The sequence below is a fragment of the Cucumis sativus genome, chromosome 1 (assembly GCF_000004075.3).
Source record: "Cucumis sativus cultivar 9930 chromosome 1, Cucumber_9930_V3, whole genome shotgun sequence".
Classification (NCBI taxonomy): domain Eukaryota; kingdom Viridiplantae; phylum Streptophyta; class Magnoliopsida; order Cucurbitales; family Cucurbitaceae; genus Cucumis; species Cucumis sativus.
In genome coordinates, this window is record NC_026655.2 from 32,545,179 (window position 1) to 32,617,267 (window position 72,089).

A 72,089-nucleotide genomic window follows, 5' to 3' on the forward strand; every position below is an offset into this window, starting at 1 on the left:
TAGTAAGCTTCCTAGATCTAAAAATTCACATCATGATACAAGAATTGTCATCTTACGAATAGAAATAGCAACAAAATTAAAATGAGGTATACAAAATTAGATAAATTTTACTATATCTATAAAGAGTTTTATTTTTTTAATTTTTTTCGCTATGTTCAAAAATGTCTCTAATTCTAATAAGGTAGATGTCATCTTACGATACAATTGTTGATGGTTGTTTGACGTTGATCTACATAACTCATGTTGGATGTAGGATCATAGTAGCGAGAAATAGCAAAAATACAGTAGCAGTAGACAACAGCGATAGTAGCAGCAGTAGATGTAACAACAATAGTAGCAGTAAACATAAACAACAAATTCTGGAACAACAACTGCAATACAGAAACAATAAGAACGTATGGTTGAGTTGAGGAACACGCTATCTTTAAGAAGTTTTGCGGCTCTGCTCGAGAATGTGCAAACAAATAAATGTCTCATCGTCCCTAAGGATAAAACAGCCTCATGCTTACAACTGACTGAGCACGGAAATCAGCTTGCAAAATAAAATCACTCAACGTCAGACACAAGTTTGCTCGAGAACACCTTTAGAGAGAATACAAAAGTAATGTTATGATATATCTTTAGTAATGAAGGGAAGACGATATATATAATCATTTGTCAGGGCAGCCAACAGCCACAAATTAAATAAGGGAGCAAATTGTGGGTTGAAAAAAAAACGTCAAATGGTCGCAAAATTTAATTTGACGAAAATGGTAAGAAATAATCAATTTCCGTTTTGGTTAATAAAAAAAAGTTCAACATTCTAAAACATTCAAATAAAATTTTTAGTAAAAAGAATATATAGATATTATTTTATCTCGACTCTCCTCGTCACGTTCGACAGGCATACGTACGTTTGTCTATGATCTCCTCCCTGCATTCAAAACTTGGGTGCCTAAGAGTCCAAACCCATTATGATCAACCAATGAGTATACGAAAAGGCATCCACAACCAAAATTAATCAACGTGAGAATGCTTTTGAGAATAAAATAATATTATATTTCAAAGTTTTCATACAATGATATTATCATTCAAATCGAATTCGAGTAATCATGTTTGTACGTTTGACAAATTGACTATCCACACACACATCCTTTTAGTGTCACACAATATGATCCTCCATGAACATCCTAATCTATCTAGCTGTTGCCACATCAAACTATGTATATTGGACCAAAATCACACATCAATATTGACTTCCTTTAAATTTTAAAATACTTGCATGTAAATTTTTTATTTTATTTTTTGCACCAAGCAAATCCTTACTTTTGCAATGACTCATCTTTCAAAAGAAAAAAGAAATGAAACACATGTAAATTAAAAGTAAAAATAAAACTATGGATTCCAAGAAAGAATTTATTCTTTGTGTGGTCGTATTAAATACACAACACAAAGGAAGCTTCATCTATATATATATATATATCACAAAAAAAAGCTAATTAAACCCTTCTTTTTATAAAGTAAAAGGAAGTTTCTTTCTTAGCACTACGCGTATTTTTCAATTTTCACCTTTTTCTGGACGGTTCTTCTCTTATATGCTTTACTTCTCTTTTATTTCATCCTATAAAACCCTTCATTTTTCATTGATTTTTCTCAACTGCTCATCCTTTTGATATTGATTTTAAAGTTACAAACACAAATTCAAGTTCTTTGAACTTCTTTTGGGAGCCTTTAGAAATCAAACAATGACAACCACTTGCCCTCACAGAGAAGCAGATGAAATAAATGGCAAGGAAAAGAATTTCATCAAGGTTTGTTTTTTCAACTTTTCCTTTTTCTTAAAAAAAAGAATTTAACTATTTTATTTCAAACTCAAGATGTTTTTACAGACCTTTTTTTTAAAAACATTTTTTCTAACGTTATTTGATATTTCATTCTATAGGGAATCACCAAAGTTTATCCAACAGGATTTAATATTACATGGGGCAATGATGATCGCTATTGGAATATCACCAAGCCCAATGTGTAAGTCTCATGATCTCTCACAACTGTTAAGAATATGGAATGAGTAAAATTGTTGTCTTTATTTTCTTTTAGTTTTGAAGAACGCACCTAGCACTTAATTAATAATGAAATAAGACCACAGACAATCTTGTGTTTTTGAATTTCCTACAAGTTTCCATTTTTTTTTTTTTTTGTTCTGTTACTACGTTTTAAGCTGACCAGTGAAGAAGAATGTCATAAATATGAACAAGAAAAGGAAACATATATTAGCTTTGAAACACTAGTTATACAGCTATGAATTCTGAAAAAAGTAGGGAGTTCTTGAATCCACATTGTAAGAAGTAGTTGTGTTTTTTGTTTTTTTTTATAACCAGCGTAAGTACTCAATAGACCATGAAATTGATATTTATTTTTAAATTATGGATCACAAAGTCTCAAGACCAGACAAGAAAAGAAGTGAAGTTAACTAACTCTCTATACGACTAATCCCAATTTTTAAGTCCTTGGGTTAAACACGTCCTTAAAATTTATTATTCTACGAGTTTAAATTCAGGTTCGATGGATTTTTTAATAAATTAGACAAGGTACGTGCAAACCATTCAAATACACACAAGAAAAGGAAAATCTATATCAAGAATAAATTATAAAAGATTAATGTATAATATGTGATAATAAATTGTAATTCTTTCTTCTTTTCAGGCCAGGAAGTTTATACGTGGCAGAGTTGAAGCAAGTTTCATGGCTTGAGGTGACATGTTCAACTGATAATGTAGAAGTTGGGAAATATTATAGAGTGGGTTTCAATATAACAATGAAACCAGATGCATTTGGGTGGAATGGGATTGATGTTTATGTAATGGCTAAAGTTGGGAAAAAAGGGAAATTCACATCCATGAAAGTTTCTCTTGAAGAGATAAAACCAGACAACATACCTATCACAATCCCGAAGAAGCCATTAGAAATCTTTGTTAATCCTGTCACACCCGAAGAGTGCAGAAGTACTATTCATCTTGGTTTGTATGAAGTTTGGAGTTCAAAGTGGAAGGGAGGTATGCAAATCCACGATGCATTCATTCACAGGGTTTAATTAAAACTTTTAGCCATAAACGTCTATTAGAAAAATTAGATTTCATTTCATTTTATTTTATTTGTGTATATGCACAAGTATACTTTTTGAAGTTTTAAAATATGTTTTATGAGTTGATGCTTGTAAAAGTTAAAGGATGTCTTGATTATTATCCATTATGAGATTCTTATTTTGTAACTATTTATTGAAAAGTATTTTCATCATGCAATGAATATCCATGTGCTTAAACTTTAACTATACATTCTAATCTCATTAGAAATTCATGAATATAATTAACGAGCACTTGAACACATCCCAAAATATAAAATAAAAATTAAGCCCATGATTCAACATTTTAAAATTTGCATCTATAAATGGAAAACCAACAAACCTAGCTCAATTGAAATTGTAAAATGAAATGTGGAACTACATTTCACTAATTACCGCCTGATTGTAATATTACATTGTTACTCGATAAATATAAAATAAAAGTTAAGCCCATGACCCAACATTTTAAAATTTACACGAATGAAAAATCAAGATCAACCCCAACCCAATTGAAACCGTCGGAGGATTAAAATGTCCTTATAGTTAAAAATACGGAATTGCATTTGATTACCATCTCATTGTTATTGGATTGTCATCTGATGACCACTAATTATCAACGATATCAGTTACAAATTGATTGTTGTCTGATTACTGTTTGATTGTTACATGATGTTCATTGTTAATGATATCGGTTTACCATCTCATTTCTATTTAATTTAAAATATTGATAGTTATTAATTGCAGATGATAACTGACTAATATCTAATGACCTTACTTTTTTTTTAATTGCTAAGTGGAGTATGATAATCATCTCATTAAATGAAGATCTTAATTAACTAGATTTGATAAAATCAAAGGAAGAAAAGTGTGTGTTTCATGTATCATAAATATGTACGTAAAAAAAGAGTAGTGAAAAATCTAAATTATAATAATATGCACCTCAAACACAGACTAAAATAACATAGACTACAACACTCTGCCCTCTAAATGCAGACTATTATAACTTACTCATTGCCTCAAACGCTCCCTAAGTAGTTTCTTATTACCACCATACTGTCATGTGATGACCTTTCATTTTTTGTCAATTGCTAAGGATTTTTTTATTGCATTATGAGTGTCATCTCATTACCTTATGTTTTTTTTTTTTTTTGCCAATTAATAAGTAGTTTTTGATTACCATCCATTTTTGTAATGTACATATAACATTGTCAATCATCTTATTGTCAGCGTGGAAATTGACCATAGGGAAGCTTAACCACGACAACACAATATTGAGATAGTCATTTGATTACCTTCTGATTGTCGTGTGATTACCTTCTATTTTTTTTTCAACTTTAGTAAATCTTAATGAAATAATCATTTGATTATCTTCTTATTATCATCTTACTGCCTTCTACTTTTTTGTTTTCAACTTTAGTTAGCATTCTAAGATAGTTATTTGATTAGCTTCTGATTGCCATTTGATTACTTTTTTTATCATAGCAATTTTTTATATTGCCTTCAAATTATATCATCAACATAGATTTGGGCAATAATGTAGTCTTTATTACATTTGTTTATAGACAAGGTTTAACAGTTCCTCGAGTGTATTCTTTATGTGTTAGGAAGATAATAAGTCGTTCATACCAAACTTTAAGAACTTTGAGACCATATAAAGCTCTATAAAGCTTGTAGACATATACCGAGGACATTCGAGATCTATGAATCCTTTAGGTTGAGCAATATAAACTTGTTCATTAAGTACTCATTTATAAGTTTAATCTAGCTTTTGTCAACGTTCCTTGATGTTTTAAAAGGACTTTCACATTTATGGAGGCTCTGGTTAGTAGTGAGGTTTGGGATGCTGAATTCCAGGTATATTGTCCTTGGCCTTTTCACTTCTATCACCGTGGGCATTTGAAATTTATTTATTTTCTATTTTTTTTGCAACCTTAACCGAATATCTATGATTGTTGAATATGAGCCAAGCCAATGAGATTGTGTATGTAAATTAGTTAATTAGTGGTTTGACATTCAAGGATTTAATTGATTTTTATCATTTAATGTCAATTTTTGAAATGGGTAATGGATTTTAAGCTCAATATATTATGTTGCCTAAGGTGGTTTCTATTTTATTAGGTTGGTATTGTTGCTCAACACTTATTGGTTTTTGCTACTACCTTTATAGTCTCTAGGATGCATCCATTAGGATGTAATATGTGAGTGGCACTTAGATATTTGTTAGCATATCTACTCTTTAATCTAACTTCATTTCATTATCCATTCAAGGCTGTGGAGAGGGAGCATATCTAATTTTCTTTCATGTTCTGGCAATTGGCACAAAGTTACTCATTTGGAAGGAGTCTAATTTTATGAATGATATTTCACCATATTTTATTTGAATTCAATTCCAATGACACAAATGTTATATTTTTAGGAATACTATTCTTGTATTTATGTTGAAGAGTCTGTAAGATAACTGATAATACATTAGCTATATTACTAGTACTTGGAAAGATTGTGAAAACCTGAAAAGGTCGGCTCTAAGACCCCTTTTTACCTTCACAATATTTGATGGAGATTTCACACCTCCAAAAACATGTCTTCATTTGTTGAAAGGTTTGTTGCTGAGGTATTCCATGATTTACACGAAGAGGTCATTTCAACAGCCATAGTCTTATGATTCGAGTGCAACAACTTGAGGCAGAGGTTCCTTCAATTGAGAAAGCATTTCTGTCCCAGACAAATCATACATCTTTCTTCACTAGTACATGTTCGTCTATCACATATATTGTTATATTTTTGCCAACAGTCATGGTCACCACATTGTTTATATTGATGAACTTGAACAATTAATTAGAGATCATGAACTGGTACAAACAAATGAATTCACGTTCCCTCGTTTTCCACTTTATTTTTTTATTATTTTAAAGAATGTGATTTAGGGGCTTAGAAGGTTCTAATTTCTAGTCTTTCGTGGTTATTTTATGATTTTAATTGGAAGTTTGAATCAGTTTCTGTTCTAAAAAAATGTGTAGCGCACTTTTTCACCCCCACTTCTTCCATTCAACGTCTTTCTGTGGCTTTTTCTTACACATAAAGACAAAATCGTGCAGATTTTGATTGTTCCAACTAAACTCTTTATACATGGAATTTCCGTTGTAGAATAGTTTCTTTATTTGATGATAGTTGGTTTTGTAGCTAACTTAACTTCTATCACTGATAGTACTTAAATGTATATCCTATTGATTGACAACATTTTATTCTTTTTCTTTTTTACATTCTCCTGTGTTTGCTATAGAGTAAAATTTTTTGTGACTGTCTGCTATATTTATGTTGTACTCTCTTTAAGCGAGTTGTACTCTCTTGCACTGTGATGTATGCTTATATTCATGTGGTTTTTGTAGGTTCAACTGGAGCCGACAACTTCATGAGTTTTGGTTCAAAGAAGTTTATATGGACCATCAAAATACACTGGCTAGCATGGTTCAAGCAACAAAACATATTTTCAGAGATGAAGGCTTACCAATTGGTTGTTTATGCTTGTGCAGAAAATCATATTATATGTATTTTGATGGTATTTTTACTGGTTTTGATTAAGGGTTAGAATTTCATAGTTTCTGTTTTTTATGTACTTGTAAATTGTTTCAAACTTGATTAAAAATGTACGAATATTACCAAGTGTATTATAGCGTATATATATTAAAATGTCAACTGTTTGTTTCTATATGGGTGTGATGTATTAGAACATTATTGTTATTCAAATGGTTCGTGTAATGACAAAGCGGTAAGAAGAACACGATAAACTATAGTAATTGAGGAATTTGCAACGAGAAAAAAATGTCATAATATATGAATTCGTGACATTTCTTAATTGTTTTCAATATTAAAACAATGACAATTTTTATAAAAAAAAAACTGTCATGATTGACCTATCTTTGGCAGAAAAAAATGTCGTCAATAGCAAAACAATGACATTTTATTTTATAAAAAATTGCCACGATTGACATATGTTTGATAGAAAAAATTGTCATAAAATATGAATTCGTGACATTTTTTTAACTGTCATCAATTTTGAAAAGATGACATTTATTTTTATAAAAACTGTCACGATTGACATATCATTGACATTAAAAAAATGTCATAATAAACAAATTTGTGACATTTTTTTTAACTGTCGCTAATATGCAAATGATGACAGTTATTCGTTGTCATAAAATAAAATGTTACAGTTATTTGTTGTCATAACATAGTAATTAATGACATTTATTTTCAGTCATGAAAATACTTATTGAGACAGTTTTCGAAAACAGTCATGGAAAAACTTTTCACAACAGGCAATATTATGACTGTAAATCACTATCACGAATTTTGTTCGTGACAAAAAATAACTTCATCGTAGACCATTTTTGTTGTAATGTTGGATATGACCTTAACGTAGTTATTTTTTATAGGAAAACAAAAATTTTCAATTAATGCTCAACGTATATAAATTCCGAGGGAAGAAAAGGAAAAAACAATGGGAGAACAATGATAAAGTAAAAAATAAGCATCCAAAAAATAGAGTGAGCAAAGTGGCCCATAAATGATGTAATAGGGTGCGAAAGGATGAGTCCTTCAAACATTTCTGTATTGGAACTTTTCTGTATCATCACACATTAATAGAACTATTTATTGTCTACAAATCTATTTCCTTCTTTCTCTTAAATGCGAAAGAGATGTTATTTTCTTCTGTTTGTTTGTTCAATTTCCCTATTTGCTTTCTTTTTAATAATCTCAACGAGACTTTTTCAACTAATTTACGCTCATTAGATTTACAATTATAGAAAATCATGGATACACAAAAGTAGATTATCCAAAGTTCGTGAGTTCGGTGTGAAAAACTTCATCAAACTTTAGTAGAAAGGGTGTTAGACATTATTTATATGTTAATAATATTGATGAAAGTTATAAAATTTGGTTTTAGCATGAGGAAGTACTTCTAACTCAGCCTTTTATGAAGAATCTTCAAAGTTTGACACACATACATGTGAAGAGAATGATGTTGGAAGTGTAAAAGAAATGATTGAAGTTGTTCATAAGAAGTATTCAAAAGACTCAAATGGATTTGAGAAGTTGCTTATTGATGCTGAAAAACCATTATACGAAGGATGCAAAATGTACAACAAATTGTCTACTCTACTTAAATTGTATAATTTTAAAAGATGTATGGATGGATCGATACTAGTTTTTCAGAATTACTCAAAACTTTGAAGAAAATTCTGCCTACTATCAATGAGTTGCAAAATTCATTATATAAGAAGCAAAGAAAACACGCCCTAAAAATTGTGTTGTCTCTACGGGAAAAAATATGTTAATGCAATTGAATGTAGAACTTTGGTCAATCAAGGTGGAAAAACGTTAATGATACAAATGAAGAGTGAAAGCGAATTTTCTCAAAAAGGATATGATACTTTCGACCAATTCCACGATTCAAAAGGCTATTCATAAGTATTGAATGTGCTAAAAACTTGACTTAGCATGCTAGTGAAAGAATTAAGGATGGTAAGTTACGACATCTAGTAATCTCTTCAGCATGGAAGCTAGTAGACTTTAAATGGTCAGGCTTTGGCTTTGAACCTAAAAATCTTCGTTTAGCATTGTCAGTGGATGGAGTAAAACCTTTAAATACAGTTGACAATGCTACATTTAAAACTCAATGATACATCCGATGGAGTAAATCTTCGTTTTAAATAAAGTTGTTGGCCGATAGTGATGGTTATTTATAATGTTCCACCATGGTTGTTTATGAAAAGAAAAGACATGATGTTATGAATGCTAATTTTAGGGCCATGACAACCGGCAAATAATATAGGCACATACATAGCACCACTAATTGAAGATTTAAAACTTTTATGGAAAAGTGGTGTTGAATGTTATAATTCTTATTGAGAATAAATATTCAACTTAATGTCATTTTTGTTGTGACCGATCAACGATTTTCCTTCGTATGGTAACCGTAGTGGATGTGTTAAAAGAGACATGTAATTTGGGAAGAAAATAGCATGCCTAGAACATCAAAGATTTCTAGCAGGCAATCGTCTGTATCAATGATAAAAGAAGTCATTATTCAATGGTAAAAAAAGAGCTTGGTACAATTCCATAACCACTTTTTGGGAAGGTTATGTATTTAAAATTGAAAGATCTTGAGTTTCCTAGAGAGAAGAAGAACCATAAGAAGATGTCAATGAACATAATGAAAAGATTTATGTAACGCTCCAAAAATTAAGATAATATTTAATTTGATTATCTTAATTTTATTTAATTATGTAGGAAGTATTGGACGTTAATTTAAAATATTTGATTTAGAATTGATGGTCTTATGAAATAAGAATTAATTTAATATTTCTTGGTTGAATATTTGATTAATTTATAGAATTTGATTTTTGATGGTGTTGAGATTGAACTTAATTAAATAAATTGAGTGTTTATTTAATTAAATTAAAAGGTAAAAATTTTGTTACTAGACATTTGATAATTATATGTCCATGTGGTTATATATATATAATTATTATGGAAAAGAGTAAACATAATTTTATCTATAAAAAATTAGTTATTGTGGAAGATAATTAATTATTTTGGAGAAAGATGAATATTGATTGTCGAGAGAAGGGTATGATCGGGTAAATAAGGAAAGGGAAGGAATGAGATTTATTTAAAAGTAAAATTGATAATTATATATTGGGAATATAATTATTGAAAAATGTTTGAGTTTTTATTAATTATATTTAAATTATTTCACTGTTATATTAAGGATTGGAGCTAAAATTTAATTATTAGATTAAGATAAGGGAAATTTTTAACAATAGTAGATTTTACAAAATTATTTACAACTTATAGTAAATTCCATCACTGATAGTCATTGATATGTTGCAATGATAGAAGACTATTAGTGATAAAATCCAAAATTTTGCTATAGCTTATAAATATTTAATTTATTTTGCTATTTTTAAAAATGCCACTTCAGACATATCATATTAACATTTATGATATTTTAAAATAATTGATTTATTGGAGAAGATTTGGTTAAGTAAAAGAATCGTGGATTTAAGTTAATTTAAAATTTTGAAAGCAAAAGCTAGTTTTTGTGGTATGAAATTAATTATATATATATATATATATATATATTTAATTAAGAATTTAGATTTTAGTAGAATATGATATTAATTATTGATTTTGTATAAATAATTAAGGGGCATTTTTTAAAATAATAAAATAAATTAAAATATTTACATGTTATGACAAAATTTTTAATTCTATAACTGATAGTCTTCTATCACTGTAGCATATCAGATAAAATTTGTTATAACTTGTAAATATTTTGTAAAATTTGTTATTTTTGAAACTTTTCCAATAATTAATATGAAAAAGTAAAGTTAGTTATATGATGTAATATAATTATAATTGTTTGGAAATTAAGATATAATCTATAAGAAGAGAGATGATTGATTTGATTGAACGAGAAAAGATGATATATATAATTTGGAGATAGAAAAATGGTTTAAATAAAGAAAAACTATAAAAAATTGCAAATTTGACAAAATATTTATAACATATAGTAAAATATTCAGATTCTATCAATAATAGACATCGATAGCCACGGATATGCTTTTATCAATAACATTAATAAACAATGATAGAAGTCTATCGGTGACCATTATTGATAGAATCCAAAATTTTGTTAAAGCTTGTAAATATTTTAATTTATTTTGTTATTTTTAAAAGGAAAATTACATCAAATAACAGAAACATTTAAAAAAAATAGTTTATGACATCAATTTTTTGCATATTGCGAATATGAAAAAATTAGTGATATCATACGACTATCAAATGATAATCGTAGGGTTATCGGAGGGCTATTAGATTATAATCATAGCGCTATCAGAGGGTCATCACTTTTAAATTTGTTACTTCTGCAAATTTAGAAAATGTTGTGACATTGGCTTTATTATCATAATTTTTTTTTTGCTATTTTTGTAAAAGTTCCTTTTAAGAATGTTTCTAAATAAATATATATGTTTTATTATATATTTTGGTGAGAGAATAATAATAATAATAAAGAAGTTTTATTATTATTATTATTATTATTATTATTAATATTATTAATATTATTAATGATTATGAATACCTAAGATTTTGTGCGCTTATGTAATTTATTGTTGAAAGATAATGAGAATTTATATATGTATATATTGGTATGATATATGTATATATGTATGTATATATATGTATGTATCCTAAAAGGAAAAGTAAACAATAAAGATAAATTTTATTATTTAGGTCTATAAATAGCATTGAAATGCTCTAAAAGAGAAACAAAAAAAAAAGAAAAGGTTCTTCATCTTCTTGACTAAGTTTATTATTGGAATTGATTTTGGTTGCATGTCTTTGGAAAGTCCATTTGACAAATTTAAATAATAAATTTTTTCCATCATGGTTAAATTGGTTTCAACCTCAATTTTGAGATCGATTTAATCAGAAACTTTTTACTATCAGCTAGAGAGTATTATGTTTAGTTAATCTCTCACGTAAGAGATTCTACTATTGGACAATCAAACATAAAATTAAGAATTTGCATGTATTTTTCCTTATTATGCATTGATTTAGTTAAGATGCATATTGTATTGATATTGATGACTGATGTTGATGATTGATATTGATGACTGATATGTTATGACGACGCATGATATATTAATCACATGATAAGAACGTTATGAGTGATATACATGTCATGTTATGATGTTTATGATGTTGCTACATGCTTTTGTGGTCATTCGCATGAGTAGGGGTGTTCCTACGAGACCACTCGCACAATTTAGAAGTGTACCTACGTATCACATGCACGATTAAAGGACATTTTTACTGTATACGGGGTCACTCGCACGACTAGGGGTGTTTCTATATATAGGCCACTTGCACAATTAGGAGTGTTTGTATGATCTCACTCGCTCAAGTGTGCTCTATTGGATACACAACATTATTATTATGTTTCTAACAGAAAGTTAACAGATCACCTAACGGGACAAGTAGTGGGTCCCTTACTGGGTATATTTTATATACTCACTATTTTCTATGTTTCATATTTCAAACAAAGGTAGAGGATCGAAAAACTGGCAAGCGACATGAAAGGTCGGTGACATGCTATATTGGGACTCAGTTTTGCTTCTACCTCTATGTATTAGAATTTTAGTATTTTGGTTTTAGAAACCTTATTTAAAGTTTATCTTTATTTCTTTTAAAAAAAATTATTAGTACCCGCAGTTCACGTTTTCAAATTATTTTTATTTGTTTTGTTGATTTTATGTCTTCAACCATTTATTGATATTAGTTTTATAAAACTTCTAGTTTTCTTTTTTCATTTTTAAATGTAAATGATTATTTGTCTTTCAGTAATGACCTTTACTTAGTTTAAAAGTATGGGTCGTTACAGTTTTTTGAGTTGTCATATTAGAAAGATCTTCATATTAGACATTGTTTAGATGTGATGCACATTGTAAAAAATGTTTGTATGAATATCTCAGGTACACTTCTTGGTATACTTGAAAAAAGTAAGGATGAGTTGAATACTAGACATAATTTAATTTATCTAAAACTTTAACAAAAACTTGTCCGTAAAACAAAAGTAAAAAAAAAAAAAAATCATTCCTCTCGCATGTTATGCTCTTACAAAGGAAGAAAAACAATGTGTTTTGAAGAGTTTATTCGAAATAAAGGTTCTTGAGGGTTACTCTTACAATATTAGAAACCTTGTGTCAATGATAGATTTAAAACTTAACTAGTTTAAAATCTCATGATTGTCATGTGCTCATACAACAGTTTTTTCTTTCCCATCGCGATAAGATCATTGCTATCATAACATGTTCATTATGCTATAATTTAGGTTTTGCATATTTTTCAATTCTATATGTAACAAGGTATTAGATGCACAACAATTAGACAAGTTGGAAGAAGATATTGTGGTAACATTGTGTTTATTTGAGAAGTATTTTTCCCATAATCTCACACCAACAATTCATTTCAAATAATGTAAAATTTCACATGACTGCCTATTTCATATATTATACAATTCTTAACTCCAATTTAATAAGCTAACCTAAAGAAAAGGCAGTATGAGAATAAATTCAATATAGAAGAGGAAAAGCATTGGGCTCATTATAAAAGCCTTTTATTTCAACTTCGTTACCTTGAGTTACAATCTCCATTGAACTATGGCATTAATGATTTCCAAATTCATTAAGATATTGATTGACTTAGGTCAAACATAGCTTTCTAAATTTTATAATAATTAGCAAATAATAACAATCAGAAGATTACCCTGTGGTTTTGCCCTACTTGTATACAACTTGGTGTGGGATGAATAACCTTGTTCATAAGCCACAAGCACAACTCATCACCTAAGACTACACCTGGACCTCCAACCATTGGTTAATTCTCCAAGTAAAGTTCACACACAGTTGTACAAAACCTATAGAAAAAATTATGTTCAAGAAAGGTCGTAATTGTAAAGTTCAATCTACTCCACTGAAATTGAGTTATAATGAGTTTGAGAATGGTGAGCACAGTGAATTGAGAAAATAAAATCAGCAATTGATTCTTCTTCCATCATTCTTGGAGATTCAAATTTTGACCTTAATATTTGTAGTGGTGAGGTTTTTACTTTTGAAGTTCCTTCGTAAGCTACTTCAAGAATCTTCCAAGCTTGTCCTGTCCAAATACTTGTATTTATTAATTTAAGCACACTTTGAACAACTCCATCGTAGATAGCATTAAGTGCACGCGAATTTCTAAGAGAAGCTTGATCTTCCGCTTCAATTCATTCTATTTTAGGTTTAAGAGTTGTTTTACCATCAATTTTTTATACTAGGAGGTTCCCATCCAGTAACAACAGCTTTCCATGTTTTACTATTAATGGATTTGAGAAATATAGTCATGTGAGCCCTCCATTAAGCATAATTTGTGCCATCAAGGACATATGGTCAAGTAGTAGACCCTCATATTCTTTAATTAGATCAATTTCATTATACCCTTAGTTTGATACCAATTGAAAAAGTAAAATATATTACTTTTTAAGTTGTTACTTTAGTTAGAGGCTAAATTTATAATTAAGGAAACAAGAAGTAAACATAACGTTGGAACTTTGAAACTTTGATAATCGACTTTGATCAATATCACCTATTTCTAGAGAGCTTTGAAGGTTAGATAAATTTATTTTATTAAGATTCAAATTAGTATAATTTTGAGAAAAAAAATACTATATAACACTTTATTAAACTAGATGCCACTTTCTCTAGATTGATACGCTTTTAGTAATTGATATTTACTAAAAGAATTCGACTCCCCTTTGAACCTATTGAAGATTATTAGGCTCCCCTAATTTTTATATAATTGAACACATCCAATTATTAAGGTCTTTTTTTAATCTCTTATCTTCGTATATCTTGAATCGGTCTTGAAAAAATCATATAGTCTTCATTAAAATATATGTTTATAAGATAAAGACTAATCTTAGACAAAGATCCTTCTATGTGGCTTTTTGTTGAATGCGTCTTATTGAATACCTAGAAGGAGAATGAAAGTTCATTTTTATAAATAGATATTGATAAAGGTCGAACCAAAATTGGAAAAGTAATCTTTAAAGATATTTTAGTTAAAAAATCAATCTTTAAAGATGATTCTTGATCAAAGATCTTGAAGAGACTTGGTGATGAAGAAGTAAAAAATATCTTCTTGAACAAATTTTCATGTTAGAGAAAAAGTGAATTCTTACCAACTTAGAAGATATTTTAAAATAGTTCTTTTAAATAAATAATTTTTTGTAAAAAACGTAACAGTATGTTAAAACATTCATATTTGAAGGACATCATATACCAGTTTTTTAATAAGTGACAAACAAAATCAAGAGAAGTCTACTCTTATTTCATAAAGTGAAAAACTATTCTGATCTGGATTCGCCCATCCAATCTGCTAAAGAACTATATGCTATTCCAAAAGGATGAAAAGAGGAAAGGAAGGAAGGAAGGAAAGAGAGATCCAAAAACGAAGAGAGACACATTCCAATTGGGCACTAAGCAAGAAAATTTTGAAGAGAATTCGATTCTTGTTTCTCCTTGTGATTGCATGATACAAAAGCTTTATCGCAAATGATTTGATTCTTTGGTTGAGGTCCAACTCTTTCAATTTGGTTTAGATACCAAATTCTACAAAATTGGAATATATTCACACAAGCGCTTCCTTCCATCTTTCTTCCTCCATAAAAAAAGGCTTCTAGTTGACGCTGTTAATTACTATATATCAATGAAGTAAAGAGGGAAAAGAAAAGCTTCAATAATTAACTACAATTACCAAAACTAAGTTGATCGATGCCTTTTCTAGGTCGGAGACTAATCAGACCACCTTCCGATCCTCACTTTCGAGCTGTTACTTCTGTAAATACTATTGGTGTAAGCTTCCAAAATCTCATTTATGATTTATATACTAATTTTTTTTTATTTATATTATCAATTGTCACAACTATGTCATAAATCTAATTAATTCGAATGAAACCATATCTCTAGATCTCTATACAACGACTTTGTTATTAGGCTTAACTTACTAGTATATATAAGATTGTTGTTGGTAAAAACATGAGTAGTTCATTAAATTGTTACGTACGTATTATTATTTTTCAGCGTTTTTAAATTCACAACCAGATCACAATTCTCAATCTCTTTTTCTTTCTTTCTAAATTTAAAGTTTTCAAATGGTTTGGGTTTGTTCATAGGTTTTATGTGCTTATAAACTTTAATATTATACTAATTTGGCATTAGAAGAAAGTATCTATAATTCAGTTTAAATATAGTTGTGTTTGATATGCTTATCAAAGGGTTTGCAAATGAGTAAAATTTGTGTCCTTAAAAGTTACTAATGTTTGGGTTAACTCTTAATTATAGAGAGGTAAAAACAAATATAAATAAAACTTAGAAGTCTTGACTAATTATTTCTTTCAAAAGTGCTTAGGTAATTAGTGTTTTAGTTAAAAAAGAAAAAATAACAAAAAGAAAAAGTTTAGTCTTTCCCTGTACAAAGGGTTGTTTGAGGTCCAAACACAAGATAAATGAATTCAAATTAGTTTATTAGTGTTTGAGTTAGGAAGAAAATGTGAAAGTTTATCTTTTTAATCATTCAATCTTTAATAATGAAGTTTAGTTTTTGAATTTTCATAACCTAGCCTTTTAGTCCCTTAATCGTTAAAATGTGTTTAAAAAGTTAATTTTTTAATGTTAAATTATAAAAAGAATTTGGAAAAGATAAGTTTACTATTTAAAATTACTTTTAAAAAATCAATTTGAAACTGCTATACAATATACATATATATATATATACATATAGTTGATTTTACGGAATAAATCTCTATTTCATTGATAATTTAGTAGAGTACGGAAATAATATCAAAATAATATCAACTAAAAATAATTTTATTACGTTAATACATATATATATTACATTAGGAAAAATTTAAACCTAGCCTAAGAGGAACCTTATATAAAGACGGTAATTAACAAGAAAAATTATTTTAAATAACAAATTTGTTTAAATAATTATAAATATAGTAAAATATTACTATCTATATAATATTGTTATGTTATAGAAGATAGACTACTATATAATTATTGTAATAATGATAAATATTGGTTTGTCGTAGTTCATCGTATATAAAGTGAGATATTTTAAATATCTCACTCAATTTAGTTATATTTGAAAATGTTTTTAAATTTTGTTTGGATAGAAGTAAAAGATGATATATAATGTCATATTGTTAAAAGAAGACGATGTAAACAAAGGTTTTATCATATTTGTAATATAACATTTAAATTGAGGATAGTCACAATGTTTTAGGAGGACACATTCAAAATTTATCCAAGGGCTCTAAATATTACATGGGGCAGTGATAGACGATATTGGACCATACCTCGTCGAGACCGGTAAGCTTCATCTTTTTAACTTTTCTCTATTTTATTATATTTTGATGCTTAGCTTCCTTTTCTTAGAACATAAATTCAACTTTAATTTTCCAACCTACCATAATTTAACCAATTTAGGTATATATATTTTCCATGCATAAGAAAAGAAAAGAAAAATTCTTATCTCATACCATATATATGTTAAATACCGAAATAATAATAAAGAAAATATACTTTTTTGTTCTAATGTTTTGAGTAATGGGTATATTTGGTTCCTTGAAGGTTCAAAATAGAAGTTTTTAGTCAGTAGGTTTCGAAAAATAATAAGAGTTTTTTTGTTTGATTTTGATCGATTTTTGGTCTCTATAATTGGTGATATCTTATATAAAAATGGAATCTGGGGTAAGAGATGGAAAAAGAAGGTTGGTGAAGGTTGAGGTGCCGGAAAAGTTGGAAGAAGAAGTGGCGGAAGAGGAGGTTGAGGTGAAGGTTGGTGAGGGGCAAGGTGTGAGAGAGAGAGAGAGAGGGATCCATCCCTAAAATAAAATAGGAACGATAAAGATGTATTTTCTAATAATAAAACAAAAAACAAATCTTTTTTACAAACTCCTCCTTTTATGTTTAGCCTTATTAATGTATATTTTATAGTGGTTCTTAAGTTTTCAGTTCAGGATTATATTGACTGGGTGGGCGGTTTGTGTAGGACGACGGATGATGAAGATGAAGATTATTTTGCTGAGTTAAAACAAGTATGTTGGTTAGAAGTAACAGGTTCAACCAACAGAGATCTTGTGCCTGAAAAAACGTACAAAGTTTCTTTTGGTGTCTCACTAGGACCCGATGCTTTTGGATGGGATGATTGTAGCGTTTACATAATGGCTAAGATTGGTAAAAAGGGAAATTTCCGTTTCCAGAAAGTGAATCTTGGAATCATAACTACTACAACTGATCCAGAAATTTCCTTGATTCCTTTTACTGAATTGACTGTTACAGTACCTACGCCCAGAACTAATAATAATAATGATGATCTCAAGCTCTACTTTGGTCTCTATGATGTTTGGACCAATAGGTGGAAGGGAGGGTTGAGGATCCATTATGCATTGGTTGAAATGGTCATTGGTTCTAATAATGATACTCAAACCAATTAAACAGAATAGTAGGTGACCACTCATATATATTTCATGATTAATGGAAGGGCACATGATCTTTTGTACATCAAACATCCATGAATGTTCTTCAGATTGTGTAATCCATATGCATGTAATAAAATTCAGTCATATGTGGCTGTTTCATTTTTTATTTGAATTCTTAAATTTATGTTCTACCGTAAATAAATAAAAAAAATTGAATTCCTGTTAACTTTTCCAATTTTGAAAATGTAGCAAGTTTTTAATTAACTTGATATTTTTTATTTTAAACTTTTAATTATTTCAAAACTATCCTTCTTCTCCACCGTTCTTCTCTTCGGTTTGTTTTTCAATTACGTTTCTCCTCTTCCTCTGCTTTTTTCTTCTTTTATTCCCCTCCTTCATTCTTTATCTTACAGGGAAAACAATTTGTTTCTTCAACTACATATTTCTTTTTCCCCTTTTTTTAAAATCCTAATCATTATTTCAAACAATTTGTTTTTCTTAACCGGTAGATTACGATTGGTGTCTAAAATTGGTAGGGGAGATTTGATCGTCTTCTTCTCTCCTCCTTCTGCTGCCCCTCTTTCTACTGATCCTCCAACTTCTTCTGCTCTTCCTCCTCCTCCTTCTCCATCTTTTGTTGTGAATCACTCGTATTTATTATTTATTGAAATTAAAGCTACCATTTATTCTTCTCAATCTTGATCTTGATTTTAGAATATCAATTATATATTAATTGTATTATGAAATATAATAGTTGTTGATCGGATTAACTTAACTTCTGTTTGTGAATGTTCATTACTTTGTTCGATATGTATTTTGGAGTTGAATCTATTTTCAAATGATTTAGTTTTATTTTCTTTTACATTATTAATTATGTTTTGGTTTTAATTTGTATCAGTTTTGTGTATCAATATTGTGATGTACTTATATTATATATGTATTAGTTAAGTTGGTTGATATACTTACTATGAGATTTTCATTTTTGCAAAACTTTTGCACTACTTCATTATAGTTATGGTTAAGTATATAATAAATTATATGTATCAAGTGTATGAATTGTATAAACTAGTAGTGCAATTATATGAATGATATAATTTAGTGTATCAATCAATAATACATTAGTAAAATATATCAGTACATTAGTAAAGTGATCATTATCAAGTTTACATGTATATATCAATAGTGTATAAATAGGACTTCAAGTGTAACAAACAAATTACGTGTATCAATTGTATCAAATTCTTTTAGTTTACCAGTGAAGCATAACAAGTTTAACAGCAGTGCATCAAGTATAACAAAATTAACATTTAAGCATTTAAGTATATTAAAAAAATCAAATATATTAGTGAAACACAATGTGAGGACAAGTTTGTAGCTTTCCATTTTCAAATATAATTTAGGTTGGGTTTGGGTTTTGACATTTTTGCAAAACCAAAAGTTGTGTTATAGGCCTAATTGATTGAACCTATTAATTATTATGTTAAATGTGCAAGAATTCCTAAAAATCATAGTGAATGTATTTTAAATACATCAACAAGTTAAGTTATCAAACATCAAACAATAAACGTATAAATATTTTAAATACTCAAATGTATCAAACATCAATCAATAAATACTTGAAGTAACATTCCATGAGCATTGACAATATATGAAAGTATCGACAATTATATATAACAATAATCATCATTTCAAATACATCAACAATATCTTACAGCAACTTACAACTTACAACTTATAACTGACAACATTCAATCAATAATTTATTTTGGAGTAAAAGTACATGTGTTACATTTTAAGGGTATCGGGTGTGTTATGTGAGACCCGTTTCTAATTTGAGTAAGGAAGTAAAATTCGGCCAAGTATTAAGAAGTTGGTGTTTAAATAAATCTATGTAAAGGATTAAGCATAAAATCTTTACTGGTTAAGTATACGTCTTTATGATTAAGTGGATAGTTCACGAAAGAAGTTGTGTGATAAGACGAGAAAAAGTCTTAACGTAAGTTAAGAAATTGAAGTTTTGAGTGTTAGACTAGGAGTTTTGGGTGGTCTTCGCGAGAAGAACCAAGTGTTTCACGGAGAAGAAGTCTGCGAGGAAGCCTTGGTGTTTCAGTTTGCGATAAAAGTTTTGTGCGAGTAAAAGTTGGTTAGGTCGTGTGGAAGATTTCTTATAGTAAAAATATAACCACGTGATAAGGTTATTCACAAGAAATGTTAAGTGGTTAAAGTTATTCGCGGTTTGGGTTTGGCAGGAAGCAAGGTTTGGCAAAGAAAATGTCAAATCTGATTTGATAGACGTTAATGTGTAAGATTAAGGATTTAAGCATGGCTATGTTGAATACTAAATTTACACGTGTGAAGTTTTAAGCAAGAGCTGGCGAACCGAGAAGAGTTTATGCTTGACTAAATTAGTTTAAGGGCTATATAAATATGAGGATTTGGGTAACTAAGGAGGGGATTATTAGAGTTTTGTTGAAATGTTAAGTGTTCTTGGTTTAGCCATGCGAGAAGATGCTTGCGGAAAAGACTTTTTTAGTAAAGTTTGGTTAGTGCTTTTCTCTCAAATGAATTTATGTTAAAAAAAATTATTATGATTTCTCTTTACTAATTTAAAAGAAGAATTCAAATGAAAATGTTTGAAAGAGATTTCTATGAAAAATTATGTTTTCAATAATTATTTATAGTGTTAAAGCTTGATTTGATGATTATGATTTCAATACTATATTTCTTTGAGATGATGCTAACTTTTATGTGCACATAAAGAATCAATGCCATCATAGGATGTACGGTCTATATGGTGATAAGAAGTTAGCTTATGTATTGAAAGGAGCATATAAAGCTTAGCGGTCTGAGCAACAATGACGAATTTGTATGTTCTCAGATGTTGTTGATACAGTAGTCTAAACGCGAGGTAATGAGACCAAACATAGAAAACGAATCGGGTTCCTTGGCAAAATTAAATGATTTGTTAAGCATAAATAAAAGTTTATGCGAAATTAAATGATTTATCGATATGTTTAAATGATTTGATATTATTTCTACGAAATGATTATGAAAAGGTATTGCGAAAGGTTTTTATAAAACCCCACTAAATCTTTTAGACTTATGTTTTAAAATTTTATCTTCCAGGATCAGGTGTTTAGGCTAAGTAGAGAAGAATGTTGAAGAATTTGCGGTGAGGTGATTCAACGCGTTTTAAAAATGGTTAAGCATTGGTTATTTGGTCAAAATATTGTAATAATAATGTATGATTATCTAAAGAAGGAAGCTTGAGAAGTGTTGTCCCTAACTGTGGAAACATAGTTTTTGACATGGGCAGGGGTCAATTGGTATACTAAAAGAATCTAACTAGGAACACTAAGAAATGATATGTAAAAAAAATATATCAAAGGGCTTGAGATCATGATATGTAATATTCTATCAAACGCTCCAAATTGATTGGAATCTGAAATGATTTATTTTTAAATTGAACACTTGAAGATTGGTTTAATATTTCAGGTTTTGGAGGTATGTCTGTGGCACTAATTCTTGGTTGTATTTTTCTTATTTTTATTTGTACTAGTTAGTCCTTTGAGCCGCTGCAATGATATGCATCCAAGTGAACTTTACTTTAAGGTGTGGGCAATTGTGAACTCATCAATCTACCCCTCGTACTTAAAGCTCTAACATTGAAAATAAAACTAATAACAGTTTATGTTATCAATTGGATCCTTCGTGGATTGAGTATTTAGATCTTGGGTCTGTGATAGAATAGCATAGGATGTAATTCTTAATTTTTAGAGATTGTTTCTTGTCTTTAATTTTATATTTTACTTTTGCATTTTTCATAGCTTACAAACTAATTTGATTTTGGGATTATTTCTTAGCAAGATCTGAATTTTGGTAGTTTGGCATGATGCTGGCACTTACGATGTGGTTACAAGACTGGTGGACCTAATGGATCGATTAGAATCAAAGAGGAGCTTTCTCATGGTTCTAATAATGGACTGAAAAAAGCTATTGATTTTTGTGGTATGTTTCTTTTTATTCTTCCTTTAGTTTTTTCTTCTTTGCATTGTGGATCATGCAAACTGAAAGTCAATCTAATAATTGAGATTAGATGTCTACCTTTTTTGTTTATGGGACTACATAAGATTATCCTTTTCTAATGTGTTTGAATTTTTCTCTTTTGTTAATCTTAATGTGAGAAATATGTTTTTATTGAAATTGTTTTTGCGTAGTTGCACGTACTGTGATTTTTTTTTATTTCAACATGAGAACTGATATCCCAAGAAACTTTAGAATGAAATATGTAAATAGTTGGTCGGCAGGACTTAGTTTCTTGTAAATGCTATGTTGGCTAATTTACAACCCAGTTCTACCACCAACCTCCACTTTCAATCCCTTCTCACACACAATCTTTAGAACAACACCATGCCTCTCACCGGCTTCATCGGCTCCTCATCGACTCCCAAGATCGATGATATGGGTAATCCCTTTCTCAACCTCACCATCAATGGCTTCTTGAAGATCATATCCGTATGTGTTTCTTGTTTTATATATTCTTGATTTTTTTTGTGTGTTTATTATGACTAAATTTGAAATGGGTTTTGTTTTTTTGGTTCTTTTTAGGTCGTTGCTACTTAAGTGGCTGCTGAGGATGCTTATCATGTTGTTAGAAAAGGTTTTGTTTTTCTCGCCTTTTCCTGCAAAATTGGTTTCAATTTTTTGCTTTCTTTATTGATTTTATGGTGTTGCTTTTGATTTTGTAGGAACGATTTCTATTCACAAATTTGAAAATAGGTTTAGTATCTCTTGCTTCAGACTAAGTTATGGAGTCTGCTAGTTTATGGCTTTTGAATGGTGAAAATTTCAATTCGAGAATGTTTATAATTAGGAACGAGACTTTTAATTAGTAGATTATAGTTATCTCTATTTTTCTATTTGTTGGGGTAGTTTCTCTTTTGAATTATCTAACACCTAAGTTTAGAGTTTTACATGAATAGACCAAGATTACATCCAAATTAGATCAATATCAAAGTAATGAAAGTATGATTAAGTAAGACTAATAGTTCTTAATTTTTTATATCTAAGTACTTTTTTTGCATACTCTGGTTGTGAATCACTCCAAAACCCAACATCTAATTAAATTATTGATGGAACCAAGAAATCATGGTCACAACTCCACAACTTTAGTCCTTTATCTTTTAGTTACTTATTATAGTTTTATTGAGGGGAGACCAAAATTTGATGTCTTGAATAAATATAAAACGATTCTCATTTCTTATTCATGGTATACCATTTCTTACTCATGGTATACGATTCTCATTTTTTATATCTAAGTACTTGTCTTGAATAAGTACATACTTCACCGTCTAGGAATGGAATAAGAAAAAGAGAATTTGAGTTTCTCTTTCAAGGATATGATTATTTTCTTGTTTTTTCACTTTTAGGATGTTTAGTTAATTTCAATTGACAGAGAAAGATAGAAGGTGAATTTCCTTTCTTAGTGCGGAATTTAGACTAAACTCTTCCTTTACCTCTCCATCTGGGCTGCTATGTGTCTCAAGCTAACCTTTCTATTTTGTGATTATACTAAGTAATGGCAAGTAAAGGAGATACTGGTTAATTAGCTAGCTGAGCTTATTTCAATAGTTATCAATTAAGAAGTATGGTTGTTGTTGAAAAATTAGTCATTTAACCGTATGAAACTATATTTTCTTCCTATTACTATCTTATGGCATTTTGAATAATTGATTGAATTGAGGATTAGTAGAAAGTTCTAGCTCTTACTTCAAGGACGTTGTCGTTATTTGTTCAAGTAAGTAGTTTCTACCTCCCTACCAAAATACATATTCAACTATTGTGGTTTAAAATATAATTTGTATCATTCTAGTCTTGTTGAAAGTGTTTTAGTCTAATTAGTATGGTATATTAGTAATATATCAGCGTTTGCTTGAATTAATATCATCTAAAATCTCCATAGTAGTTTTTTCCTTACTCTTAAAGATCTTGTAGAATTTCGATTTGGGTATGGATCCACAAAGAAAAGTTTTAGTGTGTGATTTATGAAAAAATAGAGATTTATGAAAGTTAAAATTAGCTAAAAAGTCATACTAGTTCTTTATCTTTCTCATAATATTTCATTGGAAACTGACTTTGCAGGTATAACTGATGTTTATCTTTTCAGTCTGATTGATGAAAATGCTAAAAGTATAGAACCAGAGAGCCTTGAAAGGCATTGGAGAATATCTTTTTAGTTTGATTGATAAAAATGCTAAAAGTATAATTAATGTCTATCTATGCTTGTGGTTTATTAATTTTCTTTCTTCACTACTAATTGAAAACATAATTTTGTTACATAACTTAGGTTTAGTTGAGAGGGCTTAATATGAAGCTGGTGGGTGGGTACTTGTCGAAAGGAGAATTAAAGGTATTGTTCTAAGGTTTTCTTGTCTCTCTTTTTCATTTTCTTTCATTTTTAGCTTTCTAGTCAATCAATGAGTTTCTATTCATAAGGGTTAATTCTATGCTTTTAGATTATGTATAGATATTGTGTTGCTAAAAGCTGAGATTGTCGAGCTACTTTTAGCCATTGTAGTTGTCAATCTAGTTGGAACAAAGGATTTGGATATTGATCTTCAAAACTCATTTCACTTCAGGTTTTTTATGGTTTATTTGTCATGAGATGATTGGTGTTCTATTCTTCAATGTTTCTATGTTTTAGGCTTAATCATGCTCTAAGGTCAGCTATCAATATTATACAAACTTCACATATGGATCTTCTTGCAATCAAATAACTGCCGAAGGCAATTCTTTGCTTGCGTCCTTGAGGTTTTATTTTGTCAATATTGTGTGGTTCATATGGATTGAGGATTGGAAATGTAGGTTTTAGCATTGTGCTGTTTAATTGGTGTTTTTATTATAATTGAGATAGGGTTGGTGTTGTGTATGAAAAAGAACTGGAAATATAAGTGTGAGCTAGGGCTTGTGAAGGTTCACACTTTTTAACATTCTATTTGGTTTATACTTACTTTATTAGTGTCTTAGAAGTTGGTATCTTTATTTTTTATTCTGGCATGGATGAGCCCTAGTTTGGATCTTAGTTTGAATTAGCTCATAAAATAGTGCCATGTATTGAGTAGTGCTAGTTAGGCTTAGACAAAAAAAATGGTATAAAACACTGTTTCATCCTTCTTGACTTCATGTAGCAATGGTTATTTTGCATGTTTGGTTTTTTCAGTATTGCGGTCTTCCAAAATATGGACAGCTTGGTCATACACATGGGATAATGTTGGACACTTCATTCTAGTAACAAGCTATAGGCCTAAATTGCCGCAAGCTAGCTATGCATATTGGTATGTTGATACAAGTATGTTTTGACACGAACCCCTTCAGTTGGCCCAATCATATGCATTCCACAAATTGGTATATAGTCTCATTCATTGCTTGTTAGGAAAAGCTATTCCTTGATTATCGTAGTTACGCAAAACTCTGATTGGGGTGGAATTTGACTGACTGCATTTCAGGCTTTTTTTTTGTTCATTAACTTGAGTACTTGTTGTAATCTTACTCTCTGTTTTAATAATTTGAGAGAATTGGTGCATGATTATTCATAATTCATCTTTATTTGCGATGACTGCCTAATATAAACTGTTGAACTTTAAGGACTAGAAATTGTATTAGGTATATTGTCTTAGCTTTTTTATTGTAAGGACTAGGAATAAGGATATATTTGTGATTTGTCATTATTCAATTTTAGTGGTTATATATGCTAAAACAAACTTTTTGGAAATTAATATAGCAAGTAGGTTTTGCTGCTAGTAGGAGGTAGGAGAATTGTTGTGTGTCCTAAAAGACTAAACTGATGGCTTATAATTTTAACTTCAATGGCCCCTTCTTAGTTAATGTCGTTCATATTAGAGGATTAGGAGTAATAGATACCTTTTTTTCTTATCATGGATAGTATGCTTGTACCGATTGACTATTGCTAAATTGTTACTTGTGTAAATTGCCACGGGTGTTATGTATGTACTTATTGCTATTGCTACTTGTGTAAATTGTCATGAGTTTTATGTATGTACTCATTGGTAGAGCTTTTTTTGGATAAGAAACTATGAGACCTTTAATTTATGTTAAAGCCATAAATGATCAAAGTTGTTCCAATTCCATTTTCCTAGTACCTTAATATTTCTTGGCTTCGTTAACTGAAGTGGATTGCACATAAAACTGTCTTCTTTCTAATATTTGTAAATTTGAAAGTGTTTGACTCCTTAAGATGGAAACTTTTCGGTTCTTGTTGGATAACGTTTTTTCCAACCTTATTGACAGTGAACTACTAATGGATTCTTAAGTTTCATTCATCTCTATTATTACTTATGATTACTTATTCAATAATTTCCTTGTAGATTACTTATTTATATCCACCTAAATTTTCTAAAGAGTAATGATACAAGAGTTGTAATTTGTAAAAAGTTCCAATATTGTAGACCAAGTGGATGTTAAGGTGACACTGTTATTCTACATTTGTGTTCTGCTACGTAGTTGTTTCTCTTATCGACGCATGTAGTGATAGGTAATGTTCAATGTTGAAACTTTCTATAAGAGTTGTACTCTCTTGTCTTGTGAAGGATGTTTATATTCATGTTGTCTTTGTAGGTTCAACTGGAGTCGACAACTTCATGAGTTTACTTTCAATGAACATTTTCAGAGACGAAAATTCTCGGTTGGTCGTTTATGCTTCTGTAGAAAATCTTGTTATATGTATTCCGATGCTATTTCAAATATTTTTTGATTAAGGCCTGGTATTCCGTACTTGTAAATTGTTGGAACTTGATTGGAAATGTATGAATATTATAAATTGTATTATAGCGTATATATATTAAAGTGTCGGCTATTTTTTTCTATATGCGTGTCAATATTATAAATTCAAAGTTGTCATTGTCGGCTACATTATTGTCATTCAAATGGTTCGTGTAATGGCAGAACAACAAGGAGAACAGGAAAAAAACTGTAGTAATTGAGTAATTTGCAACAGGAAATAAATGTCGTAATATATGAATTTGTGACAATCATTAATTGTTGTTAATACGAAACCAATGACAATTTTTTTACAAAATTAATTGTCACAATTGCCCATTGGAAAAAAATGTCATCAATAACAAAACAATGACAATTTAAAAAAAAAAACTGTCGCGATTGACATATCCGTGACATATAAAAAATGTCACAATAAACGAATTCGCGACATTTATTTAACTGTCGTTAATATACAAATGATGATAGTTATTTATTGTCATAAAATAAAATATGATAGTTATTTGATGTCATAGAATCCTAATTAACGATATTTATTTTATGTCATGAAATAAGTTATTGCGACAATTTTTGAAAATTGTCATGGAAGAACTTTTCATGACTCCCGCTTCTATGACTGAAAATAACTGTCACAGATTTTGTTCGTGACAGTAAATAACTCTCGTCGTAGACCATTTTTCTTGTAGTGTTTAGACATGTAAATATTAAAGTTCTTTGCTTAACTTAGGCTATGCATGTTGTTTAATTTGAACCTTCACATTAAAATGAGACTTTTTCATTTTAATGTATTTTTCTCAGGTTTATGCAGTTTTCTGGAGCGGGAAATAAATACTTTCTGAGTTAATTAACCATTTTTTGTGTATGTAATATTTTTTTTTTTTTGTTTATTTTGGTATGTCAAAATAAAATTTAATACAGTTCATGAACCTTTGGTACACTAAAGAATTATTGTTTGTCATATTTTGATAAGTATATTAAATTATGGATTGTCATATTTTGACAAAATATTAATGGTTGAAAATATTTTCTTTTTTAATTTTTTGTTTGCACTATTCAATATATTTTGTTATAGGCAAGAAATTCATTCTATAATTGAAATTTTATTTAGAAGCATACAAAATGAAATTTAATATAGTTCATGAACCTTATAAGGTGTTTTGCAAGATAAAGGACTAGGCGAGAAGAAGTAAGAAAACTTCACGGAAATTTTCTAGGCATGTTTAATGGACCACGTGTAAAGTTTAAGTTAAGCATGATTAAGTTAAATTTTAAGCTTACACGTGCACCACCACTACGTCGTTAGGACTGTTGTTAAATCTACGTCGCTAAAAGTTTTAGCAATGCAACAACTACGAGCCGCAAAAGATATACTTTTAGTAACATATGTTATGTCACTATTTATCTTTTATAGTGATGTATTGCACTTGCCACTAAACATGATGTTTTAGTGACAAATAATGTTGTTACTTAAGGTTAATTTGAGACCGTTACAAACATCTTTTGCGACGTATTGAAGTGCACCACTAAAATTTCCTATAATTTATTTTTTAAAAAAACCAATGCTTTTAAAAGTATTTTATTATATAAAAAATAATATACAATTTATTATATTTTAAAATGTTAAATATAATTATATTGCATCTGTTTTGTAGTCCAACAATGATGTACAACATAATCAACTCAAACAACACATATGCAAGAATTTAAGCTTTCCATCAATTGAACTATTTATGTTTCTTGAATAATCAACCCAAACTTTCAATCAAAGAACTAACAAAATGCATATATATCCTTGAACATACATACAGTTGGTCATTACAATTCTAGTTTAAGATAAACACAAACTTAATTAAAAAAGCTTGAAACTCAATCACCTTATCGTATGAACTTGGCTTCAAATATAAATTTGGATTCCACGACCTAAACCAAAATAGAACAATGTCAAGTTAAAAAAATAAGCAATCCAATAAAGCAATCTTAGAAAAATTAAGCATTTGTCTGGTAGCATACTAAATCACTAGCAGACCCATTAAATCATAATTAATAAATGAAGAAACAAGGGAGAAAGTTACCTCATTTAAAATAACTATAAGATAACTCCAAACTCAAAGTCTCACTGATTGTTATCTTCAACTCTTTAAAATCTACAAACAAAATGAGAATAGCATTAATAATAAAAACTTTAACTTTTAAGTATAAGAATCATGTCCTTGAAATAGAAACTTGAAGTCTCTTTTTCTTCTTTCATTCCTAGACGATGAAGTATGGTGAAAAACTAACTTGGTTTTAGTTAATTCAAATCCATACACTGAAGAGATGAATTACTGAAGTTGGCTCTATCATAATGAAAGCATGAAATATGTAAAAAATGAAGGAAATTCAAGTATTGCAAAAAAACTATTCCACATTTTGTACGTGCAACAAAATAACGAGATAATGTTATAACTTACCAATGTTAATTTACCTTTTTTATTTCAACCAACCATGCAATGAACTTTGGTCGCTTGTTCCTAAAAAACAAAGTTACTAAGATCAAATTGAAGAAACCAAAAAGCAGTATAAAAACTCTTCCACAGTATAACAAAAATCAAGATCAAAATGTGCATTTTCATGTGCATTTTCACATTAGCGTTGATTAAACCTGACTATCTTTCTATCACGTTGGACACGTTTGTAAGTTTCCATAATAAGATTACCCTTCCAAACATTTATGGGAAAATCATACTTACTCAAATCTCCAATTACATAAAAATAGAGAACAAAAGACAATGCAACTGCAATAAATTTGCAATGCCCAATTAAAGAAACATAAAACAGACAAAAATACAAAACTCTCTAGCTTTTACGGTGTTGACATGTGGGGTAAATCCAACTCCTGCTGACTCTACAATTACAATCATAAAATCGTTAACTCTAGTGCAATACCAAAGTTGAAACTGAGCTTCAAGAATTAAGACTCTAAAAATGGCATGCATGTAAAGAAGACCCAATTTTAAGGACTTTTGTAACATAAAGTAAAACAATTACAAGGGTAGAGATATGCATTGAATGAATCTTAAAATTTTATTTTCTCGCAATCGATGACGAGGGAAAAAGGGACTTTAATAACTAAATTTAGGTAGAAAGTATCCATAGTTTATTAATGCCAATAAACAAAGAAGCCACATAATGGAGATTGGCACCAAGCAATTATTTTAGATATAAAAAACCAGAATAAACTAATTGCCTCTTCTATTTTATCAAGTACTCGACTGAGGGGCGACCATTGGTGAAGGAAAAAAACCTCCACTGGACTAAGTTGCTGATATGATCGAATAACAGTCAATAAAATTCATAAAAAGCTACTGAGAATTAGACTAAAGAAGCTTACTAAATTCATAAAAATGCAAAAATTGTCATCTGCACCAAAGGGGCGAAGAAAACTAAACAAATTATAATAAATTGCTACACAAATAAAATGCAAATAATAAAGGGGACTTTTGGGATTAGCATTTAGAATGAGAACTTTGGGATTTTATCCCTCTTGCTCTAAGGTACAGCATATAACATACAGAGTTGTTTTGCTTGAGTAATGTTGTTCTACATCTCTTCCTTCGGAATAAAGGACAATGCGTAAGCTAACCGTATTTTGTTTATTTGGTTCTAATTTTTTGTGTTTTACTTTGTTTGATAAATTCTTGTCAACTGATTGTTTAATAATGATTGAGAAACATTTTACCCAATTTCGGTGATTTGGAAGCAAAGTAAACCCCAATGAAAAAGATGCAGCTTTTCACTATTTTGTATTTTAATAGTTTTCTACATCACTATAATGAATAATCTAAAGAACTTAAAGAGACCAGACTAGTTTAGTGGATTCTTTTGTAGTAGCATAGTGAAAAGCAATGAGAAATCAGCCACACACACCCTAAAGAAGGAAAAAAAAAAAAACTAGCTAAATTGATTGAATAAGTTTCATTTTTCAATCTCATTAACTTTACATTGTAATGTTGGTCTTTATGGTTTAAAGAAATAATTTAATCTCTTATGATCTATAATTTTTATCCCAAATGGTAGGATCATTGAAACTGAACTCAAAAACTCTCTCAAAATAATTAAAAAAAAAATGAATAACTCACATTGAAGGGATGAAGGAATACCGCGTACCTTTCTCTTCAAGTCACCGTCAGTTGTGGTTCATTGTCAATAAGAATACGTCAAGGAGTTGGCCAGGCGAAACATGACGAAACACTAGCTTGTTGTGGGTAGTCGCCGACCGAAATGTGACCGACCGATGAGATGGAGAGGGTTGGAGGGTTGGGAATTTGGGATTTAGGGATTTTGTGTTTTTTGTCGTGGAAGAGGAAGAGAAATTAAGGATTTGATAAATATATATATATATAACAAATTATTAGATGAAAATTTGGATGAAAATTAAAAGAGAAATTTTACAACAGTTATTTGTTACTAAAACTATTTAACTTTTAGTGACATTATTTCGTGTGTTGCTAATTCGTTTAGTGACGTGGATTGAAAATATGTTGCTAATAACCATATTTCATGGCAAAAAAATTTAGCATTGATAAAAATGATCATTTAGTGACAAAAATTACTTACACCACTAAAACTTTGTCACTGAATAATAAATTTCAGTGCACTAGAAGTAGAAGCTGACAAGCTGATAAGAGATTAAAGGTGACTAAGCTTGTTTATGAAGTAGTATAAATAGAGGATGAGATCATAATGTTAAAGAGGGATTATTTTTAGAATTTGAAAAGAAAAGTTTAAGTGTTGAGGTGGTGCGAATTTGTCTATGCAAGAAGAAGAATAGGAGAAGCCTTTGAAGTTTATTTTCCAAGTGTTGTGAGTGTCTTATTCTTTGAAATGTTTATGTTAAAATTTTTCTTATAAGTTCTTTTTTATTTAAGTTAATGATTTCTAAAGAGAGATTTATATGAAAAACTTGTGCAATGTTTCAAGTATGTTTATTGAGATTGTGAATGTTTATGAATGAATTATCAAACCACTAGTTATCTTCTTACTAATGAGCTAACTGTTATATGCACATAAGGCTAAAGACAGTCATGTAGAAAAGGACTGCATGGTGGAATGAAGCTGACCAATATAGAAAATGATTGCATTGTATATTTAGCGGCATGAGCAACAAGAACGAATCATAATACTCTTTGATGTTGATGATGAAAAGGACATCTCAGTAGTCTAAATGCAAGATGATGAGTCTTTACGTAGAGAATGATTTGAAATTATTGACGAAAGGAATGTTTGTGACTAATGTGTGTTTATGTGCTTGTTATATTTTGCGAGATGAAGCATTTACGCGAAATGACAAGTTTATGAGCAAAAAATGTTTGATGTAAAATTTGACAAAATAAAGTTTAATTTACAAATTTTGCAAAAAAAAAAAATCTTAAAACCTCACTAAGTCTTTTAGACTTGTTTTAAAATTTTACCTTCCACGTTCAAGGCGCTAAGGCCAAGTAGGGGAAAGTTAAAAAGGACTTGCTAGGCGAGAAGAGGCTGCCAAGGTGTTTTACCTCTTTAAGTTTAAGAGTTGTGTATTTGTATTGTAGTAAAGTTATTGTAAAATGCTTAGCCAAAAGTTCAATAAAGTTTTCGTTTGGTTACTTCTCTGTTTTAAGTGTTTTCTGTTATCACCTCAAAATACTTGTAAAGTTGTAAGTTAAGACAAAGGAAAGTCTTTGGGCGATTAAGCAAAGCTTAAGGACCTCAAGATTGAAGGTTTTAGCATTTAACACATAAAGATACTCAAGTCACGTCACATCTCGTATGGCAAGCTAGGGTGTCAGCGGGGGCAGTGACAACTTGTAGAAGTACAAGTTATTGTGTACCCTTTTGAGTAAAATAATGAGATCTTATTGCATGGAAACAAAAGAAAATAGAGAAAAAAGTTAACAATTTGGTTATATTTCCAATAGCATAATACAGAAGAACCTTATCCACAATTCACTAGCATTTAGTGCTGTTGGCACATGCTTTTAGGCAAAAAGAGAGTGAAGCTTGACAAAAATATGTCTATGCGAGAAGTTCAATCCAACCTTTGCGAAAATAGAAGTACAAGCTATGCGATTAAGGCAATTGCAGACAAAATTAGTTGGCAGGAAATTTAGAGAAAGGACAAAAGGATATGCACAATGTCGATTGCAGCTTTTCAGAGGTTTTAATGGCGCGTGGCAGCCTGTCAACATCAGTTCTTGAATATAAATAGAGTGTCTCACTTCTCAATCGGTGTGCAATTTTGGCTGGGAAAAACAAAATGCTCCCTCCACCCATCCATCTCCCTTCCCTTCAGTTTTAGATAAAAGCCTACAGCAAAGAGGAGAGAGAGATCCATCTCTTCCATTGTTTTCCTCAGACATAGGCAAAAATCAGAGCTAAAGAGTATGAGAGATCAAACTCTGTGGCGTAACTCATGATTTATTTTTCCATCTTGTAATTTTTATATTCTATTGTTTTGTAATCTAAACCTCATGGTTAAAAAGCTTAACATATTGTTTATGAAAGCAATGAATTTCTTCTTCCATTCTCCCATATTTCTTGTCTTTCCATGTCTACATAGTTGGTTGGTTGAATTATAATAATTGATGTTCGTGATACTCGGATAATCATAATGAATGTTGTAAGAGTTATGCAAAGCTAAGTGTGAGTATCTCAACCTTTTTCATTCAAAAGAAGGACTTGAGTAGAGATCGTAATCACTAAACAAGTGAAAATCCCTTTTAGCTGAGCAGGTGGTGGGAAGAATGTCGTCATGCATTCTTGTCGTCAAGTTCATCCTTTGCATACATCACTGAAAGGTTGCTGTGTGTGTCGAAAGCCCTAAAATGTGTACGACCTAAATAAGGATTAACTACTGTTTTGTATGTGAGATTATTATATATAAATCATAGCTTAACTATAAATATTTTCATCCCGAGAGGCGAGCAAGTATGATAGAAGCGCTGAGAATGTGCTTGCCTTAATTCTTGGTTAATACATGCTTTATGTCACTTCAAAGTATTAAAACATTAACCATTGCCTTTAGTTAATTCAACTTTCCTTCCTTGCCATGCCTACACTAAGTTCATATCTCATTATGCTATACTTCCATGTTCACCTTGCACCGCCAAGTACAGTAGTGTAAATATCTAAGATCAATATTATATTGTTAATATCTTTATTGTACAGTGTATACCGCATCATTTAGTATGGGGTTAGATAAAATAGGAGCTTAAATTCCCTATGATCAACTCTAGACTTACTAGAAAACTTCTCTTCACTTGAACTTGGGCGATAGAGGAGAAAACTTGTGTGACAATGTTTGATTCTTATAATAACAACGCATTAATAAGAATGCACCTTTTTTTATCGTATAACCTTGTTTAGATGCATAATGGTTATAAACTTAGAACTACTCTTGTTAAACATACAAGCTTGACACTTGAGAAATTAGAACGCATGAATAAAAATTTTATGACGACTAAGTTTCCGGCGCTATTGCCGGGGAATTTTTAAAGATCTTTCTATTATTTAATTGTGCGCTAAATTATGCATAAGTTCAATCTCAGTTGAATCGCGTGCTCTAACCAAAAAGTTCATGAACAAGTTTATGAGTGCAGGCGAACAACCTGAATTCCAGCTTGACCCTAAGATCGAATGAACATTTTGGAGGAATCATAGACAAAGGCAGAAGGCAACACCAAGCGAACATGGACAATCAGAACAACAATATCTCTCCCAACCAGAACGCCCAAAACCAAAATCTAGCCTACTTAGCTCATAATTTGGATTGACCCATTAGATCATGCACACCGTTGAGCCTCTATAATTTCAACCCGGGTATTGCAAGTGTAGTATTTGGAGACAACTCAAGGTTCAAAATCAAGCTAGTAATGCTTCAAATGATCTAGAATGTTGGACAGTTTGGAGAGCACACACATGAAGACCCTCATGAGCATATAAGGAACTTCTAATCTATTTATATGTCGTTTAATATGCCAGAAATATCACGAGATGAACTATGTTTACCATTTTTTCCACTCACATTGCACGACGAGGCTAAACAATGGGCCAAGTCTTTGGAAGAAGAGGAAGTTACAATATGGGATAACTTGATTGAAAATTTTATGTAGAAGTTCTTCTCGTCCATTGAGAACGCAAGAAGTAGGCAAGATTTGATGACCTTTGAACAGAGAGATAGTGAGAACCTTATTGACGTGTGGGGAAGATTCAAGAGAATGATCAAGGGATGCCCTCACCATTGCATCACTGGATGTGTTCTGATGGAACAATTTTACTTTGGGCTTAGTAGAGACATACAACAATCTGTTGACATTGTGTTCATTGGTGGGATGCTCAGATCATCCTATAATCAAATCAAAACAACGTTGGATGATATGACCAGCAACATTCAAGAATGGAGAGATGACAGCTTCGAATTGTGAAATGATAGTAAAGGAAGTAGAAGAGACAAAGGAAGTCAACTTTCAGAAGAGCAGGTGGGCGGGAAGAATTTAATCGTGCATTCCTTTCGCCAAGTTCATCCTTTGCATATACATCTTTGAAAGGTTGGTGTGTTTGTCGAAAGCACTGAAACATATACGGTCTAAGTAAAGATTAGCTACTTTTATTGTATGTGAGATTATTGGATATAAATCTTAGCTTAACTAGGAGTATTTGCATCCCGAGGGGCGAGAAAGAATGATAGAAGCGCTGAGAAGCTGCTCGCTTTAATTCTTGGTTAATACATGCTTTATGTCACCTCAAAGTATTAAAACATTAATCACTACCTTTAGTTAATTCAATTTTCCTTCCTCATCATGCCTACACTGAGTTCATATCTCATTATGTCATACTCCCATGTTCACCTTGCACTGCCAAGCACAATAGTGTAAATATCTAGGATCAATATTATGTTGTTAATATCTTTACTATATAGTGTATTAACGCATCATTTAGTATGCGATTCGATAAAATAAAAGTTTAAATTCTTTGTGTTTGACCTTGAACTTACTAGAAAACTTCTCTTCGCTTGCACTTGGGCAACAGAGGAGAAAACTCGTGCGACAATGTTTGATTCTCATGATAGCAACGCATGAATATAAATGCACCTTTAATTTTATTGCATAACCCTTTTTTAGTTGCATAATAGTCGTAAACTTAGAACTACTTTTGTTAAACATACGAGCTTAACTCTTGAGAAATTAGAACGCATGAATAAAAATTTCATGACGATCAGGCGTGGTGTGACAACTTAGTATCATAGCGTGATTTTGGGAAATCTAGTAGTTTTATGTGTGATTTTGGTGGTTAAGTGCTTAAGTTACTTTTGTAGGAATTAGTAGAAGTAGAAATGTCGACAAGAAAAGGAAGGGACGCAAGAAGTGGATCAAGAGCAACAATTGAGCCTACAATGGATTCAGAAGCACATTCGGTTAACCCTGATGCGAGAAGAAAGCAAGAGGAAGCAGTTTATGATAAGAGTTTCCTAAATATTAATAGATGTCATGGCACAACAACTAGAGAAGAAATTTGGAATAGAGAGATTCAAGACATTAGGAGCTACAAAATTTAGTGAAACTACAAAGTCAAAAGAAGCTAAAAAGGACATTAAAGAAGTTAGGAAAGTAGATTTGGTTGTGTTTTTATTACAAGAAGAGGTTGAAGATTGGTAGACCCTAGAAGAGAATGGGCGAGGAAGAGTTAACTATGAAAATTTGAAAGAAATATTCATTGGAAAGTATTTTTTCGAAACCTATAGAGACGAGAAGAGAGATGGATTTCTCAATTTGGAAGAAGGAGAACTCTCTATCACACGACACGAGAAGAAGTTTACAGAGTTATCTAAATATGCAAGATGAAATTCACTCTTTCCTTACTTTAGGGTAAGTAAGTGAATGTTCTCTTAAATGGTGTCTCCGAGACTTGAGCAAATGGTCCTACCCTCTCAATGGCACAAGAGGGGTTTATAGTTATTTAGTGGTTGAACCATAAATAGGTTGTTCACTAGATGAACATTGATATTTAAGGACTAGAAGTAACTCAGGGGTAAAATGAAAATTGACCCAACTGATTTACGAACACTTGGGAAGGACTAACTACTATAGGTCTATATCTGTGGACAAAGAAATATATCTATAGTGAAAAAAGTTTAGTTGTGAGTCTTTAGCCAATTAATCTCATATCGTTATAACATCTTATCTAAAGGTCTATTAGACTCTCTTTCTAGCTCGTAAAGGGTAATGAAATTTATTTATATTAGTAATTTGAAATTTTCAAATTTACTTTGGGAATTAGTATAATGTACGGTGATACATTATAATATAAAGTTCATATTTTAATCAAACTTTATTATTAAATTTAATTTTGGATATAATTCAAAATTAATTTATGAGAGATAAAATATTTGGATGAGCTCAAATATTAATTTGATTTGAATTGGATTCGTATTAAAATTATTGGTTATGAGAGAAATTTATATTGTAATATGATTCAAATTTAATTTAATTTTAAGATATTTAATTTAACTATTAATTAATAGTTTCATTTAATTTTATTTGATTTAATTAAATTAATTTAAAACTCTAAGATATTAGAGGCACATGAAATTAAAAAGGATTAAAATGAAATATTAATTAAATCATATTTAATTAATTATTAATTATTTAATATTAATTATTTAATTAGTAGATTTAAAAATAAATTAATTAGAATGAGATTTAAAGGGGTACAACCATTATACCAAATACAAAATATAAATATAAAGTAGTATCATTTAATATTTATTATAATTTAACAGTTTAAAATTAATATTAAAATACAAAAATCGAGAATGTGATACAGACACATGTCCTTTAGTCCTTTAATAGATCTGCCCACAACAGTGGACAAAACTAGAAGATGGAGAGTTTTGCCGGAGTGAAATGAAAACACATGGAAAAAAAAAAGGAAAGAATCTCTTTTTTGAATTTGAGAATAAATTTACGATTTAAAGAAACATTAAATGTGATATAACTTAATTAGCAACACAATAAATTTTATTTATTATTTTATCTATTCGCAATATCAATGAAATGAGTGAGATGTACCCTATTTTATAAAACCTAAATGTATAGTAAAAAACTAAACGTGAAAATTCATTATACTTGAATTAAGTAAAAATAGTTTTTTTTTTTAAACAATTTCTCTAATAAAAAAAATAAGAAGAAGAAGAACAATAAATAAAAAAATGTAAAGAATAAAGAAATAAAATGTAAAATGTAAAGAATAAAGAAACAAAATGTATTAGATTCCTATATATCCGTGAGTCAATTTTCTTTGATCAAATTCCCTAGAAACATTTTACTGTCGGTCATTTAAATTCGTAAAAATCTAAACCTAAAGAGCAATTTATTTCCTTAGCAATTGTTTGATCACAAACAAAACAAATTTTGTGATTATTATATATGTGGAGATGACCTGTTAATTCCTACCACCTCCAAGCTCCTAAAATTGAAAAAAAATAAACAATATTTCATAAAGAAACTGAAACATAAGATTACATGCAAACATTTTGAACAATTTATCTTAAACCCATCTTCTTAAATTTATAAGCATAATATCATACGAAGAGAAGAACTCAAAAGGCCTTTAACATTTCATCCCGTCCTCTAGTTTTGAAGAATATGGGTTTGGTTTTTAAGTTAAGTCAAATTTATAATTTCTAGTTTTGTTTTCAAACGTATCTAGTTAGTCTCAAGTTTTTAAAATTAAGTTCACGAACTCTCTTGAATAATTTCATACTTTTATTTTAAGTAATTATATATGGATATAATTTTATAAGAGAAATTTTCAAAAATAACAAATTTTACAAAGTATTTACAATTTATAACAAATTCTATATAGTATTGATAGGTTATAATGATAATATAATCTAAAATTTTGCTATAGCTTGTAATTATTTTTATTTATTTTATTATTTTAAAAAGTCATACAAAAAATACTTCAACACCTTTTAAACCTATTTGATCAAATAGATCTATTTTTCTTAATTTGAAAACTAAAAAAATACATTTTTAAAACGGGGAATAAAACCGTGTACTGTTTTATGGATGAAAAAGTATTTTTTTTTTCTTTTTCCTTTTTTATTTCCATCCAAATCAATTCCAACTAAATATTGAATTAATACAACACTCCAGATATGGATGGAATTGTGAGATATTTGAGTATCCACATTGGAAAAAGACACAATTTTATTATTCCTTACAAGTCTTTTTATTATTCGTTTTTTTGGTCCAAAAGTTGACTCCACCTTAATTCTTTTCTATTGTGAAATTGATCTTCTTTAAGAAGTATATGTTGTGTACATCTACTGTTTGTGAGAATTTGAGAAAAGCATATTAAAATAAAATGTAGCAAATTCTTAGTCTTAATTAATCAAATGTATTGTTTAGAAAAATTATTGATTCATGGCTAACACTTCTTAGATATTAATAATTAAATGTATAAGAACATTTTTAAAAATTTGTAAATATAAAAAAATTTATTGATAAATAAATTCTATCATTAATAGATTTCTATTAGCTAAGGTTGACAAAGTTTATCACTAGTTGAATAGTGTTAAGTCTAAGTTTTATTATATATATTAAATATAATTGTTTTGCATTGTTGGTGTTTGGCCTAAGTACTGCTCCTATATTCGATATTAAATTACTCTTGTTGTTATCTACACTAATGTATACAACAAAAGTTAAAAAAAAGATTCAATTGGATAACCCTCGATCAAAATGTTTCGAACTTATCTTCTGTAAGTTAAAAGTAGGACATCCACAAAGTTGTATAAATATATACCGTCCAAATGGGAAAGAGAAGCATGAGAAGAAGAGCCTTCTAGCTTTCTCCAAAAATAAGCAAAAAGGAAAGATATAGCAAAGATGAGTTGTGTGGACAAGGGGGAGTGGTCAAAAATACCTGTTTGTACAACACCATGTGTTCTTGATATAGCAAATTTTGCAGTGACGGAACACAACAAAGAAACTGGAGAAAAATTGACACTCAAAAGTGTTATAAAAGGATGGTTTTTGGAGTTGGGCGATGTGAAATTAAAGTTTCGTTTGTACATTCTAGCAGCAAACGACAAAGGAGTTGTCCTAACCTATGAAGCAGTTGTGTGCGTCACAGAAATAGGTGACTTTAAAAGAGTGAAGAAACTCTTATCTTTCAATGTCGGTTATTTGGATGAGAAGGATGTATTTTGGATTGTAATTGTTGATACTAAAGCGTCTTGTGTGCAAGACGTGGCAAAGTTTGCTGTGGCAAAGCATAATGAAGACGAACATGATAGTCTTGTCTACCTTTCTATCACTAAAGGTTGGTATCGAGAACTTGACCCGTATAATGCTATATTCTTCGAAATTCATCTTACGACGAAGGATTGTTTTGGACGAGTGCGTGAGTTTAAGGCTTTGGTTCTAGAAGACAAACCTCAAAAGGAGAAAATCCGAACACTCAAATATTTCGAAGTTATAAAGAAATGTTGAAAACTTGCTATCTATATGTAAGTGAGAGTGGTTATGTTATGTGTTATGTCTATGTTCTTGACTATATATCCATAAATGAATAGTCAAGTTTAAACTAAATAAAACGTTTTAAATTATATGTCACTCTTTATGCCAAATTTTATTAAGGAAGTTGTTTATATTATAACCTATTAGTTATTGGGAATTTATACGAGATATAAATAAAGTCACTTCATTAAAATGAAAATGTAATAGATCGATGGTAATAAGAAATGTGTGGGGTGCCATTTGATTGCTTTTAGCATTGTTTACTTATGTTCTATGATCGTATTGACACATGAGGTCACTTCCAACTTATAATCAACAAATGCAAATTGATTCACAAATTAAAGGCATTCAGTTCAATTGCACCTAGTAATTAAGTTGTATATTTGTTACTGTGTTTCGGTTACAACTACCATTATTGTTATTGTTTCAGCTGAAAAATTATCAATTTGACATTTTAATATTGTCGTTATTGTAATCGCTTTGGAAACCTTATCCTTTGAATTCCTAAGTCGTATAAGAAGTTAAGTAGAGGTTGTTGTTGATGTGTTGTGTTGTTAACGTAGCTTAATTGAAGGATTAAAGGCTTGTTTGAAATTCAACTAAGTGTTTGGGAGCTAGGGTAACCAACTTAGGTGTTATGAGAACCTTCAAGAGTATGATGACCAATAGTAGTTTAAGTGGCCAAGTAGAAGAGCCCTGGTGTGAAACTCCGATCTGCAAAACAACAAGAATGCAGGAAGTAGTGTAGATAGGACACAATTTAGCTTAAAACCTTGCAATTGATCTTATCACCTAACTCAAACTCAACCCCTTTTAAACTACCAAGTGAAAAACATAACGTAATGGAAGTCAACATAAACGTCAAGTACAATAATTAACATAACCAAAACTTACGCTTATTTAGAATGATTTTGACCACATGGTTATATTGGTACAATATGTAGTTTATTGAAAATGGACTTGAAGGAGATGCTGATTCTGGCGGTGAAGAAGATGAACCGGAGGACACTGATGGTGTGAAAGTGGAACATCTCTACACATTTCAGATTATCAAGGTTTTGCACTAATAACCGATTGATTTACTATAGTGATGAAGCTACCAAGCAAGTGATTGATGTTTGATTCGTGACAAGACTTGTTGCAATTTAGTTATCTATGACAATACATTGCATTTAGTTTCTTTGTAAAAATATATTACCAATGTTTAGTTTCTATTTCACTTGTATTTATCCCTTTGGGAAAATTCGATAGATTTAGTGTACTTAGTTTTTTTGTAAATATGTTATCTATGTTATTTTTATATATGAAAGTTCTTATTTATATGTGTACTAGTTTTGTGTTAAAATGGAATCATTGGATAACAGGAAAAAAATCTAATTGAATTACAATTTTTTTTATAAAAAAAATTCATAACATATTTGACGGTTATAAAATGTCATAAACAAGTCCATCCTTGACGGTTTTTCAATGTCATAAACAATCAATTTCTTGACGGTTATTAAATGTCATGAATACTTATACTCTTGACGATTTTAAGTTGTCATAAACATTCACACTCTTGACGGTTTTTACCTGTCATGAACATTTGTATACTTGACATTTATAAAACGTCAACGTTCAATATTCTTGACGTTTTTATCAACCGATAAGAACTTTGGCTTTCTTGACACTGGCTTCAAGGACGGTTATATTAATTTGATTCATGATAAAATTATTGGTTATGAGAGAAATTTGTATTTGAATATGATTCAAATTTAACTTATCTTAAATATAAGATATTTAATTTAGTTGTTAATTAATTAGAGAATTAGTTAATAGTTTATTTTAATATTATTTAATTAAATTAATATAAAACTATAAGATATTATTGAAAGATATTCATTAAATAAGATTTAAATAAAATATTAATTAAATATGATTTAATTAATTATTAACTAATTGATTACTTGTTAATTAATTAGTTGATTTGAAATTTATGCTAATTTAATATTTTTTAAATTAATAGAATCTCATGATTCTCTTCGACTCTCTTTCCTTAGATACAATTTTCTTTAACAATTCAATCAACCAAAATAAAACTAATAATTTTGTTTTTCCACAAAAGAGTTTCTCTAAAAAAATCTCCAAACTTTTTTCCATCCGAATTGGTTCCCCACAAACCAATCTCATCTCAAAAAATACGGAGGTGTCCGAAACCAATCTCATCTCAAAAAATAGGGAGGTGTCCGATGGGTGATGTCCCAATTTTGTGATTTATTTTGTAGATTCAGAGATGTTAACACAAGTAAGTTTTTCTTTCTCTAATCTATAATTAGAAAACATGCTTAGCCGTTAAGTCTTAATAAGAAAATTTGTTTTTATTGTATTTTGTCATTCTACTAGTATTTTGGGATTTCCAAATTAAATTGAGAAATGATTCTAAAATCTTTCACTGCCAATGACTTTTATCCCTTCAACGATGGCCTGAGAAACAATCTCTAAATTTTCTGTCTTTCATCCTACCCAGCAAGCATCAAGATGCTCATGCCTTTGTTCTGGGCCTAATCTTTGTTTTCCATCTCCCCGAAGATTACTCAACTTAGTAAGAAAATAGGATAGAAGATACAGCTATTACATTCTTCCGCTCTTTGCTTACTTTGCTTGCTTAGCTTTTCTTAGATCACAAATGAGGATCATGCCTCTTATTTATAGGCATAAAATCCTTGGAGCCTAATGTGTCACACTTCATCCCGAACATATCCTAACAAAGCGATACACAGTGTGACTTGAGTATTCATGACTTGTTTAAACAAAAGAAACCTCAACCTAGGTTCTTAAGCTTAGCTCAAATGCCTGATCACTGAGCACTTACACTTATTTTCACATTTGTAAGTGATATTATAACATTATAACACAACGAATAAGAGATAAAAAAACAACTCCATTTCATTAACTTTCAATTATGTGATCTACATTACACTTTACATACATTGAAGCACATGTATAAAACTTAATTTAAATGCTCTAGGATAGCCTTCTGGCCTAGTTAGCCTCTTAAGCCCTTCTTACTCTAAGATGAACGCCTAATCACCTGGGAAGTGGAAAATCTTAAAACATAAGTCAAAAGACTTAGTGAATGAAGTTTTAAAAAAACCTTTTCGAAACATGTTACATAAATCATAACTATTTCAATCGTATAATACATAATACACATTAGTCTTGTGTCTCTTTCGTCGGAAACATGAACCATTCCCTAAGTTAAGACCCAGCATCTTAATTCATTCATCATTGCTCAGGTCGCCTAACACAATACACATCTTTTATACATTGGCTAGCTTCACTCTATCCGTAGTCCCTTTTTACATCACTGCATTACTTCTTATGTGCACATAGTTAGCTCTTTGATAGGATTAAAACTAATGCTTTGAAAATATTCTTTCACATTCGTTGAAACACAAAACATTGCTTTTAAAACATAAGCTTTCATTTAAATTTATTTATAAGTACTCATTACAAACATGAATTCAAAAGAAAGCTTTAAGTTTACAAACATTTACAAATATCACTCACTCACAAAATTCAGTTGCCTTAAATCCAGATTGCTTCTACACTTCTTCTTCTTGCGTAGTCCTTCAACAACAACTTCAACACTTAGTTTTTCTTTTTCAAACTTTTAGAATAACTTCCTTCTTCTAATTCCTTCCTCTATTTATAATAATCCTAATTTCGATTAGTCATCCTTAAGGTTCCTAAAATATGGCCAGCTTCTACTTGCTTAAAGTATTATACGTGTAAGCTTAGTATTTCACTCAATCTTACTTAACTTCAGCTTAACACGTAACCCTTGTCAAATCAAATTGATATTTTCTCGCTTGCCTTTTCTCGCAAAGAACTCTACTCGCCTAACTGCCTTTTAATCGCCAAAGTCCTTATCATGTTGCCTTCATTACGGAATAAGACTTAAACACCTAAACGTCAGTTTTCAAAATATAAACTTCTTCAAAATGCCTTCTCTCAATATTTAGTAAAAAATTTGACACTTCAAATATAAACTTGGGTCTCACACAATGTAAAGCCATGATCCAAAGAAAAGGGGTTGTGTTAAAGAGGAGTTATGTTAAAAAGAGACATTTTGGCTAAGCGTAAATAATAAGCAATCTGTGATCAAGGATGCCTTCAAGGAAAGGTGATGCAAGGAGAGATGCTTACAGTCACTGTTGCGTCGAAGCGAGGTGACGCGATATGATTAGCTGGCGAGGAAGAAGCATGCATTTAATGCAAAGAACTAGACAACAACACGGGAATAAGTACCTATGCCTAAAGTGTTGATGCAATGAATTAAGTGTTTCATTGAAAGGATGGATGTTCGTATGAGGCGACTAGACGACTATCTGAGGGAAAGTAAATGTTCTATTATTTTTCAAGAAGGGAGTCAGATGAAAAAGAATTGAGCATTCCAAAAAGATAAGGTTAGCGTTTCAAGAGAAATATCTAATTGCGAGTAACAATTGGCAACGTGTTGAAATTATGTTGGTTGTATAGCTTGATGAGTTATAGCTTGACACATGTAAAGCGTGGAAATGACCCATGAGTTTGAAAGGTCGCTATAAATAGGACCAAAGAGGTCGGAAGAAAGAGGGGCATAAGATGCTAAACATTATGATTAATTGTTAAGAGAAAGTGTCGAGTGTTGAAAGGTCGATTAAGGGAATCACTAGGCAAGACGAGAAAGCCAAAAGTAAGAAAAGGAAAGAGTTTAGGCTAAGTATTTCTGTGAGTGATCCTTTTAAATGAAAGAAATATTTTGTGAATGATTGCTCTTTTTAATCTTATGTTTGACGATTAACATTTGATAATGATACTAATGTGATGTGATGTGTTGTATGTAATGCTTTTGAGATAATGCTTCTTATCTTATTGGCTGTAATGATTGAATGATGTATTGGTGGAAGTGAATCCCAGGTCTAGGGCAAATAAATGTTGATGAAAGTGAATCCCAAGTCTGAGCGAGAAATGAATTTTGTTCTTCATAGTTGGGTGCTGGTGAAAGTGAATCGTAGATCTAGGTGAGGTTGTATCATGAGACACTGGTGGAAGTGAATTCCAGGTCTAGGGGATGGTCTCAGGTTTGAGTGTAGAACGATCATTGTGAGACACTGGTAGAAATTTCAAGTTTATCACGAGACACTAGTGAAGTGAATCCCAGGTTCAGGGGATTGGATGTGGATTGAAGAATCTCAGGTCCCGATGATAAATGATGAACATGCTGATGAATGAAATGTATGGAATTGCGTTCTTAAGAATAAGATTGTTATTATTGAAAATGTTGTTTTCCCTAAAAATGTATTTTCTCTAAACTCATCACTCACTAACTTTGTTACTTATATTTTAAGTTTTTCTTCCCCAGGTTGTCAGGCGTTGAAGCTAAGTAAAGAATGGATGTCAGGTGTAGAAGCCAAGTAAAGGAGGAAAGGTGGGATGTTATGTAAACTTGCACGGTGAGAAAGGTGGTCCTCTGTGTACATGAATCTTCGATTATTGTTTTCGTTTCACAAATATTCTTAGAAAGTAATATCGGTATCATTTTTCATCCTTGTTTCTTGAATTTATTCTTTTAAGTTCCAATACAAAGATATATTGCCCCAAAAAAAAGGTATATAAAAGATGATGAAATGTGAATTACCTTTTTTTTATCTTTATTATAAAGAATTTGGTGGATCTTTGATTCATAGGTAACGTCTCCAAACTACTTTACAAGTTATGAAGATCCTCCATTTATACTCCTGATTTCAGAATGCTCCCACTTGTAAAGTAGTTTGGATACCTTCTGTGGAAAGCTTTTTATGCTATTGTCTAGGGTCTTTAGGGAGAAAAACAATAGAATTTTCAAAGGAGCCGAGAGACCTTTGTGTGAGGTGTGGTGTCTTGTGAGATATCATGCCTTTTTTTTTTTGTGTTTTCGTTTATAAGGAAATTATCTTGTAAATACCTTACCACCACCACCTTCTTGATTTAAGATATTTGCATTGGTACATACATATGTAACAGAGAAAAACAATTGCAATAAGTGATCGTGGTTCTTATTTTAATTACACTTTTTCTTACTTTTATATTTTTAAAGACAAAAGAAAAGAATAAATGGAATTTGTTGTTGCATACTTGTTTTGTACCTTCTTTAATTTTTTTTTTCTCCTTTTCAACTGTTGTCTTTATCTTGAGTACTAAGATAGAAATATGAAATCGTGCTTCAATTTAGAAGTACTTGAGCCTGTATTAATAGCAAATTGTGGTGCAGCTGACCGTTGTTTTCATGGTAATGGTAATTTCTATGCAAGAGTTGTACACCATTTTCTCATTAGTAAATGCTCATGTTGTTAGATTGTTAGATTCTTTGTTAGGAATTTGGAGTAAGGTAAATGGCCCTATTTATTCTCTTTCTATTGGGTTAATGATTCTTCACATGATTGAATGGGTGACCTCTGGTTTGATTAATCTTCATTCTTTTGAGAAATTAGATGTTGTTAGCCATGCGACTTTAACGTCTTCATAGGAAAGTTATGCTTCATTTTTGTTGTTGTAATGTCTGCAGCTAGAATATTGAGGTCTTTTAATACTTACAAAGGTTTATTAAGTATTTTTAACTACGTTTCTTTGAAACTTACCAACTAGTGTAACTATGTTTTTTAAGCTTGTGGTCATATGTCGATTTCTTAATGTCAATGATATTTTGTTGTTATCCAAGAAGAGAACTCAAACCTTTTATTTGATAATTTTGTTTGGTTTCTAGCATTTTGTACTACTTTGCTATTTAGTTAATGGTTGAGATTTTTTTATACGCTAAAGTAATTGTTTCACCATGTGCTAACAACTTTTTTCTCAACGACATTCCTTTATGAAGTTTCCCTCCGTAAGATGCATGAAAAGTCCAAGAGTGAGGTATTGTTTAGCTTGCCTAGTTTCACTTATTGAGCAGGTAACAAGTTTTTTTTTTTTTTTATGCCTTGACGATTTTGAATTATTTTGCATTGAAATAATTTTTTTTTCTATTAACATTTATTTAGTTCATCGTTGGAGATGATGAATTTTCTTATTGTCCCAATCTTTTGGTCTCTTTTATGTCCAAAAATGATCTTTTATTCTCTTTCGACATCTGTTTAAACTTACTTTCTAGTTTATTCCTCTCTGATGATTTTCATTTGTTGTTTGCTCCTTTTTTATAGACAAGATATCTTCATTTCCGAAACTGACCTGTCGAATGGGGGTGGTGCCAGGATCTCCAGTTTTTTATATTTGTATTTGAGAGACATAAAATGTGAATTTAGTATCATTTGCTTTTTTGTGAATTGATTAATGAGATATTGATGGTGTTGCATTTGAGTGCACAATTTACTAACTTGCTCCTTTGTCCACTAGCTCTTGGGTCAACCCATATATTTTGTGTGTGCCATTTTCACTGTTTTTTATTAATGGCTGAAATTTCATACTTTTTGCTTTTAGTGTACTTGTAAATTGTTTCAAACTTGATTGAAAATGTTATAATTAAAGTTATGGTTGTTGTTCTCTTTTGTTGTTTGTCATTTCACTGTATCTTAATTAGCTTTAAATAGAACACTCTTTAGTCATACTCTAAAATGATATTTTTTTTTCTTACTAGGTTTGGAAGAATCCATTGGAGCAGTGAAGCCAACAAGGAGAAATGGATTGATATAGGATTTTTTATATGGTTGGTAGAAAAATATTGGTTCTAATGTATTGATTTTAGGCTTGTTGGTAGCTAAAGATGTCAATGTTATTTTTTTGTATGTAAACTACCTTTTAACAAAAAAAATGGTTATTAGTCAATGGGTGTACGAATATTACAAAGTGTATTACAACATTTATATATATTAAAGTGTCGACTTTTTGTTTCCTATATGGGTGTGATGTATTAAAACATTATTGTCATTGAAATGGTTAATGTAATGACAGAGCGGCAAGAAGAACAGAAAAAAAAATTAGTAATTAAGGAATATACGACAGGAAAAAATGTCATAATATACGAATTTGTGACATTTTCTAATTGTTGTCAATATTAAAACAACGACAATTTAATTTTATAAAAAACTGTCACGATTGACCTATCTTTGACAGAGAAAAATGTCATAATATACGAATTCATGACATTTTGTAACTGTTGTCAATAGCAAAACAATTACATTTGCTTTTATAAAAAAAAATTGTCACGATTGGCATATCCTTGCAGATAAAAAATGTCATAATAAATGAATTTACGACATTTTTTTAATTGTTGTTAATATGCAAATGATGACAATTATTTATTGTCATAAAATAAAATATGACAATTATTTGTTGTCATAAAATAATAATCAATGATATTTATTTTATGTCATGAAAAAACTTATTGTGACAATTTTTGAATACTATCATGGAATGACTTTCCACAACAGGCGATACTATGACTGTAAGTAACTGTCACGAATTTTGTTTGCGACAGAAAATAACTGTCATCATAGACCATTTTTGTTGTAGTGGATCGTGTCATCCTGTTTCTTATTTAAGGAGTTTGTATGCCAATTCGTATACTCCCAATTGTCGAGGACTGCATCTCAATTCTGAAGAGAAGTCGAGTGCAACATCATAGTTTTAAAGAAATACCAAGGACAACAACTTACTTTTGTGTGGTCCAAGACGATGAGTGGAAGAGCTGAGCCAAAGATGAAGAGCCTAGAGCTATCGTTTTAAGTCTTGTGATTTTAAAAGTTTAAATTCCAGTTGTACTTTGTTTAATGAATTGAGTTAATAAAGAGAAGAAGTTGTGTCATTCTGGTGCATTATTATTTGTGCTTATCAACTAATAGTTAAAAGCTATGTTCCATTAAGTTATTGGAGGCTAGACGATAGTGCTAGCTGGTCTAAAAGTTATCTTTTCACAGTTGCGATAAGCTTTGAGTGTTTCTAAAGTTCAAAATAAAAGTTTTTTGATGAGACAAGTTTAGGAAGTTGTTCCACTCACTAGATGTTCGATATGTCATCTTGCGACGAGATACACGATGAGTGTCTAGGCCGGACGTCCCCATCTAGTTTCATGGAGTGGCATTTAGGGCGATGTTGAAGCCAAAGATTTCTCTAAAATTCTAACTAGTTTAGATATATTTAATCTCATCGTAATTATCTTAAGGAATTCATTCATTAACCTAAAAAGTTTAGAATGTTTCTATATTTTTTCTTAGATATTTATTTACATCTTTTAACGTAATTATAGAGAGATCTAATAATTTACATACTAATTATATATTATGGATACTTGGATACTGTTCTAGAATAGTTAGTGTTGCTATATAGTGTAGTATTATTTACTTTATTTTTTGAGTTTAATGACATTGTTGTCCTTGTTCTTAATTATTTTTTATTTCCATGGTTTTGGAAATCATTTGGAATCTAGAAGTTGATTATTTTTCTGATGCCTAATATAATATATGCTATTCTAAAAAATTGTGATTGCTTTTATTGTTAAACATATACAACTCTAGCATGCTAGATTCTTTGGTCAAAAGGAGAACACTTGAATACTTTGATCAAATTGAGAGAACTTCGCTGAGTAATGGGTCAAGTGGAATATATAAAATTTGTATCCCCAAGACATGTATTAGTTTAGGGTTTTACAAACAAAAACAACAAACTCTTAACCAAAGTTAACTAATTTAGTTAGATTTTAAGCTATATAACAAACCACTAACAATAATTAACAAACTAACTAACAGAATAGATAATCAAACAATTTTATATAACTAGCTAAACAAATTTAACAAATATATATATATATATATATATCCTCAACAAGAGCTGGACTTGTTCAAATTAACGAGGGTATAAAAGGTATTATAGATGCCTTTCAGTCAATTTTTCCTTTTTCCTTCTGCTCATATAATCCCACCACCCCTCTCTCAAAACACACCATAGATTGGAGAAAATTTATTCAATGAGAGGCATATGGCTGTTGGTGGTTGTGATCAATGAAACTCAGGTGTCCAAGGCAGTGAAATGCGACCCAGGGGAGTTGAGACCATGTCATTTGTCCTTCACAATGTCGATGGAGCCATCGTCGGCTTGTTGCAAGAAGGTGCTGCAGCATAGGACATGCTATTGTGAATATAGTAAAAATCCAAAGACTCAACCTTATTTAAAATATGATGCCACTCAAAGGATCATTTCTGATTGTGGCGTTGCAATCCCAACTTGCTAAAATTTCCCATATGTTTTGGCTAACAACTTCATATGAAGTGATTATATATGTATACACTGGTTTTGAAGAGGCCATAATTAATCGCACATTCTCTTTCTTATTTAGTATGTGTTTCATCGTTGTTTTTATTCTTCAAACCTATTAACTTTAATACTTAATAGTTACAGAGTTTTAGTAGGTAATAATTAATTAGGTAAGTTCTAAATTTTAGTATTAATATCATTTGCTTATGGCTCTTAACGTGGTTTCTTTTTCTTAAACGTTTTGGCATACTTTCTTTAGTTTCTAACCTATTTGTTCTAATTTAGCTCGTGTTTCATTTAAGAACTTTCAACTTTGCCACATTTTTTTTCATTTAAATGTTATAAAAAGTATCCTTAGTTACCTTTTGCACCATTTTTTTAAAAAAAAAACACTCAATTATTGACGTTTGCTCAACCAAAGTTAAGAAATATATTCTAGTAAACTGGCTGTGTAGATGTAGAATTCATTCTTAATGATTTTAGCAATAATTTTGAGATTAGTTTTGAATAGTTTTGAATCAAATACATGATATGTTGGGATGTATGTCATAAGCCTCAGAGTTTATTAGTTATTAGGTATAATGATTGATTATTTTATAAATGCAATAATTAGTTGTCCATTACAGTAAAATCATAACCTAAAGGCTCCACCCTAAGAAAAACTACATACTATGAAAGTGGCAAGAAAAGAAAAAAATTCTCACAAAAGCTAAGCTAAAAATCGCTTTTTAAGACGGAATTTTTCGGATTTCACTTTTTCACTTATATGGTGTCATAAAAGATACAAAAAAAATAATTTATTTAATTTATTAAAATAAAATTTATTTTAAATCAAAAGTTTATTAAAATCATATTTTTTCCTAAAATAAAATATCTCCAAACCCTTTCTCTACCTCTTCTTCTCTTCTTCTTTGTTTCTTCTTCTTTGTAGAAGATCCACACGTCGCCCCTCCTTCTCTCTTACGCACGCCGAGAACGACAAGACTTTTTGTCAACGACACGCCTGAAATCCTCTCTTTCTCTTGCTGAACTCACGGGTGAATCTCAGCCATTAGGGTGAATCTCAACCATTATTTCTATTGTTTGTATTTATAATGGTTCTTTTTATGGAAAACATCCCTCATAGTTTTGCTTTTATAGGAGATATGTGTTTGTTTTGTCTTTCATCCTATTTAATATTGTTGTTTACGATCATTTTTCTAATTTGAATCTACATTTTTTCTTTATGGTTGACTATGTGATGAAGCATTTTGGTAGCTTACAATGTGTTTGATGAAATGCCTCAATAAAGCATTTGAATTAGAAAATCAAGGCTAAGGAAGATTTCATGACTATGGGCTGAAGCTTTGAAAAAAAGAAAATGAAAAATGAAATGTGAGATTTTAAATTTTGATGTGTGTAGGGTCTTTTTGTTTGTCTATGCATTTCCGTACTTTTGATTTTTCTATTGATCTTTTGTTTATGGTTGTTATCGAGGTATATCATAATTGCATGATATTTATGAGGTAAGACATTTGTTATTAAACCTAAATGTATCACCCTAATTTTGAAATTCATAACAAAGTTGCCCCGATCCCTAGTATCATGAACAAATAATTAAAAATTAAATTGCTAAAAGATTAATATATAGCATTTGTTCGGATTTTTGTAAAATGAAAAAATAATCTTAATAAGAAACTCTTCTAAAATAGATATAGGTTCAGTACTTTCAAATGCTACTAATAAAATTGTATTTTTTACATGACACGTGTTTAATACTAATATATATGTGTACTTAATTAATTCTAACTCCACCAAAAACAACCTTTTCCTTTTAAAATCACAAGTAAACTTTAATCCTCAATTCTTTTTAATTAACCCATTTTTTCTAATAAATTAGTTATTTTAAAATTTCATAAATTCCAACATCAATTATCTTAACCCAATAATTCAATTCATGTTCCAATCTTTAGATAGCACCCAAGCAATTTAAGATAATTAGTAAAATATTTCCTTAAAGGTTTGGGATGCTACATTTCTTTTTCCAATAACTATATTCCAATATGTAATTATCAATTTTTCTTTAAATAAATCATATTCATTATCTTTTCTGATTTACCGAATAAGGATGTTTTATTAAAATAAGTTTGTTTAGAAAATTTATTTGAAAAACATTACTGTTTTGAAACCATTTAGAAAAATAGTAAACTTTTAAAAATAAAAATTACAAAAAACAAAGAAGGTGACACTTGGCAAATTAAAAAAAGCAAATTGAAGGAGTGGGAGAGTCTGTTTTAATTTTTAATTATTATATATATGTTTTAAAAAAATTTAATGGTTTAATTTTAAAAAAAATGTAAATGTAAATTTTTTATTATTATATACATGTTTTAAAAGCTTAATTGTTTAATTTTGAAACAAAAATGTAAATTTTAATTTTTAATTAAAAATGATTATATATATTTTTATTGTAAATATAATTATATAGATATTCATATAATCAACAATGTGTTACCAATCTTTCTATAACTCTCCCTTTATTTCATGTTGTAACGTTCATCCCATTAAATTCTACGTTCTATAAATAGAGGTATGTGGTGCTTTTGCAAGATACACCACAATTGAGTTCAATTGTTTTCTACTTCCTCTCTTATTCCTTCTCTTCTTCTTTCTCTTCTTTAAGTTGTTTCATGGTTCTTGTTTAGCCTCTTTATTTTTTATTTTATAACATTTTTTGAAAAACTTAATTGTTTAATTATGAAAAAAATGTAATTTTTAATTTTTAATTATTAACTATTATATATATGTTTTAAAAAACTTAATTGTTTAGTTTTTTAAAAAATGTAAATTTTAGTTTTAATTATAAATTATTCGTAACACTAAAAACTTAAGATAATATTGAATTTAATTATCTTAATTTTATTTAATTATATTGGAACTAGGCATTAATTTGAAATATTTGATTTAGAGTCGATGGTTTTATGAAATTAGAATTAATTAAATATTTGTTGGTTGAATATTTAGTTCATTAGCCAAATTGGATTTTTGGTGTTGTTGAGATTGAATTTAATTAAATAACTTTGATGTTTATTTAATTACATTGAAGGTAATTGTAATGGATGGTCATTTGAGGAATAATAATTAAGGATATAGCAACATTTAAAAAAAATTGCAAATATAACAAAACTATCGCTGATAGACTTGTATCATTGATAGACTCGTATTATCTATCGGTGATAGACCAATTTTTACAACATGGTCTATCAGTGATAGATTCTATCATTGATAGAATTTGACAAATTTTGTTATATTTGCAATTTTTTTTTAAATGTTGTTATATACTTAATTATTTTGAATTTAATTGTTAAATTTGCAACTATCCCTAAACATAAATATATTTGTGGAAAAATAGTTTTTGTGGAAGATAATTAATTGTGTGGGAAAAGATAAATATTGACTATGGACAGATTTATATGATTGGGTATATAAGAAAAGATAATAAATTAGATTTATTTAAAAGAAAAATTGATAATTATATATTTGAATAATATTATCAAGAAAATAAATGTAACCTCCCAAATGAGGTTTTATTAATTATTTGGGTGTTATATTAAAGATTGGAGCTAAAAATTAATTATTAGGTTAAGATAATTTATGATATTTTAAAATAACTAATTTATTAGAGAAGATTGGGTTAGTTAAAAGGATTGATGTTTTGAGTTAATTTGAAATATTGAAAGGAAAAATTGGTTATGATAGCATTCGAATTAATTAAGTATATATACGTGGATATATATAATTAATTAACAATTTAGATTTTGGTAGAATATAATATTAATTATTTGGTTTTGTATAAATAATTAATATGAAAACACAAAGTTAATTATACGATGAAATATAATTATAGTTCTTGAAAAATAAGATAATTAATGTGAAGAGAATGTTGATTTGATTGAACAAGAAAAGATGATATATTTAATTAGGGAGAGAATAATGATTTAAATAAATATGTTTATCAAGAGAACAACAATAATAAATTATTATTATTGTTATTATTATTATTATTTGTTATAAATGCCTAAGATTTTGTGCACTTAAGAAATTTGTTGGAGAAACATAATGGAAATAAAAATATATGTATATAGTGGTATTATATATACATATCCTAAAATAAAAAGAAAATAATAATGATAAATATTATTATTTGGGTGTATAAATAGCGTTGGAATGCTTAAATTGATAAAAGAAATAATAATAAAAAAACATTCATCTTCTTCACTAAGTTTATTATTGGAATTGATTTTGGTTGCATGGCTTTGAAGGTTCCTTTCACAAAACTTGAAGATTCTACCTCACTTTTAGAATCAAATTAATTGAAGAATTGTTAGTATTTAATTGAAAAATTGTTAGTATTTTGTTTGGATTATTAGATATGGAAAGAGAAAGATTTAATGGATTTGAAAATAAGTGAATAAAAAAAGAAAAGGAAAGATAAATTAATAATATAATTAATAATAGTCATCCTAATAGACTTGAGATGGATATCTCATTTGAATAACTATACTAATCTTTATAACAAGACACATGAATTACTTCTTAATATTACAATTAATTTAGAGATAGAAGTCTTTGTGTTCTCTAACATGGAATTAGAGAGTCCATGAAACTCAATCTGAGTGTACATTAAAATACTTATTTTAAGAGATTCAAACTTTTAACTTTTAAAAGATCGATACTTGTTAATTATGATTGAGCTATACTTACTTTAATAAAAATATTCAAATAATATATTAGCAAAAAAATATTAGAACTTGATTTAAATTCCATGTCATTAATTTTAAATATAGTTTTAGTCTCTATACCACTTAAAAAAAAGTCATAGATTTAGTATTTATACTAAAATACTTTTGCTATTATTAGCATTTTTACTCAATATTTTGAAACATATTCTCATATTATATTTCCTCGTGAAACTATTATTATTATTTAGTGAAGTCCAATTAAAAAATTAACTAAGAATGACTAATTTAATATTTATTAAAATATATCGACTAAAATTGAAAATTAGAAAAAACAATGACTAAACTTGAAGAAAACTGGAAGTACATAAACTTAAAAATATCCTTAAAAAGAACAATTACAGGTATTTTCAAATATAGCAAAAATGAACCAAACTGTTAACAAAATATAGTAAAATTTTAGATCTATCATTCTTGTCTATACCTGATATTAATAGACTTCTTGAAATCTATTAACATCTATCGTCATAAAAATCTGAAATATATATACGAATCATTTTTCTATTTACATAATAATAGTTCTCCATCTCATTACCTAGAATGAAGGTAAACAAAAGAAAGATAGCATGAAAACAAGCTCTAGTGAAACGTGCACCATTAAACTCACTATTCATCTTCTCCTTCCTTTGCAACCCTAGATGTCACCCACGCTTCTTCTCCATCACTGTCTACTAGTTTTGCTTCTCGTTGTCGTCCGTAAGCATTCTGACGAAGCTGAACACACTCCCACGTCCATTTGGCCGAAACATTTGTTTCGAAAGCTAATCTTCTCGGTTAAGTCGGTGTTCTCCTCTATTTGTGACTTGTTCCATTGAAGTTCCAGTCTACCTTTGCCAACCAAACGCTGATCAAGCGCAGACGAAACCACTGGTTACCATATTCAGGCATTTAGAATAAAATAATAAATAAATATTTGCTAACTCAAAATTTTCATTTAACATAAACGTACTATGATATACTATTATTTGTGTTTATCTTTCATCATATACACATATAATAATTTATCAAAAACTATCATTGGTATCCTATGATATTTTATTATATTGAAAATGTTAATTTTCATATCTTGTTCTATCTTTTTTATGTTCTAATTTAATCAATAATCTTTATAGACTATCTTTTTTTCAATAAACTAGGGTTGAAAATTTAGAATATATTGTAAAAAATAAGGCACAATAACAAAAACACACAGAAATTGAGAAAATGTAATATTAAAATAATTAAAATATGAAATATAAATAAGTTGTCAACAAAATCCACTTTCTTCCATTTCTTTGAATATTTCACCAATATTTGTAACTTACAATATCCATCAAATGTCACTATAATTTGTAGGCAATTTGACAAGTATGAGGTGGATTACATGGCCACTTAGGGTTTGATATATCTACAAGGCACATGACAAAGGTATTGGATGTGGAAGCGAAGGACGCATGACATGCAAGGATACTAAGCATAATAGATAATAGGCACCTATTTTACTAATATTCATAGTACTCCACCTTAGACGTCTATTATATATTTGAAATATGTCTCGTTAAAATTTTACTAGGAAAAAATTCAATGTAAAAAACCACAGTGAAGGGAAAAAGTACATATTGTATATAATTTATACACTTACAAAAATACAATTTACTCCACTTTATGAAAACATCACTTAAGATCTTTAAGATGTCGCATCCAATGTTGTACACCAATTTTTCAAAAGTTACACTAGGTAATAATTTTGTAAATAAGTCTGTTAGTTTATCCTTTGAACAAATTTGTTGTATTGTGATGTCGCTATTTTCTTCAAGAACACGAGTCTAGAAAAGCTTTTGTAAAATATGCTTTGTTCTATCGCCTTTAATATTAACCTCTTTTGGTTTGAGTGATACATGTTGTGTTGTCTTTGCATAATATTGTTGGAAAGATTTTTACTAGAAGACAACTCACTGTTCCACGAATGTGCTGAACCATTGATCTTATTCATATACACATTATCGGCTTGCCTCGTGCATTGGAAGAATTTCAACATGATTTTGAGAATATGACTGTTTTGGTTTGTTTCATTGATTGTCATGATCTATAGTAGTTTCTCCACACATGAATAGATAATCTGTTTGAGATCTAGTTTTCTGTTGATAAAATAAATATCCAAAATCTACAAAACCAACTAAGTGAAAATTTAATTTATTTGAATACAACAAACTCATATCAATCAGTTGTTTCTCCGAGATAACGGGGTATATGCTTATTTCCATTTTAATGTCTTTTTGTAGAGCTTTTTGACAATTGTCTCCACATCAGATTCGAACCAAACATTAGAATACCCTAACCTTTCAACCAACAACAACACGACCAAAATGGCCAGAATCCCCCCCCCCCCCCCCCTTCCCCAACAACCTCTACTCAATCATTGCGGATCACAACACCATACTAGATACCTTACATATTTGGGTTGCACACCACATCCACATTTAGTTTGAGACACCCACATAATGACATGATCCCATGATCCATGATCAAAGGGTGATGTCCTCTTTGATTGAAGCAGCACCCAAGCTGGCCGATGCGACAAATCGAACACCCAGGGGTTTTTAACTTGCACCTAACGCGCTCAAGATCTCAACAAGGTACAACTCCAACAAGTTAATCTTCTCCTCAACAGGGGTGTTGGCAACGACACGTGTAATTTATTCTTATCCTCGCCCAAATATCCCAACAAACAAAACCAAATATCAGAAAATTCGCAGCAGACAACTTCTCAATAAAGAACACAAAAAGGTCTCGAAGTGGGCTACCTGACCATCTATCAGTCAAGATCAAAGGTAGGCATCTCATTCAAAATTCATTAGCTGTAGTTTTCAAACATAGCAAAATGAAGCAAAATTTTTAAAAATACAGTAAAAAGTCAGTGTTTCATCACCAATAGACATTGATAGACGATGACACCGATATACATCATTTATCAAACATCAATAGATAGTGACATTTTGATATATTTACGAATATTTTAACAAATTTATAATTGTTTTATTCATTATTTATTTTATTAAACATGTTAAACGTTTAAGATTTTACCACAATTATTATTTTGGATATAGGAAAAACCAACCTCAAACAAATGCTTAGGCATATATTCTCGTGTAAAAGGTGAAGGTTGGAATTTAACCCTTAAATACCGTTTGAACTAAAAAAGATATTAAATCTATCATCTTTATATCAAAATGACTGTAAATATTAAAATAAATAAAGTGAGAAACAGAGGTTAATTTTTATTAGTTGATAAGTTGCATCAACTTCCAATTTTATTAAATTGGGAAGCAATTTTCATTGTCTATTCAATTTTCAATAATTCAAAAAAAGAAAACATTTCTAAATTTAAATACGAAACGCTCATTAACTTCAATTAAAAAAAATAGCACACATTGATCATTATAATCTAAATAAAACTCATAAATTATTGTTTTTTGAAAAAAGAAAGAAAAAGAAAAAAAGAAACGAAACTTTTTAGTATATGTCATTTTCTTGAATTTCTTCCACACCAACCTCTTTAAATTGATTAACTAACACTTGAGAATATCTTTTTTAAAATACTTTATTAATGTGAAAATTTCTGAAATTTAAAGTCTAGGAAACTTAATTAAAAGTTTAACATAAAAAATTGCAATATTCCTTTCAAGTTTAAATTTATAAAATTAGAAATTTAATTAGTTTCGATAGTATGATATTTGTGATTTTGATATTTAAAGAATAAGACGTGTTTGATAATCGTTTCTTATTTTTCGTTTTCAAAATTTTAAAAATGTTTCTTAAAATTAGACAAAAATAGAGAAATTATGGAATGAAAAACAGTTTAATTTAGCTTTATTTATTAATCTTCATTTAATAAATTTAGCTTCAAACTAGGTTTCACTACCGTGTGCCATTAATTGGTGTCAATACAACGAATTGGACAGAGGAACGGTCAACAAACATAAATGCAAAAAAAAAAAAACTCAAATAATATTTTTTTTATGAAAAAAAAATTGTCGTCACATAAGTCAAAGATTTTTGTTCATAGTATCTCATGAAAGTATTGGGTGATTAGCAATTTACGACTGTTTGACGAGAATGAGATCACCTTTAAAAATCTTGAAAAAGTAAAAAAGTGACAATCGATGTTTAAATGTTATTTTAATTAATAAAATTCACATATTTATTTATACTATTTAGGTTTTTAAAATTTTTGTTTCAACTTCTAAACTTTATATATTTTAGTTAGAATTTTTAATAAATTTTAATAATTTTAATTCTAATATGATAATATATGAATTGTTTATAAAAAAAAATTTGTTAGTTTTGATGTGATTTTCTCTCCCTTTGAAAAAGAGATTAATTCTTTTATACATCCCTTTCTATGAAATTTTAGCCAATTAAATTTTGTCACATCATCACAACAAATAATGTGATAATTATCTTTTTTTTTATTAGATTTTGGATAATTAAGTTTATTCAATCAAATCTAATTCAGGTCCAATAAACAAATTGGCTCAAGCCCAAATCCACCAAAAAATGTGTCAAATTCTAAACACAAGCCTAACAGGCAAATGAGTTCAAGCTCAAGCCCAACAGACAAATGGATCCAAGTCCAAATCCAACAAGCAAATAGGTCCAAGCCAAATAGATAAATGGGTCCAAGCCCACCTAAAGCCCATGAAGTTTCTCTATAAATAGAGACTTGCCACTCATTTAAGAGGATCATTGGTTGAAGGAAGAATTTAACTATAACCATTAATATATCAAACTTTAATTCCACGAAATATATTTCTTCGAAATCGTGTGTGAACACATACCAAGACAAATGTGTAAATGTTTGAATAATATATGTCAACAAAAATAAAATGTTTAATTTGAATGAGAAAGTTGATGAAAATAATTTCAAAGTGTAGCAAAATGGTAAAATCACCTTATATTAAATTAAACGATCAAAACTAAACGATTGTATAGGAAAGAATAGCTAAATCTAAACGATCATTTATCAAATATATTATGCGCGTTGGGTGACAATTAAATGACAGAGCATTTTTTGTATTTTCCATCATAGACCTATGGACTTTTTTAGTATAGTGTAAATATTTTAACGCTTAATTATATTTTTTAAAAGATCCCCTTAAAATTTTACTTCTTGGGGAGTTTGGCGTGCAGGTTCAGAATCAAATGCCTGAGAATTAAATGACGGTGGGCTTATTTGATGGGGTTCCGATACGTGAGAATTACAGATGCCTGTGTTTGGGGTACAGAAATTGTGTGCAAGAATTGATAATTATAATTTCTAATGTTTGTGTTTTTAGGCTTAGTTAATCTTTTTTTTCTTTTTTTTGTCAATTGTACAATCTAAATTTATCATGTACATAATATTTAATTTATATTTTTTAATACTTTGTACATATAATTCAATTTATTGATTTATTGATTTTCATGACAATAATATAAAACAAAAAAACTTAACATTCAATAACAATAATTTTGATTACAGTTGCATTAACATGAATGGTCTAATTAGGAATATTACAAACTATTCACAAAATATAACAAATTATGTAATCGGATGAAGTTTACAAAAAATTCAAGCAAAGCATTAAAAAGCGTCTAATAGCTAAATTTCAAAATAAGCATAACAAAAGGGTAATGCAAAAGCAAAAGTGAAGTAGAATTTAGTGATAGTTATGGTTGCCTTCCTATGATGCATGTGCAATATAATTTTTAAACTTAAACTGCTTTTATCAAAAAAGTTTTAAAATCCAAATAAGTCCTAGGTTTTCTAGTTAAAGTGACCAAAGAAAAAAATAAAAAATGTATATTTAAATCCTAAATTTTGTACGCTAGATATAACATACTCTTAAATTTTAAAATTACGTAGAATAATGTGTTTTAAAATCTAATTATGTGTCAAATATATTCAAATTTTAAGCTTTTGCCATTTATTTTCTTCAAGTTTTACTCGAGAAGGGGATTCATATTTTTCATATACAAAAATTGATAAAACAAAGATGAGAAGTAAAGTTCTAATGTGTTCATTTATTTTTATTCTTTCAATCAAAATGTACCATTTTTTATTTTTTATTTGAGTAAGAAATAAAATCTTTTTATTTATATATATATATAAAACAAGAAATTTTATATTTATTCACTTAAAACAATAAGAATTTACCTTAACCATTTTGACTAAAAAATCTTATTTAATACATAAAAGTACAAACAAATTTTTAATCTTTTTTTCCTTAAACCAACTTAAATTATTTCAATCTTTAATTTATTTGACTTGTCATCCAAAATTATAGTAATAATTTTAAAATGGAAATGAAATTACTAGTTTAATTTTGAGAACTAAAATAATTTTTTTTTTAAAAAAAAACCCTTCATTTACCTTACGTTAAGCCCATAGTTTTAAGTCATGGGCCAAACAAATGCCAAACCCACCTGATGCCAAGTCCGGGGTCAAACACCCTCTTATTTATTTTATTTTATGAATAATTGCAAATTTATTAATTAGATTTAAAATAATTAAGTATATAGTAACATTTTAAAAAATTTGCAAATATAGCAAAATTTGTCAAATTCTATCAAAGATATAAGTTTATGTTGCAAATATTGGTCTGATAGATTATACGAAGTCTATAAGCGATACAAGTCTATCAGTGATAATTTACTATATTTACAATTTTTTTTAAATTTTGCTATATCCTTAATTATTGTTAGTGAAATGGTTATCTATTGCAATTTTTCTTTATTTTAACTGAGTTCAATAATAGAATCAACAAATTATAGTTTAGTTTAATCACAGTTTTTTTAGTACATCAAACAAATGTAAAAGAAACAAAAGGAAAAGAAAATTAAGAACCAAGTAAATTAGAAAGAAGGGCAAAGTCTACCCATAGAGTGATCTTGAAGTCTCAAAGCTAAGTACTGAGACCTTCGAGGGTAACAAAATTACACCTTCAGTCGGCAAAATAAAAATATGGAAAAAATCATGAAAATAGAAATTGCATATGGCATGGAGGCTTGAACCTTATTCGAGTATTCACAATTTTCAACTGATTAATACAAAAGAATTTTAGAATCTAGTTCAATCAAAAACGGAGAAATACCATTAAACATGGCCTTAGGGAGCTCTTCCAATCCCGTCATAGCGAAGTGAATTCTCATAGCAAGTAGAACAGCACCGTTCATGTTATGAACAATGGATCTGATGTCCATTTCACCATTCTAGAAACACAACGTTAGAGTTTAGCTTAAAAGTGTCAATGGGATAGGCACCGTCGGAAAAAAAAAACCTTCATCAACTAGGAGATATCTAATTAGCCATATGACATAAAAAGAAGTAATAAGAGAAGGAGAATGAGCGAAATATGATGATATTCACAAGTAAAGGACATTCCTTTTATAAAGGGAAATCATTTAAAACAAAAAAGCCTAACCTTTACAACCGTAAAACTAAATGTATAATGGGCTTTGTATTGGGCTCAGTGGATTGTCTTAATATCCCCTCGCCCCCTCCCCTCAAGTCAATGTCTACAGCATGTGTAACACCCAATTTTACTTGGAGTGGAATGAAGGAATGTGCAGATAATGGCTCGGTCAAAATCTCTGCAACTTGAGTCGTTGCTGGAAGTTGATGTTGGATTGCAATCTTGTTTTTGTAGAACAAGGTTTCTTATAAAGTATATGTCTAGCTCAACATGTTATGTTCTTGAGTATTGGATTGGATTTGCACTTAGATGAACAACTCCAAGATTTTCACACCAGAGTACCAGTGATTTTGGTAGATGGATCTTTAGTTCTTTGAAAAGGGAGGCTAGCCATATAAGTTCTATGGCTGCGTTTGCAAGGCAAGGAAATTCTGCTTTGGTGTTTGATCTAGATACAATATGTTTTTTTTCATCCCCAAGTAATAAAGTTGCCACCAAAGTATACACATATTCTAGAAGTATAGTATCTATCATCAGGATTTGATGGCTAGTTGACATCAGCAAAGGCTTGAACTATGAAATTTCTTGGTTTCTTTAGTAGCAGTCTATGCTTAATGTTCTTTTGAGATTTTGAACGATTCTTTTCACTGTTTGCCAATGGGATAGTTTTGGATTATGCATAAAATGATAGATACAGTTTACTGAGTAAGCTATTTAAGGCCTTGTGTGTTGGTGGCATATTGTAGGACTACTACAATGCTTATGTATATGTGGGATTCCTTTCAAAATTTTCATTGCCTTTTGATGATATAATAGAAAAGCTAATCATAGAGATTGCAGTAGGGTTTGCATCAAACATCTCTGTTCTTTGTAGTATTTCTACCATGTATTTTTCTTGAGATAGGAATAGTCCACTAGTTTGTGGATAGGTGACTTCTATTCCCAAGAAGTAATTGAATTTTCTAAGGTCTTTCAAGGAGAAAGTGACATTCATTTAAGAGATTAGTTTGTCAATATCATGATTTGAAAAACTAGTGATAATAATGTCTTCTACATATATCAGAATGTAGTAGGAGGTGTGATTTGTCAGTCTTGTAAACTGTGAGCAATCAAGTTTTGAGTTTGTGAATCCTTCGAAAAGTAGGAAGGTTTTTAGTCTCTTAAATCATGCCCTTGAAGCTTGTTTTAAGTACTTTCTTTAGTTTGTACACTAATGGTTTCATGTTGCACTCAATGGTGAAGCCAATTGGTTGTTTCATGAATACTTCCTCCATTAGAATGTCATGACGGAAGGCATTGTTTATGTCTAATTTTCGAATTTGCCAGTTGTGCACAAGAACCATAGTTAGTATTACTAGAATGATTTTAAGTTTTACAACAGTATTATAGGTTTATAAGTAATCTATGTCTGTTGTTTGGTGAAAGCCTTAAGCTAGTAACCATGTTTTGTACCTTGAGATAGATCCATTCAAGTTTTAATTTACTTTAAATACCCATTTTGAGCCAATTATTTTCATGTTATAGAACATAGGAACTAAATCCCTGTTGTTTCTCATTAGGGCTTTATATTCATCATTCATTGCTTCAACCGAATGAGGGTATTTTAATGCTTCTTTGGTTGATTGAGGTTCTTAGATCTCATGTGTTGTTTCTCATTACAGCTTTATATTCATCATTCAATAATTCAACCCAACAACGGTATTTTAATGCTTCTTTGGCTGATTGAGGTTCTTTGTTTAATTGTGTGAGGTAAGCTTTTGGCTCTAGGATGTCATTCTTTGATCATGTAACCATTTGATGTACGTTAGTAGTTCTGTAAGTTTGTGATTATGGAATACGATATGAATCTAGAAATCAGAATTGAATCAAATGAAGAAGTTGAAAAGATGCAATGCTTAGAAGTTAAAGAGTTATTTGGACAACTCAAAAGTCATAAAATTAAATGTTGTGACCTTTCATTTCATATTTTAATTAGCATAAATAGGGTTGTAATTTCCACATTTAAGAAAGAAAATTTTGGATGAATGAAATATGAAAATTCTATAATGTAGAATTTTGTTTTTGTGTATTCATGTGATAGAATGCACAAATATTTGAAGCATTCAAGTGAGTATTGATCTGTCTTTCTTTTGGTGTGCTTTGAAGATCATGGGTTGATGGGAGTTTCTAACTCCGTTTGATCCTTGGTTTCTTAGATTATCTAAGCAATCTGTATCTAGCCTATCTTAGGGGTTGAAATAAAATTGGTTTTTGAAATCAAAGGGGAAGACATGTTCATCAAATATTATATGTCTAGAGACAAAGACTTTACCGGATAAATCTAGACATTTGTATCCTTTATGGTTAGGGTTGTACCCAAAAAATATGTAGGGATCTGATATCATTTGTAATTGTGATGATTATTAAGTTTAAGAAATGAAAAGTAGAGGCAGCCAAAGGTTTTTAGTGAGGAGTAGCCTGATGTTACTTTGAATAGAGTTTCGAAGGAACTTCTTCCACGATGGACATCAAATGCACTACAAGAAATTGAGTTTTTAGTGGCACAAAAAAAACTTTACTAAAAGGAAAAGTGTTGCTAAAAGTATTAGTGACACAGTGTTATTCATCGCTAGGACTATTGTTGTATCCGTATAGCTAAAAGTTTCAGCGGCGCACCAATTGTGCGCTGCAAAAAATGTACTTTTAGTGATATTTGCACGTTACTAAATGCTTACTTTTAGTAACATATATTTTGTCACTAATTGTTTTTTTATAGTGACATAGCACACTCGCCACTAAAGATGATGTTTTAGTGGCAAATAATGTTGTTGCTAAAGGTTAATTTTTATCATTACAACATCTTTTGAGACGTATTGAGGTGTGCCATTAAAAATTCCTATAGTTTTTTAGTTTAAAAAACCAATGCTTTTTCAACGTTATTGAAAGTGCCAATAAAAGTATTTTACTAAATAAAAAACGCAATATCCAATTTATTATATAAACCTATTATAAAATGTCATATAATAATCTTAGGAACTATCACCAAGAAACATGCAATAACACCAACTTTATCACAAGAAACTTTGATAATTTCATAAATAGTTCGAGCAATGTCAACCTAAGTTATAAGTATGAAGTTACGTCAAGTAAATGAATGTCCAAAGTTAGTTCAAAAGTTATAAGTATGAAATTACATCAAGAAGTTACATTTGTGCAAAAGTATTGTGCATAACAAAAATTTCTAAAGTCTGGAAGCATGAATTTAAATGATCTTTCCTAACAAAATTATAGGATACAAACCAAAAACTCTTTTCATATTCATCTGAAGTCAATATCAAAATCTTGTATAAAAGACCATTTGTGCGTCAAATCTTAAATGTGTAACATAACAAAATAAATAAGTAAAACATATAAGCAAAAAATAAAACTTAGACACTTTAAATATGACACTACTCAAATGGATGAAACTCAAACATTCTAAGGTATCAAAGATATATAGCACTAGAGAAAGTGTCTTTGTAAACAGCACCGTTCATGTTATGAACAATGGAAACAAAAAATATCTTTGTAATAAATTCTTTCACTAGAGAGAATCGTTATAGTCCTTCATGAAGACGTCCTTGGAGTAAAATTTTCTCAGTTACCTAAGACTTAACAAAGCAGACCATTGGTTGGAATTCAAAGAAACAATAGTTATCTTTTTGTAAACTGACTTACACTTGGAGATTTTTCTTTATGTGTGGAACATGAAGAATCTTTGGTATGAAGATAATAGGACAATCATTATCATAAGAAATTAAAATATCATATGGAATAAAGAACGAATTGTCTGGAGTTTATGATTTTCAAACTTGTTCCATCACCAACATGGACTTGTTCTAGTCCACTGTAGTTTGTGCTGAAGCTGAGGTTAACAAGGTCATTTACGATATGATTAATTAATGGCACCAGTGTCTGGATATCATCCATTGCTATTGTTGTCTTGTGAGGTTGAACCCATGTTTGTTTAATGAGGACTGTTCTTGAAATGATTTTGATTATTGAACCTTGGCATTCCATGTGGAGTATTACTAGTAAACTATTTCTAGAAGTTAGGGTCATATAGAGAGTAACATCTCAAGGCTGTATGGCCAAATTTTCCACAGATTTGACACCGTGGTTTGGAATTATTCCAAGGTTTTCTTCCTCTTCCCCGATTTCCAATATTGTTATTATTTCTTCCTCAAATGTTATTGTTGCTATTTTTCCACTGGTTTCATTGACTTTGCCCTTGATTTCTTTTATCTTAATTTGGAGGAAAGTTTGTCGGGTTCTTATCAATATTTCCATAAACAAGATTTGCATAGGTTGAGTACCATTAGTATTTACTAGTGAGTTTCATTCGAGTCTGCCTTCATGACTAAGAAGAAGTAAGATAATTTTTTTGTAGTGGTTTTGACTTGGATTTTGTAAATATCACTAAGACTATAGTCATATTTTGATTCCAATCATGAGAGAATATATACAACGTGTGTCCTTGAAAAGAGATATGACAACCTACCTCATTCAAGGCTAAAACAAGATTTTTCACCTTTGTTGTGTAGTCTTTAATCGATTAATTTCCCTTCTTTATGTTTTGCAGTTGTTCCTTTAGTTACATAATCTTGGTTGTGTGTTTGATGTGGAGTAAGTTTGTTCAAGTGAGTCAACCAGATTTCTCTTGTTATATTACACCAAATCATTTGGGTGACTATGTCTTCATTCATCGATCCCATTAACTAAGAGTAGATTAAGCGATCTTGTCGCATCCAACTGAGGTACTCGAGGATACCAATCAATTCTTCTCTATTAGTGTTTCTTGCGGAACTAGTTTATGCATTTTCAGTGTTTCTTTCAATTATAATGTTGTTCAACCTCTTCTTTTCTAGTTGCAAATCATTGAGGATATGCTCTTCCAAGGAGTGCCAAGTTTCCAGGTAAGATGGTTGTTGTCATTGAGTTTAATCACTGCAAGATGGTGCCCTGGGTAGATTATCACAGAGTTGTTCTTCAAGGAAGAAGATGCTTCATTGTTTAGAGTTGAATTTGAGGAGGTCATTGCTATGGGGGGAGGCCTCTAATATCATAAAAGAAGTAACAAGAGAAGCAGAACGAGGGCAGCAAGAAGTAGGGGTGTACAAATATGGGTTAAACCCGAATAACCCGAACTACCCAACCCATATTATAAGGGTTGGATTGGGTTAGGTTAAAATATGGGATGGGTTGGGTTAAAAAAATTTGATTTTTTCGGGTTAAGTTGGGTCTCGGGTTGGAGGGTTTAAAAATTCGGTTCAACCCAACCTAACCTGAATTAATATAATATATAAATATATATATTATTTTAATAAAGAACAAATTAGAGATATATAAATTTTGAATTTATTGTATGAAAGTTTGAATTATGTAGGTTTGAAATTTAAATGTAACAATTTCAAACTTTTATAACCCTTAGAAACTAGAAAACAAAAAAAAAAAATTTAAAAATATTTTTATATGCAACCTGACAACCCAACCCTACTCATATTTTACGGGTTGGGTTGGGTTGAGTTAAAAACTAAATTCAGGTTATTCGGGTTGCCAATCCATATAACCCGAAAATATGGGTTGGGTTGAGAACGTCTCCCAACCCAACCCAACCTAACCCGATTTCACTCCTAGCAGGAGAAGGAAAAGTTTGGAAAAGTTCTAATGATTTTATTCTCTATATTCACATGTCCATAGAAGTCTATCAATATTGTTGATCAAAATTATGCACTAAATTTCATCGTCCATCAGACAAAATATAAAATAGGATTGATGAGATCATAAAAATTAGAAGGTTGAGTCAGACCAAATAGTAGAAGCAATGAGCGAAAGTATTTTGATATCCAATGAATTCAGAACATCTTTAAGACGTTATAGTAAGAGGTGCTAAGTTAACATTCAAAGAAAATCGTATCACATGAGAGAACTATAGTGATATTTCCATAACTACAATTGACAAAATGAAAACATAGAGATTACTTCAAACAAAATTCATTCTTTTACTCGCTTTTATGATCATAACTTGATTCAATTTGCATACGAAATTGGTTTGTATAAAATTACAAATAGATAAATTAAGACACGGGCGCCCACATGAACACAAGCGTATAAAGGAAGAAAAACCAAAATCATAAACCAAAGAAAGAAAGAAAGAAAGAAAGAAGAAATGAAGGCCAAGTAAGAAGAGACAAAAATAATAGAGACAGTGATGGAAGAAGAGACACAAAAAGCCAAGAAAATGAGAGGAGCTGAATGAAGTGCAAACAACACTCAAACAAAATGACAATATATGTAGTAATAATATTCATAAAACCCATCATTGTATATTTTGTGAACAAAAAAAATCCATTTCCACTCATTTTAAACTTTCAGTATAACTCATGAACTGTCAACCGAAGCAAACCAAAATAAACTTTTACTACTTAATCAATTTGAATGTTTAGTAGATTTTAATTTTTAAGCATAAACAGTTAATGCATATGTTTCACTCCTACATTATATTTTCAAATTAACATATATCAAAAAAAAAATGCTAAATTTAATCGAATCATTTTTTGAAAGCTATTGTAATTTAAAAGTTGGTGGAAAAAACGAACCTCTAACCTAAATTTTTATCTTTTTCATTTCTACGCGGTTGTATAAATACTAAAGAAAGTCATATAATATTTTTACTTAGCTATTTTGGTAGGATTTAAAGAGAAGATTAAATTTATTTAAGTAATTTTAAATTTATTTTATATTAAATTAAATGAAAGTAAGTTAAACGAACGTAACTCAATTGGTATAATATTTATATTATTAATCACAATGTTAGAATTAGTTTGCCTCCCCCACATATTATAAAAAAATGAAAAATTTAGAAAAGGAAGGTTTGCTTATGAGTTAAAAGGGTAAAAGCTCTTCTTGAAACTTTAAATCGGATAAGAAGTAGATGTATGATTTTTGAGGAGAAGTCAAATGTCACTTTATATTGAAAAACCTATATATATAAATGCAACTATAACAACAAATTATAATTTCTTTATAATTAGACATAAATCTTGAAATTAGACACTAAACTAAATTAAATTAAAACAAAAAAAAATTAAAATTAAATACAAACTAAATATTATAAAACGTAAAATACATATATATTAAAATTAGAGAGGGAGAGAGTGAGTAGTGAGTACATAAATACAAATGTGTTTCTGTCACCTCCATTAATTTTGGTATCCTTTCATTTTGTCATTTTACCTCAATAGATTCCATTTTCCAAAGTGGACTTGAAAGTTACCAACTTTTAGGGGTATATGTAGCCTTCAAATTATCAAGTGTTCACATTTGTACCATTCATTTTAGTGTACCTTACTTAAGATCACTTACTGTAGACCTTGGAGATTAGAGACTTATATATATATATATAAACATAATGAGTCAAAGGATATAGAATGTAGTAGGATGACATGGCCCACTTTTATGCTTCTTTGAGGTTGTAGGGTACTATACCCTATAATCTTAGGTTTGTGTAATTTTGGGTGCATCTCGTGCACATATACCTTTGCAAAATAAACGTTTGTTTAACTTGCTAGCACCCTTTTTGACTTCATCGCCTTTCTGTTAGAAATATGTTAGAATTATACTTTGGATCTTTTTTTTCTAATTACTATTTATTTATAGAATATTTTCAATTATAGTAAAACAAATTAAAATATTTACATGTTATATCAAAACTTTAAATTATTTTAATGATAAAAATTAATAACATTCCATTACTAATATGATTAAAACATTTGATTGTCTATTATTATTATTGATAAAATCTAAAAATTTTCTATATTTTGTAAATATTCTATCAAATTTACTATTTTTTTTACCATCACTCATTTATTTATTTAGTAATTTAATGATCTATTTATTTATTTGTTTATTTATTATTATTATTATTATTTGCTTACATTGGATTTATTTGTTAAAAAAGAATCAAAATATAACTTCCTATTTCAAGGTAAATTTATTTTTTCAATTTTTTAATATTTGTTTGAGGGGTAAAACTGATAAGTAAAAATATATTTTACACTTTTCTACTTGTAACTATATTTAATGTAGTCAAACTATTATTATTTGTATAATCGATGGTATATTCTATACAACATATTTTCGTGTTGAACATGTGTAGGATTTATGGATTTTATTAGGGCTCCATTTAGTTTACTAAATGCACACAAACAAATGCATTTTCCTGGACTGTGGTGGGACAATTAAGAAGTAGTCAATAACTGTAGCAAGCAAGTCTACTAGGATGACCAAATCATCTTTCAACAATTCCTCGATGTCAAAGATGATCACTAAACACTGTTGTTTACATGAGATTTCGAAAAAATGTATTCCGTGGAATTGAATTTTGATATATTGATGAATATAGCATATACAATCTCTAGAATTTACTCATTTGATGTTTTCCCTCGAATACAAGTTAAAAACTTAAAACTGCTTCTTGGTTTTTAATCTTCAGAATATTTTAGTTGCAAGTCGATTTGAACTTCGATTTTCTGGAATCCAAAGAAAGTTTAATCTTTCAAGTCTCGAGGTTGATACGAACTTGCACATCTTGAGAGCTTGTAGAAGTTTGAATACGAACTTGCACATTTTTGGTTTTTAATCTTCAGAATATTTTAGTTGCAAGTCGATTTGAACTTCGATTTTCTGGAATCCAAAGAAAGTTTAATCTTTCAAGTCTCGAGGTTGATACGAACTTGCACATCTTGAGAGCTTGTAGAAGTTTGAATACGAACTTGCACATTTTGAGAGCTTGTAGAAGTTTGAATCTACGATTTTTCAAAGTTTCAGTACTTCAAAGCTTCAATTTTTCTTTTGAACCAAAGACCCTCTCAAATGAATGACAAATATCTCTATTTATAGAGAAACTTCATGGGCTTTAGGTGAGCTTAGGCTTGGGCTTACGCCTATTTTCTTGGCGGACTCAAGCCCTCTTGTTTGGTCCAATTTTTTATCCGGGCTTGAATTGAGTTGGATATAGAAAAACTTGACTAACCAAATCTAATCAAATTATAACAGAGTTTTGTTGTGATGACGTAGCAAAATTTAATTGGT

The 72,089-nt window shown here is 29.6% G+C and overlaps 3 protein-coding genes, 1 long non-coding RNA gene and 1 other non-coding gene across 6 annotated transcripts; 3 read left to right on the forward strand and 2 right to left on the reverse strand.

The window, feature by feature from the left end:
- Positions 1-1,552: 1,552 nt before the first annotated feature.
- On the forward strand, positions 1,553-3,304 carry LOC101222726 (protein PHLOEM PROTEIN 2-LIKE A9). Its single transcript, XM_004145411.3, has 3 exons — positions 1,553-1,790; positions 1,922-2,004; positions 2,683-3,304. Exons 1-3 carry the CDS (start codon positions 1,725-1,727, stop codon positions 3,068-3,070), a joined length of 537 nt encoding a protein of 178 aa, XP_004145459.1. The 5' UTR covers positions 1,553-1,724; the 3' UTR covers positions 3,071-3,304.
- A 12,046-nt stretch (positions 3,305-15,350) lies between these two features.
- On the forward strand, positions 15,351-18,354 carry LOC101211047 (protein PHLOEM PROTEIN 2-LIKE A9). The gene is made up of 3 exons (XM_004151273.3): positions 15,351-15,555; positions 16,991-17,076; positions 17,759-18,354. The coding sequence occupies exons 1-3, from the start codon at positions 15,475-15,477 to the stop codon at positions 18,201-18,203; spliced, it is 612 nt and encodes a 203-aa protein (XP_004151321.1). The 5' UTR covers positions 15,351-15,474; the 3' UTR covers positions 18,204-18,354.
- A 10,321-nt stretch (positions 18,355-28,675) lies between these two features.
- On the reverse strand, positions 28,676-31,322 carry LOC105436366. Of its 2 annotated transcripts, none has more exons than XR_970247.2 (4): positions 31,128-31,322; positions 29,446-29,491; positions 29,054-29,125; positions 28,676-28,901 (listed from the first exon to the last, which is right to left on the reverse strand). It is a non-coding gene; the product is annotated as an uncharacterized LOC105436366 (long non-coding RNA). The 2 variants fall into 2 exon arrangements; XR_004215747.1 differs by having other exon boundaries at positions 29,432-29,491.
- A 3,821-nt stretch (positions 31,323-35,143) lies between these two features.
- On the reverse strand, positions 35,144-35,244 carry LOC116401849. The gene has a single exon (XR_004214253.1). It is a non-coding gene; the product is annotated as a small nucleolar RNA R71 (small nucleolar RNA).
- Positions 35,245-39,818: 4,574 nt separating this feature from the next.
- On the forward strand, positions 39,819-40,618 carry LOC105436367. Its single transcript, XM_011662022.2, has one exon. It carries the CDS (start codon positions 39,890-39,892, stop codon positions 40,493-40,495), a length of 606 nt encoding a protein of 201 aa, XP_011660324.1. The 5' UTR covers positions 39,819-39,889; the 3' UTR covers positions 40,496-40,618.
- The last annotated feature ends 31,471 nt before the right edge of the window (positions 40,619-72,089 follow it).

Bases quoted from the DNA above. Each gene is read 5' to 3' on its own strand.
- LOC105436367 (XM_011662022.2), top strand. From the start codon at position 39,890: ATGAGTTGTGTGGACAAGGGGGAGTGGTCAAAAATACCTGTTTGTACA.
- LOC101222726 (XM_004145411.3), top strand. From the start codon at position 1,725: ATGACAACCACTTGCCCTCACAGAGAAGCAGATGAAATAAATGGCAAG. The intron at 1,791-1,921 runs GTTTGTTTTTTC...TTCATTCTATAG, and splicing joins AGGAAAAGAATTTCATCAAG to GGAATCACCAAAGTTTATCC. The intron at 2,005-2,682 runs GTAAGTCTCATG...TCTTCTTTTCAG, and splicing joins AATATCACCAAGCCCAATGT to GCCAGGAAGTTTATACGTGG.
- LOC101211047 (XM_004151273.3), top strand. From the start codon at position 15,475: ATGCCTTTTCTAGGTCGGAGACTAATCAGACCACCTTCCGATCCTCAC. The intron at 15,556-16,990 runs GTAAGCTTCCAA...ACAATGTTTTAG, and splicing joins CTTCTGTAAATACTATTGGT to GAGGACACATTCAAAATTTA. The intron at 17,077-17,758 runs GTAAGCTTCATC...CGGTTTGTGTAG, and splicing joins ACCATACCTCGTCGAGACCG to GACGACGGATGATGAAGATG.